The following is a 57,255-nucleotide window of genomic DNA, read 5'->3' on the forward strand; positions in this document are numbered from 1 at the left end:
GGCCGAGGACGCTTCCGTAGAGAAATTCCACGACGTGCAGGAGTTCTGCGTGATGTAGATGGCGCAATTTCATGTTTTTCTCGCTTCCCCATCCTAATGCCAATTGATTTACCTCCATCACCATGCAAATTGGGTCTTGGAACCCTTCTCGAACCGAACTTGTGCTGCTTTCCATCTTGGTCCTTCAAACCTGATGACTGGCCCATTATGAATTTTCCCTTACGGAGCACTTGTTGCCAACCCTCTCCATCATCCATGCATGCCTCATTAACATGACCATCAGGCACGTGAGGAGCTAATGATTTCGTAACCACATCCTTCCCTTTAACAACTCCTAATTTCTCACCCAAATTACGAGGATTCTCACCCAAATCACGAGCTTCTGATTCAGCCTCTTGTTGAATCTCATGATTGTTGTGTGGCACTAGTGTCGGGGCTTCATTATTTTTTTCATCACCAAAGGAATTCCCGTTTCCTTCCAAGGACTCCTTCTCCATGCACAACAATTTATCATGCCCATATCGTGCACAAGTAGCACAAATCAACGGTAAACTCTCGTACTCCACTTCATAAGTCACACCCTCCACTATAATATGCTTGATTACAGGCAACTCAAGATTAATTTGAACACAAGCTCGGGCATATTTTCCTCTTTCTGCAAGCTTAGTAGCCAAATCTACTTTCATCGGAATCCCTATTGCAGAAGCAATTCGCAGCATTGCTTGTTCCTGGTAGCACCAAATTGGAAGTCGCGAGACTCGAATCCATACCAGCGTTGATCCAAAGGATTTTTCGCATGGCCTAAAATCCACATCCCATGGCTTTACTGCAACATAGTGACCGTCTATCAACCACGGGCCACCAAGAATGACTTTCTCACGATAAAGAAATACGACACCTTAAGTGTAATAAATACTAAACTTAAGATAGTTATTTTTTTTCCCCTAAGGTAATCATTTATTCATTTCATGAAGTAAAATGAATACAGTGATATGATCTAGTCCTTAGTTGAACAACAAAATATAAGAGAGGAGTTTTTCATAATGTCCGATCCTTGTAAGTTGTATCAACTAATCAACTAAAATAATCTAATGAGAAGGAAAGGGAAAGTAATTTAAAATTGCATGGTTGGACTAAAAGAAAGCTAACGAAAAGAAAGGAAAAGTAGAAAACTAATGGAAAAGCAAGAAATTATTAGGGTTTACGTGTCTGATATATATTCAGTGTGGAGTTCATTAGCTTGAGCATATTTTTGCGGAGGAGAAATATCCCTTCCTTTGAAGACTTTGGCGTTTCTTCTCACCAAATTGTCTAGACGAGCATCGCCAGCCATCCCCAGGTCCTTCTTTCTTTGCGGTCGTTGTCTTGTAAGCTCGCTCAGTTTCAACCACCACGCCATGATTTTTTATTGTTGTTGACTATTGATGTCGCATAGAGGGAGCTGAGTACTAAACAATGAAGAGTTGTTCCTCTCTCTTTTCCGCACTTAGAGCACACATCTTCAACAAATTATTAATTTCTAAAGTTTTTGAAAATTTACTTTATTTATATAACTTAATAATATGTTAATTTTTTATTTTATTCTCTTATAGCTTTACTTATCATATTCTTAATGACTTTTATACATTAATTATAATATTATATCTCTAATTATTAGACATCTTTTTAATTATTACTTAATGTTTCTTTTTACAATTTGAATTTTATATTTAAAAATACAATAAAAATTAATAATAATAAAAAATTATATGTAATAATAATATTCATTAGGTGACTGTAATTGTAATTGATTTGTAATTCCTTTATTTCATTTCATTATCATTCAAGAGTAGAAAAAACCTAAAGGCCTTGTTTCATTTTATTATCATTGCTAGAAGAAATATAAAGGCGCATAGGCTTAAAGTGAGGCAAAATTCACTTTAGTGCAATTTAAGCACAATCAGAAACGTCGACCTTAAGTACCTAAAAATCACGACTTTAGTTCAATTGGAAGCACAATTAGGATATACCATAAAAATTTATAACAAGTTGTAGTTATCACTTTAAATAGTATGTGAATTGAATTCTACTTTAACACGGTGTTTATATCAAAAGGAGTTGAAAAATTTGAACAATAGACGAACTCATCTAATAAAATTGTTGTCAGTCAACCAATTTCAAAAATATAAAAAATCACACTAACTCTGACGAGTTATGGTAATAAATTGATTTAATTTTTTTGTGTTTTTATGTGTAGTTATAATTGTTAAATTTGAAAAACTAAAATATGATTAAAATGATGACAAAATATTATTAAGAATATTATCAAATTATTTGCGTGATATATTTTGTTTAGTGTGCAGAAAGTTAGTTAACTAAAACTAGCTAAGAAAAAAGCACTCAACTCACACACACTATGGCCCAAATACACACCATCAAAGTCCAATGTTCATTTGCTTCTACCACAAATGTTTCTCATCTGAAATAAAAGCGGGCACTTAGAAAATTAAAAGAATGAAAAACACACTGACCCAAATAAAGATCCAATCCCTATTCGGTGATCCACCAAAATTCACTCTCCTTAAGCTTGAACTCCAATTCATTTGAATTCATTTTCACATCCACCAAACCATTAAATTCTCTCTTCTCTCTCCACTATAAAGTTTTTGTTTATTTGTGACAGTTTTTTTTTTATTTGTGGAGGTTTATAACCTCCATCAAATAATTTGTGGGAGTTTTTAAAACCCCTAAAATTTGAGGTGCCACGAGATTTTTTGTGGGGGTTTTGTATGTGTTTAGTAGAGGTTTTATATTAGATTTTTGTGGCAATTTTAAATTACTTTTGTGGCAGTTTAAAACTCCCACAAATTGATTTTTTAATTTAACAAAAATTAATTATTTTGTGAGATTTTCAAACCTCCACATATTCTGTAATTATTTATTTATTTTTAATTTCAAGTCATTTATTAATCTCATCTCATTTACATACTCTCAAATTAAAAATTTATTTTTTAATATCAAAATTTAAAAACTAAATCTTGACAATTCAAAACACAGTCAAAGAATTCTTGACAATTTAGAGAGACACCCCATCCAGATCGGTAATACAGCCCAAAAACAAAAAGTATTTGATTCAAACATTCATGATGGTAGAATCTACAACTTAATATATATATAACTTGAAAATTAAACATGAAGAATGCTCCGGATGTATCAATTATCAAATGAGATATTTCAAAGAGAATCAATAACCTCTCATTTATCAAGCAGCAAGAAATACAATGTTCTAAGTATAAGGTGTAAAATGGAAAATCAAGTACTTTACAAGTCTTCCTTACAAGTTAGGTTAAAGGCTTCAATTGTGTATTCAGGAACGTGGCTGGGAAGGGTGGAAAACAACCATCAATTTTCATGAGTGATTAACTGCTTCTTTATATTAATCTGTCTTTTGTGTCCAATGATGCAGGTTGCAAAATATTCACAATTGTAGTATAATTGAAACTGCTTTAGTATTCAGGAGAAGATAGAGTGATATAATATCTCTAAAACTTGCAAAGATCCAATGATTCTCCATGATTGTGGAGAAGGCGAACAGCAGCATCAAACATGGGCTCCTTACCATCTTGTGGATCCAAATACATTTCAAGCAAACTGAGGCCATCATCACATTTAAGAATGCAAAATTCCATTATAATGTGCAAAAGAACTTCTAAATAGATAAATAAAGTATTGAAAGGGTTCAAGGGAGACATACTGCATGTAAGCATCAGGTCTGCCAATTTCAGTACAATACTCCTCAGCAGCCTCGCTATCTTCCAACTTCCTGTGAGCCAATAGACATAATAATATTTTAAAATATAAATAAATAAAAATAAAAATAAAAATATTTTTCCAATCTAACACCTTGTAATTGTTTGCATTTAAATGTTCTATTGCATGTCACACAAATTAACCAGAGAATTACAGAGAAATTGGAGAGCTTTGCTTCTATCATTTTAATGAATTTTTATTTACTTATTTATTTATTGAGGATACCTGGTCCTCAAATATCTATGTAATATCCTTCTCTTCTTGTTAATGATATTTCTTCTTTTGTCAGATACTAATAATATTCAGAGGAGTCACGTGAAAGAAATTAAAATTTTGAAGCTAGCTGGGTTACTCACAAAGCCAAAATTTGGAGGACCAAAGTCTACCCCAGTATTCTATACAGAATAGCCTGCCAGTGTCATATAAGCTCAATAAATAAAATCAGTGTATGATAATGATCACAGACAAAGAACTACGTATAAAATACATACTAACCAAAGTCAGATAAACAGAGTTTAAGATAACACAATTAGAAGACTTAAAATTTACCTTTTCTAACCATAACTCTGACCCTTCAATCAAGTCAAGAATTTCTTCTGGATCATACAAGTTAGAGGATTGCAAAAATACTTGCAATCTTTTTCTTACACTAGTCTGAAAGATTGATATCCCAGAGGTATTCTCAGTATTACCACTATCAAGATTTTCAGACTCAAATGCTTCAATAGTTGATTTAGAAAGTGATAGGGCATACAACGTGTGCAACTGAGTGTCATTACAGTCTTGCTCTTTGATCAACCACTGGAGAAACCTACAATGAAAAGAAATTAGGTCAACTGGAGGTACATAGAGCATGTTTGGGAATCATTGGGAAAAGAGTAAAGATCTTAAATATAATAATGTTTTGGTAGAAATGAAATATATTATAATCGAAACTGATAACCTTAAGCTAAAAACAATTTATAAGCGAAACCAATATTTTGAAATTTATGAGTATATTAAACTGCATATATACATTAGATTTTTAGCAAAAAACTTTTATCGTTGCATTTATTGTAAAATAGTTTATTCCACATAACCACACATTTTATTAATCTGAATAAATTCATTCATATAGCAAATACAATGGTAAGCACAAAGAGTCATAGGGTCTAATCATGGATGACGATGCTGCACCATCGCAGCACCAATGCCGTATTTAAAAGTATGGAAAAAGATGTAAAGAAAGGAAAGACATAAAAGGAAAGACTATAGCATGCTCTCCTTAATAAAGGGAAGAATACAATTGAAAGCAGGAAAAATCAGAATCAGCTGTTAGCATCTTTCCAAACTTTAAAATATTAGAATATAGAAGTTTGACGAGCAATACCTTTCTAGAAGGAGATTCTTTGAGATATCTATACAAAAGAGGAAGTTCTCGTTGGAATTGGCTTTCAAATGTTGCAGGTGCACTACACAAGATATATCAATGACCATAGTCATCAACTGGACATGACCTTCTATATTCATATATCTTGACATAGTAATTTTTGAAGGACAAATATAATGCATTTCTGTTTTTTCTTTTGCTGTCAGGCAGGGCCACTGGGGGGGGGGGGGGGGGGGCGGGGTACTAGACACAGCATGTATACCAACCAAAAGCAAGGAACTTGAAAACAGGCATTGCATTACAATTTTAGGAAGTTTAACAATACATAAAGAGGATTATGAGCCAATTTTTGGATGTCAATGTGACCTGTGGCAGAAGTCCACTCATGTATATCTGAATCAAAATAATAAGTAAATTTAAGGCAAATATAAAATGATATAAACCCACCAGCAAGGGCAAATTGAATCTCTTTATAAATTTGACACATTTATCATGACCTGTAAAGAAGCATCAAAAGTTTATGTTTTAATCAAGTTAAGCCATCAAATAATTGAAAAGGATACTAGCATTTGTATAGATGAGCTAACACACAACCCACCAATAACATAGAACAATGACACTTTCAATAGAAAAGAAAATTTACTGGGAGATATGCACCATCAATAGAGAGATTGAAGCAGCCCAGGCGATCTCCAACAAGTGAATCAGCTCCACACTGGAGAACTATTGCACCAGGTTGATATGTTTTTACTATTTTAGAGATGATTTTATAGCACAAAAATTTTCAAAGTTTCAGATTAAACGCAATCAAGTAAGAAATAATGTACAGAGACAAAGTGGGTGTTCATACCATGGGTCGAGCTAGGCAAGCTAACCTGAATGAAGACATAAACGACCGACCTCTTATAAAGGTTAGTCGACACCGACCTCTTCCCAAAGAGCTCGGCCAAATTGCTATAAGGGCCCAAGTAGGCCCAAAGTAGAAGATCACAGCCCATCTAAAGGCAGCTGGCCAAAGATAAGGGGACTCACCCACAAAAGATAAAGATAAGATAACTAACTTATCTCAAGGGAGGTCACTCCACAGTACTATAAATACACTGGAGCACCCAGGTATATACTCATACTCTGATTCTACACAAAACCTGCTTAAAGTCCGTGCTAACTTAAGCATCAGAGTCTCTTGCAGGTACCACCTCCTGGTGATCAAGGTCCAGCCGCATCTCAAGCTCCAAACAAGTCGTACACGACAGCTTCAGTCACCTCAGAAGATCTCGTCCGAGATTAACCTCAAAGTTTCAGGTAACCCTCAGAACATTGGCGCTGTTGCCGGGGAACCTGGAAGTCATCTCATCATCATGGCGGACAACGTTGACAATGATCACAACTCCGGTTTGGAAGAAAGAACCCCACTTAAAAATACAGATCTCACATCAAAGGATGTGCTTCAAACCAAGGGGGACAAACAATCTCCAAACACCGAAATCTTAGATGCCCTCTATGAACAACAGAATTGCCTCAAACAGCTCGAACAGGAGGCCGAACATCAGCGGGAAGCCAAGAGAGACCTCCGGAGGGAAACGAGACGTTGCCGAGAGCTAGAAGACAAACTCACAAAACTCGAGGCCGATCTCAAAACCAAAACTACTCGTTCCAGTCATGAAAATAACTCCCACAAGGATCAAGATCCATTCACTAAAGAGATCATGAAAACTAAAGTCCCAAAGGACTTCAAAGCTCCTGACATGACTCCATACGATGGTACGACTGATCCAAGCCATCATCTCAGCAATTTCAGAAGTAGGATGTATCTCACAGATGCTTCAGATGCAATTCGATGCAAAGCTTTCCCGACTACCTTGACAAAAATAGCAATAAAGTGGTTCGACAGTTTGCCTCCAAGATCAATCACAAGTTTCGACGACCTAGTAGAAAAGTTCCTCACCAGGTTCTCCATCCAGAAGGACAAGACCAAACACGCGCCAAGCTTACTGGGAATTAAACAAGGAGATCGAGAAAGCCTTCGCAGCTGCATGGAAAGATTCAACAAAGCATGTCTCGACATACAAAGTCTCCCAACAGAAGCGGCCATCATGGGGCTCATCAACGGTCTGAGAGAAGGACCTTTTATTTACTCAATATCTAAGAAACATCCAACATCCCTGAACGAGATACAAGAATGGGCCGAAAAGTATATTAACATGGAGGAGAATTTTTGACTAGGAGAAACCTCAAAAACCAGATTCTTCTACCCCCCTCAAAACAAGGATAAAGATTCCAGAAAGAAGGAAGATCAGCCTACTGAAAAACCTAGAAAATACCACAACTACACTCCGCTCAGAGTGTCCCTTGTGGATGTATTCAGAGAAATATACAACACTGAAAAGATCCTACCCCCTCGTCCGATTAAACATAGAAGAGGAGGAAGTCGGACAGAGTATTGCGAATACCATCGGATCTACGGGCATTCTACCAACGAATGCCATGACTTGAAAAATGTCATAGAAAAGTTGGCACGAGAAGGTGGATTAGATCGGTTCTTAGAGTGGAGGAACCAAAGAAGAGAAGAAGGATGAAGAGATCGAATGAACTGAACGTCCCCCTCACACCCCTAAGAGGCATGTTCACATGATAAATGGGGGATTCGCAGGAGGAGGGATCTCTAAGTCAGCACGCAAGAGACACCTCAAAGAGGTATACCATGTTGAAGGAGTAATAAACTCCGATTTTGTGGTTTATCTTGTGCTTATTTTGGAGAATTTTAGCAACTTTTCTCACATTTATTCAATGAAATAGCATGGTTTTGTAATTCTCCCTAGATTTGTGCTTAAGTGTGAAAACATGCTTTTTAGGGCTTAAAATAGCTAAATTCAATTCACTTTAATTCCATTCGATAGCTTGATATATTTGTTGAGTGATTTCAGGTTCATAAGGCAAGTATTGGATGGAAGAAGTGAGAAGAAAAGCATGCAAAATGGGAGAACTCATGAAGAAATGAAGGAACCGTAAAGTTGTCAAGCCTGACCTCTTTGCACTCAATCGATCATAACTTGAGTTACAGAGGTTCAAATGAGGCGGTTCCAGTTGCGTTGGAAAGCTAACATCCAGGACATACAAAATGATATAAAATTTGCCATAGTTGACTGACGTATAAGGGCGCGCACGTGCCATGTACACGTGCGCACCGATGGAGCTGCGTGGGTCCACTTTAAGCAACTTGTTGGGGGCAATTTCTAGCTCATTTTGGGTCCAATCCAACTCATTTATGATGCTATTGAACCCAAGGATTAAGGGGGGAAGGAACCAAGTAGTCATAGTTTAGTTTTTATCATGTTTTAGGGTAGAATTCTAGAGAGAGAAGCTCTCCCTTCTCTCTAGAATTTAGGGTAGTTTAGGTTTAATTCTCTTAGATCCAACTTTCAATTCTTGTTTTGATTTAGTTTTCTCTTCTAATTTCTTGTTGTTACACCTTTGTTCTTCTAGTTCTTGTTGTTAATTTTCCTATTTTGCCATTTTTATGTTTATGAACCATTGTTGAATCTTGATTTCTTTGAATGTAATTTCATGTTTCTATGTCTCTTTTATGTTACCTCCATTGTTATTGTTGATTTCTTGTTGATGATAGTTATGGATCTTGTTAATTTTTGCATTTGGTGATGTTTACTTTTCTTGCACTCTAAGTGTTTGATGAAATATTTACACTAGTTTTTGAGTAGTTTTCTTTACTCTTGGCCTAGGCTAAGGGAATTGAGCGACCTTAAGTCATTGGGTCTCATTGAATTGGTGATTTGAGAATCCTTGGTGATCAATTTGATACCCATTGATACTAACCTACTACTAATCTAATTAGTAGATAGGTTAGAACCTATGGGTTGATGTGATCAAAGCCCTTTGATATACTTCAAGCATAGAAGTAAACTTAATGAGCTTGGTTCCTCATAATTATCAATATTTGGTTTGTAGACAAGGATGGTAATCTCAATTACCTATGTCTAGCCAAGAGTTCTTTTCTTTTATTTTATTAGTTCGTATTATTTACTTTCTTGTTGGTTACTTTTTTTTTTATCAAACTATAAAAATCAAACCCCCTTGCATTTTCATAGCCAATAATTGACCACTTCATTGCAATTCCTTGTGAGACGACCCGGAGTCTAAATACTTCGGTTAATTTTTATTGGGGTTTGTACTTGTGACAAAACCAAAATTTTTTATGTGAGAATTGTTTGTTGGTTTGGAGCTAAGCTTACAATGAAGTTCTTATTTCTAGAATAGAAATTCTAAACCATCGAGCAAATCTCATTATCAAAATGGCGCCGTTGCCGGGGAGTTGCAATGGTGTTACATTATTGGCTATTGTGAATATGTGAATATGTTTGCCTTTTGTTTGTTTGTTAGTTTTTGTTAGGTTTAGGACTTTGTTGCTTATTTTTGTTTGCTTTTGTTTTTATTTTCTCTTATGAATTCTCATCCTCACTTTGGCTATGAGTTTGGCTCAAATTATGTTGTAGGGAATGGGACTACAATGGTAATGTTCCGAGGGTTACCTGAAACTGTAGGTTGATCTCAGACGAAATCTTCTGTACTGGTCGGAGATGACGTGTTCGGCTGGTGGGTGGTGACCGGAGCTGTCGTGTCCGACTTGTTGGACTGACTAGGCAGCTGATCCTTTGTCACTGGAGGATGGAGGTACCTGCAAGGGACTCCGATGCTTAAGTTAGCAAGGGTATTAAGCAGGTTTTTAGTAGAATTAGAGTATGAATTATACATGGGTGCTCCAGTGTATTTATAGAGGTGTGGAGTGACCTTTTTAGATAAGATAAGTTAGTTATCTTATCTTATCTTATCTTATCTTTGGGTGAGGTCAGCTTATCTCCAAGGGAACCGCCCTTATCTCTATAGGCTTGGGCTGCATTTTGGATTTGGGTCATGTTCCTCTATTCGGGCCCTTTATTTGGGCTTTCTTGGTAATCTGGCCGAGCTCTTTGAGAAGAGGTCGGATAGTCGGACCTGAAGAGGTCGGTCGCCTTGTCGGTAAACATCCCGGGTCGGATAGCTCGACCCAGGGTATGAACAGTGCCCCTGCTCGAGCTCGGTCTTTCTTTCTGAGGTCGAGTCTTAGTTTTAGGACTTCGATCTTTTTCTGCTGAAGCCGAACTCGAGCATCTTGTCGACTTCATCTTTGTAGTGTTTCTCCTTTTTGAATATGGAACGTTTTTTTGTTTCTTTCCATTTCTTTAAAAAACGCGCGCCTTTGCCTTAGCGCTCTGGCCTTGGGAATGTGTGAGGGTTTAATACCCTCATTAATTATTTTTAATGCCCCGTTTCCCTTGCTTCTTCATTTTGAATTTTTCATTCAGAAAAAACGGTTTCCCCTTCTCTGTAACTTCTCCTCTTCTTTCTCGCTTTCGATTTTTGCTTGAGACTTGCATCTTTGCGTTTCTTTCTGCGACGTCGTTTGGCGATTTCTTGGTATTTTTCTTGGCTCGAAAGGCGATTCTGTCTCTCCGTCTTCAAACTTTCTTCGAAGTTTCTTCCTTTGTTCAGGTTGGTTCTTCTCTTCGTTGTTCTCGTCATTTTTCTGGTAAAGCTTTGATTCTGACTGAATGCATGTTGAAAAGCTTGAACCTTTTTGTAGTCTTCTATTTGATCGTCACTGTAATGTGTTTTTTCTGGCTTCCTTTTCGTCTTTATGCATACTCCTGGTACTTCTGTTGAGGCTTTTTAGGGCTTTGCATGTTTTGCTGCTGCTTCTGGTTGTTCTTTGATACTTTTTGTAAAACTGCACTTGTTTGCTTCTGCAAAGATTGCCCCTTGATTTTTGCCCTATCGATAGCTTTCCTTGCTGCTGTACTTTGTAGGAGATACTTGTTTTGATTGTCACTTCTTCTTTTTCTTTGCTCATCGTCCTGGGTGGCCAGATACCGATCTAATTTCCCCTCTTTTACTAGTTTTTCTATGACATTCTTTAAGTCAAAATATTCGTTGGTGGAATGCCTGCGGATTCGATGGTATTCACAATATTCGGTCCGATTTTCTCCTCCTTTTTTGCCTTTGAGTGGTCAAGCTGGGGGTATCTTTTCAGTGTGGCAAACTTCTCTGTAGACATCCACAAGGAACACCCGAAGAGGGGTGTAATTGTGGTATTTTTTTATTTTTTCCCCATGTCGATCTTCCTTCTTTTTGGACTCTTTATCCTTATCCCGGGAGGGATAGGTGAATCCAGATTTTGAGGTCTCTCCTAGTCGAGAGTTTTTCTCCATGTTGATGTACTTCTCTGCTCGTTCTTGCACTTCGTTTAGAGATGCGAGGTGTTTTTTCGATATAGATTGGCTAAAAGGTCTCTCTTGCAAGCCATTGATGAGGCCCATAATAGCGGCCTCTGTCGGTAGGCTTTGTATGTCCAGGCATGTTTTATTGAATCTTTCCATGTAGTCGCGAAGACTTTCCCGATCTCCTTGCTTGATCCCTAATAGACTTGGGGCGTGTTTAGTCTTATCTTTTTAGATGGAGAATCTGGCCAGAAACTTCTTGGCTAGGTCATCGAAGCTTGTGATGAACCTAGGAGGTAGATTGTCGAACCATCTAATTGCCGTCTTTGTTAAAGTAGTTGGAAAGGCTTTGCAGCGAACTGCATCTGAGGCGTCGGTGAGGTACATTCTACTTCTGAAATTACTGAGATGATGGCCGGGATCTATAGTGCCATCGTACAAAGTCATATCCGGGAGTTTAAAGTCTTTTGGGATTTTGGTCTTCATGATCTCCTTGGTAAATGGATCTTGGTCCTTGCAAGAGCTATCCTCATGAGAGGGTCGATTAGCTTTGGCGTTGAGATCGGCTTCGAGTTTTAGGAGTTTGTCCTCCAATTCCCGGCGTCGCCTTATTTTCCTTTGTAGGTTTTTCTCGGCCTCTCGCTGATGTAGGGCTTCTTTTTCAAGTTATTTTAATCGGTCTTGAAGCACCTTCATGGCTCCCATGTTTGGAGAATTCTTTTCGTAATTAAGTTGAGGAGTATCCTTTGGTGTAGTGTCCGCATTTTTATGCAGCGTTCTATCCTCTAGATCTGAATCGTGGTCGTTGTCATGGTCGTCCGCCATGGTGATGGGATGACTTCCAGGTTTCCCGGCAACGGCGCCAATAATTCGAGGGTTACCTAAAACTGTAGGTTGATCTCGGACGAGATCTTCTGTACTGGTCGGAGATGACGTGTCCGACTGGTGGGTGGTGACCGGAGCTATCGTGTCTGACTTGTTGGACTGACTAGGCTACTGATCCTTTGTCACCGGAGGGTGGAGGTACCTGCAAGGGACTCCGATGCTTAAGTTAGCAAGGGTATTAAGCAGGTTTTTAGTAGAATCAGAGTATGAATTATACCTGGGTGCTCCAGTGTATTTATAGAGGTGTGGAGTGACCTTTTTAGATAAGATAAGTTAGTTATCTTATCTTATCTTATCTTATCTTTGGGTGAGGTCAGCTTATCTCCAAGGGAACCGCCCTTATCTCTATAGGCTTGGGCTGCCTTTGGATTTGGGTCGTGTTCCTCTATTCGGGCCCTTTATTTGGGCTTTCTTGGTAATCTGGCCGAGCTCTTTGAGAAGAGGTCGGATAGTCGGACCTGAAGAGGTCGGTTGCCTTGTCGCTAAACATCACGGGTCGGATAGCTCGACCCAGGGTATGAACATGTAACATGCATCAAAGATTTGGGAATCAAAGGGAGAGGGAGCCTCAAAGGATTGATCACCCTTCTTGGCAATAACAACCTCCGGTTTATTATGGGTATAATTCTAATCCTAATGCATATCAATCTAATGGATGTGGTGACCCTTATTGTAATTGTCAACAACCACTATCATATGCCTATGAACCACCCCCCTCGACATGACTTTGAACTACCTTACTCACAAGCCCCCTACCACCAAACACCTCATTGTGACCTTAATTCTTATCCACCATACCAACCACCTCATGAACCATACATAGAACCACCACAATTCCAACACAACTACTCCCAAGAACCACCTCAATATACACCATCTCCATACCCTTACCAAGATGAACCAACTTTCGATTATGAAACTTCCTTCCCAAACAATGAACCTTCTTTTTCCACACCACCTCCAATGGATGATTCTCTCCAAGAATGTGCTAGTTCTTACATTCGAAGGCAAGAAGAGAACCAAAAGGAGTTCAAGGAGTTAGAAGCCAAGATAGCTACCATAGCGAAAGCCGTTCGCAATATGGTCTCCTTCCGCCTAAGCCTATGCGATCAAGGAACTCCTATTGTTGAATGTGGAGAAGCAATCAAGGAGCATAGTGAGGGAGTGAGTTTGGTGCTTCAAGGTGGAGAAGAGGAGTTAAAGCAAGAATTGTCACAAGGGAAGGAAGTTAAGACAATTGAGCCGGAAGAAGTGGTTAAAAACCTAGAAGATGTTGGAAGCCCATGGGAGCACATAGTCATAGAGCCCTCTTCCAAGAAGCTTGACATTGATGTTGAGAAGGGTGTACAACCTCCAACACATACCACGGTTGAAGCCTTTGAAGAGATTGACCAAGAGATGGATTCAATCATTGAAGAATTCTTATGCACAATTGAATCCTCTCTAATTGGGTTTGACATAGAGGGTAAGGAAGAAGATACCTCACCTCTCATACCCTTGGTAAGCAATGAAGAAGAGATTGAATTGGAAGGAAGCCACCAAGAAGAAGAGGTTGAGCAAGAAGCAAGCGTCATCATTGAAGATGATTCCGCACTAACTAATGAGTCTTTTGGAATTGATGAATCTCCCTCATTATGCTATGAAATTGATGACAAGGAGGACTATGCACAACCTCCGACACATGGTTTGAGAAATGAAGGGTGTATAGAAGAAGTTGGTGAGCAAGGAATTGGAGTTGAAGAAGCTTGCAAAGAGGTGGAGGTAGTCAAGAAGGAGCACAAGGGAGTAGACCTTGCATTGTCTAAGTGTGGGGAGGTCCCCTTCCTAAGTCACCATCATTCAACACAACATTCAAGTGGGTAAACTTTCTATCCCTAAGCTTCACTTTCACACTTGAATACGGTTTGATTGAAAATGATGGTCAACTTAGAGCCCTTTGTGGAGTTAGGAGTAAGAGAGAATTGTGTAATGGTGGGAAACATCACTCTAAGTTTAAGATGGTTGCATGCTCAAAGTTGAATGACAATGGTTGGTGTAGAACCAAATTGCATGGGTCTAGGAGAATGTTTGGATGCTTGATTGAGAATTCACAAGCATTGTCACCCAAATTTAACTATGGTAGTCAACGAGAACATGGGTGCAAGAACAAGGTTTGGGACCCCGGAATTCATTTCCACAATCAAAACTCTTGGGGCCTTGCCATCTACCTAAGCTTACTTGAAGGCCTTGTGCACCTAATTTGGGATCCCGGTGGACATTGGATATGCAAACAATGGTGGGGATTCAAGGATGAATTCAAGCATAAATCACCCTAGCAAGGACCCCCACCAAATGTCCAACTTAAGGACTTAAACTAAAAGTGCTAGGTGGGAGACACCCCACTATGGTAAACTCTTTCCACTCTCTTTTAGATTTGGTTATTAAGTGATTGGAGTTGCCATTGTAGGTAGTTTTTGTTATTTTCTATACTCTTATATATTTTGCTTTGATTGATTGGTTGTTTCTTAGTTTGTTTTGATTAGTTTAGTTGTTGTTAAATTGCTTTTTGCTTGAGGTGTAAGTTTTGTTTGTTTTGTATTTGAAAATTTTTCAAAAACTAAAAAGATTTGTTGTTAAATTTGATTTTTGATTGTTTTAGAATGTTTATAGATTAGGAGAGTGCCCTGCCTTTAAAAAAAAAAAGTGGACATCGGCGCGCAAGCATGCTGTGCGCGCGCACCGGTGTGGTTTCACAACTCCTAGTACTAAAATCCGAGAGTTGTGCCCACTTTATGCCTACTTTGTGCCAGGCGATCCGCGCGTAAGCACGTATGGCGCGTACGTGCCGATTGTCCCTGCCGCATCCGCACGTAAGCACGCATGGCGCGCGCGCGGATTATTCCTGCTGCATCCGCGCCTAAGCACGCATGGCACGCGCGCAGATTTGCACCCTGTTTTTGTCCTTTCTCCTTTCTCCTTCTTTCTTCTTTTCTTCTTCTTTCTTTCTATTTTTTTTCTCTTTTTCTTCTTCTTCCTCTCTTGAAAAATTCTTTTTTCTTAAAAAATAAAAATAAAAATAAAAATAAAAAAACAAAAAAATAAAATAAAAAATTTCTTTTCTTCCATCCTCTTTTATTGCATTTGCTTATTTTCATTCATTGCATTTTAATTTTATTTTTGTAACTTGTTTTCTCTTCTATTTTCTAAGTTTCTTATTTTAATAATGGTGTTGGATTCTTATATTCAATTGTTGAGAATTTCTTGGTTAATCTTGGTGCTTTGTGACTTGTTTGGCATTAATTGTAATATTTGCTCTACACACAAGATTAGTGCTTTAGTCCTTCCTGATTCATGATCCCTTGTTTTTGTACCTCATCATCATTGAGTTAGGATGGGACCAAATGCTCTCATGCTTATCATTAATCTTATTTGTGTCAATTATTGATTAAGCTTGATGCAACATGCTCTTCATGTCATTTGCCTATGCTTTGACTTTACTCTTGCATCAAGTATTAGTTGATATGCCCTTAGCTTATATTGTTTTCTCACTTATATGTTGTAGCTACCATGTAGTAAGAACCATACTTTTATTTGGCATTAGCCCCGCCTATGTTCTATTTGCTTTGATATCTTTGTTGTAGGCTTAATTTTCTTTCTTTTTCTTTCCTTTTAGGTTGGCCACCAAGAAGGAAAGGAATGGAAAGAATTCTAAATGGGGGCAACAAACAAGTTCATCCACACAACCTTTTGAAGGAGTTCATCAATTGTAGCAACCCGTCCACATTGATCTCCTTTGCATGCACCGAGGACGGTGCAAATTTCTAAGTGTGGGGAGGTCGTCCGACCGACCTCCATGGGTAACAACTTCCTTTTTCAACACCAATTCTTGATTTCCTTTGCTAGTTAATTGTTGCATTACATGATAGGTTGCATGTTAGTTAGAATTTGTACATATTTCACCATTTCTTTTTATATTAGGACTACTTGGTTAGGGTGATGATTTCTTTTCCAAGAAAAATTATTTTAGGGCATCCTACCAATTTGAAAAAAAATTTTTTGTGATGAACTTGCTTGAAGAATTTATTTTGAAACATGGTTTTCGAGCTAAGAACACAAGCATGTGAGTTTTGAGCCAAATTGTGTGGTTACATCTTATAACCACTTATTCTCATTCTTGTGTGCATTGTTCTCTTTCTATAATTGTAATATTTGATTTGTTTGATTCTTTATGTCCATTGTTCCATGTATACATGCATTTATATGATTGAGGCCATCATTTCATTTAGCTCACTTACCCAAATAGCCTACCTTTCATCAACCATTGTTAGCCAATTTTGAGCCTATTTAATCCCTTTTGTTCTTAAGTTTAGCACATCACTACCCCTAAGTGAAAAACAATAAATATCCCTTAATTTGAATCTTTGATTAGCTTAGGCTAGTGAGGGTGTGTATCATTTGGGTATGAAAAACTTGAGACATTGGTTGAGGTAAAAGTGTAATTTTTATTTTTGTTAAAAATATTGGGAATAGGGTACATATTCATGCACTATATGTAAAACCATATGCATTGATACATTGTATATACTTTAGAAAAAAATGATGATAAAGAAAAAGAAAAAAATTTTATATATATATATATATATAAAAGAAAAAAAATAGAAAAAGAAAAAAAAGAGAAAAAGAAATAAAAAAGGGGACAAAAATATCCCAAAGTAAAGTTCAATAAAAAAATCAATGCATATGAAATGTGAATTAAAAAGAATGCATGAGTATGTGAAAAAGTGGGAATCATGGGTAGCTAGGTACTTTATTAGAATTTATAGGTTGTTATATAGGTTAAGTGAGAGCTTAGGTTAATCAAAGATCCAAATTTCAAGCTCACTTGACCATATGCATCCTCACCTTTACCCTAACCCCATTACAACCTATGAATAAGTCCTCATGATGAATGTATGCATGCATTGAATAATTGTTGATTGTTAGATGAAAAATAAATCTTAGAAAGCATGAGTAGAAGAGAATTGAGTGAATCGACCCTATACACTTGAGCGACTAGAGCGGATACACTTCCGGTGAGGGTTCGATGCTCAATTCCTTGTTCCCGACTTTCATGAGCTTTCTTCTTGCAAGTCTATTTGAACTTCATTTTGATATTTGAATTGGTAGAGTTTGTGAATCGTCATATAACCTTTGCCCTACTTGTTCATACATGCTCTTGGAGATTGATTTATTTTTGACCAAGTAGGTAGAATCATTTTGTATTTAGTTGCATTCATATAGATAGGTACATATAGTTTCTTTGCATTGAATAAATATTCATACCCCTTTTTCTTGTCCTTCTTTATTCTTAGCATGAGGACATGCTTGGTTTAAGTGTGGGGAGATTTGATAAAACTTGATTTTTTGGTTTATCTTGTGCTTATTTTGGGGAATTTTATCAACTTTTCTCACATTTATTCAATGAAATAGCATGGTTTTGTAATTCTCCCTAGATTTGTGCTTAAGTGTGAAAACATGCTTTTTAGGCCTTAAAATAGATAAATTCAATTCACTTTAATTCCATTCGATGCGTTGATATGTTTGTTGAGTGATTTTAGGTTCATAAGACAAGTATTGGATGGAAGAAGTGAGGAGAAAAGCATGCAAAATGGGAGAACTCATGAAGAAATGAAGGAACCGTACAGCTCTCAAGTTTGACCTCTTCGCACTCAATCGACCATAACTTGAGCTACAAAGGTCCAAATGAGGCGGTTCCAACTGCGTTGGAAAGCTAACATCCGGGGCTTCAAAATGATATAAAATTTGCCGTAGTTACCTGATGTATACGGGCGCGCACGCGCCATGTACACGTGCACACCGATAGAGCTGCGTGGGTCCACTTTAAGCAACTCGTTGGGGGCAATTTCTAGCTCATTTTGGGCCCAATCCAACTCATTTCTGATGCTATTGAACCCAAGGATTGAGGGGGGAAGGAACCAAGTAGTCATAGTTTAGTTTTCATCATGTTTTAGGGTAGAATTTTAGAGAGAGAAGCTCTTCCTTCTCTCTAGAATTTAGGGTAGTTTAGGTTTAATTCTCTTAGATCCAACTTTTAATTCTTGTTTTGATTTAGTTTTCTCTTCTAATTTCTTGTTGTTACACCTTTGTTCTTCTAGTTCTTGTTGTTAATTTTCCTATTTTGCCATTTTTATGTTTATGAACCATTATTGAATCTTGATTTCTTTGAATGCAATTTCATGTTTCTATGTCTCTTTTATGTTACCTCCATTGTTATTGTTGATTTCTTGTTGATGATAGTTATGGATCTTGTTAATTTTTGCATTTGGTGATGTTTACTTTTCTTACACTCTAAGTATTTGATGAAATGTTTACACTAGTTTTTGAGTAGTTTTCTTTACTCTTGGCCTAGGCTAAGGAAATTGAGTGACCTTGAGTCATTGGGTCTCATTGAATTGGTGATTTGAGAACCCTTGGTGATCAATTTGATACCCATTGACACTAACCCACTACTAATCTAATTAGTAGATCGGTTAGAACCTATGAGTTGATGTGATCAGAGCCATTTGATATACTTCAAGCATAGAAGTAAACTTAATGAGTTTGGTTCCTCATAATTATCAATATTTGGTTTGTAGACAATGATGGTGATCTCAATTACCTATGTCTAGCCAAGAGTTCTTTTCTTTTATTTTATTAGTTCGTATTATTTACTTTCTTGTTGGTTACTTTTTTACCAAACTATAAAAATCAAACCTCCCTTGCATTTTCATAGCCAATAATTGACCACTTCATTGCAATTCCTTGTGAGACGACCCGGAGTCTAAATACTTCGGTTAATTTTCATTGGGGTTTGTACTTGTGACAAAACCAAAATTTTTGATGTGAGAATTGTTTGTTGGTTTGGAGCTATGCTTACAACGAAGTTCTTATTTCTAGAAGAGAAATTCTAAACCATCGAGCAAATCTCATTATCAAGGAGGAGACAGGCCGGTCGACCTCCCCAATATCACCTTCACTCAAGAAGACGCTGTGGGCATCATCCCAGGGCATGATGACCCCATGGTCATCACCATAATACTTGCCAATGCCACCCTCCATAGGACACTAATCAACTAGGAAAGTTCCGCGGATATCTTGTTCAAATCCGCCTTCGACAAGCTCGGCCTACAAGAAAAAGAGCTCAGAGCGTATCCGAATAGCTTGTTTGGACTCGGAGACACCCCGATTCAACCACTAGGATACATCTCCCTGCATACAACCTTTGGGAAAGGAGCTCAAAGGCTTACCATCTTTAGTGACTCCTAAGTAGTCACTTCGCAAATAGAAGGGAGCTATCAAGCTAAGGATCCCACTATGAAAAAATACCTTGACAAAACCAAGGAACAGCTCGAACAATTTAAGGGATATGAGGTCCGACACATACCTCGAGAACAGAATGCCAAAGCTGATGCACTCTCAAAACTAGCCAGCACCAAGCCAGGGGGCAACAATAGAAGTGTCATCCAAGAAACACTCCAGAGTCCATCAACCTTGGAGGCAAAAAAGATTCTAGCCATATCAGGACAGGATCAAGGATGGATGACTCCCATAATCAACTACCTCAAGTCAGAAACACTTTCCACAGACAAAAAGGAGGCAAAAAGGCTAGTACGAGAAGCACAATACTACACCATAATACAAGACGTCCTATATAATAGAGGAATCTCTACACCTCTCCTAAAATGCGTCCCGACCTCCGCTACAAAGGAAGTTCTCGAAGAGGTCCACAGTGGCATGTACGGCAATCACCTCGGAGCATGAGCTCTTGCCAAAAAGGTACTCCGAGCTGGTTTCTACTGGCTGACCTTGCAAAGGGAAGCAACAGAGTTTGTCAAGACATGCCGACCATGCCAGAAGCATGCCAACTTCCACATAGCTCCACCTGAGGAGCTCATCTACGTCACTTCACCCTGGCCATTCGCAAAGTGGGGACTCGACCTCCTCGAACCTTTCCCCCAAGGGCCCGGACAAGTCAATTTTCTCATTGTAGGCATAGACTACTTCACAAAGTGAATTGAGGCAGATCCATTAGCTAATGCCACAGCCCAAAGAAGTTGGAAATTTCTATACAAAAATATTATCACAAGGTTTGGGGTTCTATGCTCCATTACCACAGATAATGGTACCCAATTCACCGACACAGGCTTTAGAAATTTGGTGGCTAATCTAAAAATCAAGCACCAGTTCACCTCTGTAGAACACCCACAAGCCAATGGACAGGTGAAAGCCGCCAACAAAGTCATACTGGCCGGGTTAAAACAGAGATTACAAGGCACCAAGAGAGCTTGGGCAGAAGAGCTCCCACAAGTCCAATGGGTATATCGGACAATACCGCACTCAACTACTGGAGAATCACCATTCCGATTTGCTTACGAAATGGAGGCAATGATTTCCGTAGAGATAGAATAAGGATCACCTAGAATGATCCTCTATAATGAAGATACCAACTCCCAGGCTCAAAGGGAAGAGCTCGACCTACTTCCAGAAGTCCGAGAAAGAGTTCGGATTAAAGAGGAAGCCCTAAAGCGTCGAATGGCTCTGAGGTATAATCGAAAGGTAGTCCAGCAAAGCTTCACCACCAATGATCTCATCTTAATCTGAAATGATATCGGAGCAGGTCGTTCAGGAGAAGAAAAGCTAGCAGCTAATTGGAAAGGACCATACCGAGTAATAGAAGTACTAGGGAAAGGTTACTACAAGGTGTCTGACCTCGAGGGACGAGAGCTACCAAGGTCCTGGCATGCCTGTAACCTAAGAAGGTACTATAGTTAGAAAATAATAAAAGATCTTAAGGTCAAGGTGCACTCTTTTTCCTGAAAAGGTTTTTTAATGAGGCGCCAGGCTAAGATCTACAAAAATTGCTCGACCTAGAAGGGTAAGCACTCACATGTATACACTCTTCTTCATATTTCTATCTTTTATTATTATTTGAATAAAGTTTTCAGATTTTCTAAAAAGTTTCCTACCAAGACGCATTAATCTAAGCTCATAAAACGCAAAATTCATCGCCCAATTACAAAGAAGTCGGCAAGGTGAAAAACAAATTCATCGACCAATTACAAAGAGGTCGGCAAGGTGAAAAAACAAATTCATCGACCGATTACAAAGAAGTCGGCAAGGTGAAAGAGATAGAAGCAGATTAATGCAAGAAGTTACAAAAAGTAACCCATAAAAAGTGACCTGACGTGGTCTGACTAAAAATGGATTACTAAAAATAACTTAATAAGGCCCGACAGAGAAGTCGGACCAAAGAAAGGATCAATAAAAAGGGACGAAGACACCTCCAAAAGGTTAAAAGTGCTTCGCTGAAAGGAACAAGTCTTGCGAAAACAGACATTACTTAAAAAGTGAAGGCACAAGTCAAAATAGAGCTAAAAAGTCATCCAAGCAAACTATAAAGAAAAGGTTTCCCTTGGAACACTACCTAAAAAGTTGTTGGAACATGACTAAAAAGCTCACGTCAACATCAAACTCAAGACGCAAAGCAAGCACGACTCCGAGAAAGTAATAAAAAGCCAAAAAGGTTAGAAATAACTTAAGGCTCAAACATGCTTAGCAAAAAGGGGAGCTGCTCTGCTCTGACAAAGGAACGGTCTCGAAGCAGGGCTACGAAGAAGTCGATAACTAAAAAGGTTCTATAAGAACACTTAAAAGTTATCAGACAAGTTAGCCCGGACACCAAAGGACCACCTCGCTCAAACAGAAAGCAAGGCATGATTCAAAAGGGCCAAAACCCATACTCAAAAGAGGTCGGACAGTGAAAATACCAAACCTCTATAAAAATCCACAAAGGTTGCAAAGGAAGGAATAACATATCAGCAAAAGTATACCTGCTATAATAAAGCATTAAAGACTCAAAAGGCTACTACTGAAAAGCAGCCTCAGAATTTAAAGTATTTTGTTTTGCAAAATAAGGTTGCTAAGAAAAGCGACCAAATGTCAAAAAGGTCAACCAAAGACTTACACAAAAAAAATGAAAAAAGTTCAAAAGTCCACAAGTCAGACTATAATACAAGCACAGAAAATTACAAAGGATCTAAATTCTCCCCAGTAGCGGCATCCTTGGCTGAAGGAGGAAGAATGGTCGCGATCGGGACGGCATCGACAGTTCTATCAGGACGATTTAGGATCTGCACGTCGGGATCGGACTCTGGCTGGTCGACCTCAGAAGGGGCAGAAGAGGCTGAAGTAGCTACGGCTTTCCCTGGCGGCACAAGAGGAGGACTCTCGTCCTCGTCATCTGGGGCAGGCACGATCTTGCTGTCCTCCACTACGTTATCTAAACTGAATAAAGTGAGATCGAGCTCAGGGGCAAGAACTTGGACCTAGACCTTCAAATTATCATATGCATCAGTCACACTACCCACCAGATGACCCTGGAGCTCAGCATAGTCAGACTGAGCAGACTCAAGCCTCTTCTTAAACTCCAGTAGCTCGCCATAAGTACAGGTGTAGCTCTTCTTGTACTTTTTCGCCGTCTCTTCAGCCAGATTTGCAGCTGCCTCAGCAGCAATAGCCCGTGACTTCTCCCTCTCCACATCCAGCTCTAGCTTAGCCACCCTGGCATCCAGTTCATCCTTCAAGCCCTTAATCCTATCAAACTCAGCCTTGGCTTCCTCCATAAAAGCCTTAGTGGCATGAACATGGGACTCCTTGATAACCCGGGAAAGGGCCGCCCCAACATTGGCCACTCGGATACTACTACTCACAACAAAATCAAGATGATGAAGAATTGACACATCATCCAAAGGAATATTACCATGGGGAGAAATCAATTTGGTAGCAAAACCCACACCATCAAAGTCCTTGGCATTCAGATCATAAGAAACAACAGTTTTTTGACATTTTGGGGGAGGACCATCAGCAGTAGCAGCACCAGAAGTTGGGTAAACAGGGTCAGAAGGAATCGTCCGAACTTGAGGAATCGGAATGATCTTCCTCATCCCAGAAGCATCTGAAGTCGGCTTCTGCAGAAGTACCTGAGAAGACCCTTCCCCCGAAGCCTTCGCCGATAAGTTTTGAACAGCCGTTGCCTTCTTAGCTCTACGGAAGGCCTTCATAGAATCCGTAGATTTCACCATTTCTAAAAAAGGAACAAGGAAAACAACATTAGAAATCCGTAAGGAATAAATTGCCAAATAACAGAAGAAAGCCATTATAAAATGAAGACAAACACTACCCAGCTCAACACGAAGGAGGGAAGGATTTCCTAGAAATCTCTTCGTGTCCAGATGAGGAGGCTCTCCCCAGTTCTCCTCTAAGACACCAACAACAGCTTGTTCTAACTCGCTTAAGCTCTCCCAAGAATATTTAACAACTACTGGGTCATTTTGCCACGACAAAGGAAAGGTGGGTTCATTATTTTCGTCTAAAAAGAAAGGTCGAGCATCCTTAACAGCTTAAACCTTGAAGTAATAATTCTTGAAATCACGGAAAGACTCGTCATACATAGAAAACACTTTCTTCCCTTGAGTAGCTTTGAAAGAAATCCAAGAGGCTTTCTTCTTAGCTAGCCCAGGATTTGTCAACACAAAAAGATATAGAAAGAGAGTCTGGGTAGGTCGGACACCCAACTCCTGACACAACAGTTGAAAAATCTTTATGAAACCCCATGAGTTCGGATGGAGCTGGGAAGGGGCCACATTACAAGACCACAGTAGGTCAGTCTCAAAGGTGGAAAAAGGGATGGTGATGTTCAACTGAATAAAGAAGTAGTCATAAGCATAGAAGAAGGGTCGTTCTCCCTGAGTCAAAGGAGGGAAACTAACCCTCTCTTCAGGGTCAGGCGATAACAGCTCATAGTTCTTTTCATCATCCCTATTGCTATAGATCCTATAGAACCTCCTAAGCCTCTCGCAGTACTCCAGATCGGCCACAGCAACGCACATAAGGACTATAGAGTCCAGCCAGTCGGCCATGCCCACGGGGATCTTGGTAGACATCTCAACAATATTTTTTCGGGAAGACATACAACAACTACACCTACAGCAAAGGAAGATAACAAGGGTCACTACTAAACAACTCGGACGAAATCAACAAAGAAGGAACAGCCAATCAATATAGAGGCGGGGCAACAAAAAGGGCACCCCAGGGTCTACGAAAACAAGGAGTATTCAACAAAGCCCAGGGGCACCCTTTGGAGGCAATAACAGAAAGAGAATCCAGAAAAGGAGAAGACGCAAAAATTGGAATTGGAACACTAACCAACCCTAAACCTTTTAAACATGCAAGAAGCTCAACCTAAAATACCAGCATTCCCTCATACATTCCCTAATATAAGCAAAACTACTGATAGGCAACAGAAACCTCAAAGGTGCACATTTTAGTAAAAACAGGAGCAGCAGGAAAACCACAACGTCGATCGAAAACAAAGACATAATCTTTTTGTGAAAGGATCAAGCTTCTCAAGACAAACTCAGCAAAAATCAAAACTTTGCAAACATGCAACAGTGAAGGCATACATAAAGACGACTATCGAAACATAAAAAGGAAGGAGAATACCAGCCTATAGAGGAAGAGGAAACAAGCGCGAAGGAAGGCTCAGACAGAAGCAACGATCGAATCTGCGCCAAAGAAACGCTCTCGGGCAAAGAAGATAGAAAGCTTGGGGGCGTGAAAACAAGAAGAAGTCAGAGGAACGAAGCGCCTAGCAAACAACAAGCAAAGAACGAAGAGAAAGGAAGGAAGAAACTGAAAGTGATTCTTTAGAATTCAAAATGAAATATGAAAGAGGGAAAAGAAGAAACGGCAAAGGGAAATTTAATGAGTTTTTATACCCTCGCACGTTCCCAAGGAAGCGCAACGCACGCTACGATCAAAAAAGAAAGAGAGAAACGCTTCGCATTCAAGCAAAAGCAAGCCTGCCAGAAGTTACACAAGAAGATCGACCAAAAGCTAAATGCCCGAGCACAACTTCCTCAAAGGGGTCGAAGTCTAAAGACACGACCTCAAGGGAAAGATCGAACTCGAGCAGGGGCACTGTTCATATCCTGGGTCAAGCTATGCGACCCGGACTGACTGAAGACAAGAGCGACCGACCTCTTAAGGTTGGACCGCCACCGACCTCTCCTTAAAGTGTTTGGCCAAATCGCCATAAAGGCTCAAGCAGGCCCAAACGAAGGAGCGCAACCCATTCTAAAGGCGGCTAAGCCTTAAAAGATAAGATAAGATAACTAACTTATCTTAAAGGACACCCCATGCTACTATAAATACACTGGAGCACCCAGGTATAACTCATACTCTGATTTTACACATAAAAACCTACTCAAAGCCCGTGCTAACTTAAGCATCGGAGTCTCTTGTAGGTACCACCACCCTCCGGTGATCAAGGATCAACAACCGCACCAGCTCCAACAAGTCGAACATGATCGTTTCGGCCACCACCGCAGATCTCCTCCGAGATTGACCTTCAGTTTCAGGTAACCCACGGAACAATTATGTAGGAGATAACTTCATTTTATCTCATAAATCGTAAATAACAGAATCAGAGCAAGGAAGAAGAAGATGACTCAGCCATGTATCCTGGTTCAGTTACCTCGTACAATGTAACCTACATCCAGTCTCCACCACAAAGTTAGTGGAATTTCTACTATCTTTCCAAGTATTCAATACAAAAATTTCCAAGAACTCAACATAATCCTATCAAGAACACACAAGTTTCAACATAAACTTGACTTGGCCAAGGTAACTACCTAGACTCAACACACTAAGTTCTTATCCAACTTAGCAAGGGATACCTCTCAAGTACATGAGACAAAACAGAAATACAAACAAAAAAAAATATGAAATCACTCTTGCCTTTTTTCTCTGAGTGTTTCTCTCAACCTTTTCTCTCTATGTCTTTTTTTCAATGCCTCACTTTCATGCCTTTTTCACTGAATGAAAGGCAAAGAAAGATACAATATTGAAACCGAATATTCAATAATAAACCATGAAGGAGATGATGATTCAAGGCCTTAACTCTATATGATGAACCTAACTTCTGAACTCAAAACCTTGTTCTTCATCAATAAACCAGCTGTAATCCCTTTTTCTTTTTCTTCATACAGACCACAAAATTTGGGATTTAAAAACTGATTTTGGGCTTAATCGAGGAGATAGGTGCAGTAGCAACTTGCTTGCTCAAATGCTCAGTGAGGTTCCCAAATTCAAACCCTTAAATTCATGCTTTGACTTCAAGAAACAATTTCAACCATTGATTCACAATAGAGAAACTTAGCCACCACTTTCTTCATTTTTTACTTGAAATGGAGGTGTAGGGAGTAGAAAAAAATGTGAAGCAATTGACTTGCATGTTAAAGAAAACAAATTACCTTTAATTTTTTTTGAACTCTGCTTAGCTTACTTTTGCTTGACTTGATTTAACATTTGCTTCCTTGATTAGCTTTTTCTTTCTTTTAATTTGGTGGTTGAATGAAAAAGTGAAGCTCCCTTTCTTCTTTGTTATTTATCCGAGGTGAACTTATTTAATCTTGGGGTTTTTTTCCATTTGGCTTGTTTGGTATTGAGTTGGATTGATGATTCAATTTCTATTCAGCAGCCTTGGAATCATTTGGTTTCATAGGTTTGGGCTGCAACAAAAGCAATTTGAGCCTACACACTTAAACAACATCATCGAACCCACTTGGGTTATCAACAAAAATTCAACATGTTTGTCATAATCATTTTTGTTATTTATTTACTAAATTCAACACATCTATAAGTTTATGCACATGCATAACATCTATAAGTACATATAACTAACATCCAAAAATTAAATTAATGTATATTAGTTATTACATCCATACACATATCATTATTTTTTATTTATTGCATAAGTAACTATCAAGTTAATACAGATGTTTTTAAATTTTATCATAATTAGATTTAAAAAAATGTCAAATTCTTAAATTAATGTATTCAATTAATAAATTTACTCATAACATCCATAAGTTCATACACATAATATCCATAATTTCATATTAATAACATCCATAATTTTGTACTCATAACATTCATAATTTCATATATATGATATCATAATTAATAAATTTTTATAATTAATATTACCAAATTAAACTATGCCTCTTATTGTATTCTTCAAATTATCTTATATGTATACTAATGGATCATGATTTTAATTATTTTAATATTTTTTATTTAATATTCATATGTAAAGTTATTCATTAATTTTAATATGATGAGTTAATAATTACTTTTAAAAATTTATTTTTAAATTTTTGTTTATATTTTATATTTTATTTTTATTTTTTAATAGTCTATATGTAAAATATGAGTTGTATAGTAAATATTGTTAAAATTTTTAAATTTAACATCTATAATTTTAAACACATAATATCTATAATCAATGAATTGGTACTAATTTATTATTTGTTATTTTATTTTTTCAAGTCAAAAACTAATAATTAGACATTTCTGATTTTTCGTAAATAGAGACTAATCAAATTTAAAATATCTTTATTTTTTATAAAATGTATTGAGGTGATTTAAGATTTTTTAGGATTAAAAATATCAGAATTTAAAATTTTTATTTAAAAAAATTATAGAATTATGAATGTAATAATAAAAAATAATTTTTTGAGATTTGGTTCACATTAAATTTAGAATTGACTTTTGTATAATTAAATGAGAGAAGATATGTTATTAAAAAAAATTAATTGTATCAATTAAGTTAAAAGAGTGATTTACACTCTTTTATCATTACAAATATTATTAATTATGTATTTTTATTTATTGTTTATAATATTTTGGCTATCTATCATTACTCTAATAATGTTAAGGTTAATACATATAGTGTAATTATTTTTTTAATTTTTTAATGTATTCATATATTCATCAACTTTTTAACAATTTTAATTTTAATTAATGTGCTCATGGTACATCAACTTCTAAATAATATTAATTTTAATTGATGCTGTGCAATATTGTTTTACAACATAAAAAAAATTATTCAAAAAAAAATTAAAGTATAAATTTTAATATGTTATTTATTCGCTAAATAAATAATAATACATTTGAAGAAAAAGAAAGAAATTCTTTAAAGCAAGGTGGGGCAATTCTTTCCAAAAGAAAGCGACACGAATAATGTACTCTTTTTTTTCCAATTTCTAATGCACTATATTTTGTTTAGTGTATTTCAATTTTTGACAAATTACAATTTGGTATCTAATCTATATCATCACATATTTAAAATTTAATTTTAATTTTGTTATATTGATGAAAATTTCTGTTAAAAAATTAATTTGGATAACTTTTTTCCTTTATTCTTGTGAATCAGCCAATATATATATATATATATATATATATATATATATATATATATATCAAAAGGATTAATTTCATTGACAAATGATCAATCATTCAGGTCAACTCGGAGAAATTTGTCCCTCCAAAATAAACATTATGCTTCTGCACCTTCCAGGCCAAATGGAAGTTTAATAATTTGTCTGACTTGGATGCGTGTTTTGGTATTATATACTTATTTTAGGAATTATAATACAGAGAAATGAATTTATTATGCTTAACTGATGAAGCAGCGTCATACTAAATTCAAAGCGGTTCATGGATCGGTCAAATTTTCAGCCAAACAACCAAAATCATTCAGTGCTCCTTCGTACCAAACCAACAAGTGAATTTGATGGAATTCATCCAAAAATGCATATAAAATTATATTTCGGTCCAAATATATTAAACTACTCTTTTATTTTAATCTATAACAAGAATAAAAAAAATCTCGTAGTCCATAAATTTAGTCTAAGATACCATTTTAATTTTTATTATCTTATCTTATCTTATCTTTATTTTTATCTTTCGTAAGTAGTATTCTATATATGTTTAATTTTACTTTTATAATTCAATTTAATCAATCAACAATCAATAAAATTTCATCTATTCTTTTCCTATTCCTTCACAATTTTATCAAAATATACATTAGAAAACAAGTCCACGTCCTACAAAAATGTCAACTACATAAACAATGGACGTGACAACCACTTCTAGTTTTATTTTGCAACAGCATAGTTGTTAAGTCACATACATGGAGATAGAGAATGGAGACCTTATAATGTTTATTGAATTGAACTAGCCAGAGCCTACTTAATTGGTTAGCAAATAATAAAGAAGGGGGGACGGGGTGTTGGTTAGATTCAAGATTTAATTTGATTGCTTGTTCCTCCAAGCAATAATAATGGGTTGTCGTTGGTTGAGAAAAGCCAAAGAGTTGTTGTTCAATCAAGGTTTTCCAACACCAAGAGGTGTTTTCTACCTTATCACCACCACACTCCTCAGCCTCCTCCTCCCTCTTTCGTTCCTTCTCTTGGCGACTCTCTCCGGCGCGCAATTCTACCTTAAAAGCCTCAATTACATTTTACACCAGCCTTTACCGTACATCTTCAACCTTGCACTGCACGTCAACCCATGTGTTCTGTACTTTCTTGTGTCCATTGTCACCATGGCTACCTTGATTCATGGCCTAATGGGTAAGGCCGCCCTTTCGAGCGACTCGTGGAGTTCCTGGTCATCTAAGACTAGTTTTCATCTCTACATAGCATGGATTCTCCTTTCCGCTTTCCAATTTTGCATTGGATTGGGCATAGAGGGAAGCATTGTGGCCGGAGTTTATGACTTTGAGTCGAGCTTTGGCGGCGAGAGAAGCCTGATAAGCAGGGTGATTTTCCTCTTTGGATTGCACGAGACTACCCAAGTTTGGTCTAGATTTGTGGTAAGGCCGGTCGTGGATACCACGGTTTATGGGGTCGCCAGAAAAGAGAGGTGGATTGAGAGGGTGGCTGCGGCCACTAGCCTCGGCCTCATGTGGTGGTGGAGGTTGAGGGATGAGGTGGAGACTTTGGTTGTTATGACTCAAGTTAAGAGAGAGCAATTGTTGGATGTGGGATTGGCTGATTTTGTTGGGTGGTGGTTGTATTATTTAACCGTGACAATTGGTATGGTAAGAGTTATCAAAGGTGTTATGTGGGTGTTCATGATTTCACTTTGCAGAAGAAGGCCTACACAAATTTCTCAAGTGGAATCAGGTGATGATAATGATGACAAGGTGTAAATTTGACCAATTCTGTAATGTCTTTTCCATTTTATTTTTAATTTTTTCTTTGGGTTAAGTTTATGCTCTGATCATCCGAGATACCTTTTCAAAGTTGCAACAACTTTCTTAGTGTGTTGTATTAGTAGCGTACTAGCGTGTTATTTGGTCAATTTGTTTATAATTACTTCTTTAATACATGGATCAAATCGTAGTTAACATTCAACTAGGTGCTACTGTTGAAAATAGAATGCTGGCAGATGACTTGTGATTGAGAAATGCAAAAACGTGGGATCTGATAATTTCAATTAAAATTTAAAATCATTGCTAAACTCTGTTGTTCCAAGAAGCGAATAGTTCTAATTTACTAAAATATTCCAATTCTAAGGTGGCTTTTTTTTCGTGTTAAATTGTCGAACTTATTATTTAAAATAAATATTAAATATGTAAAAGTGATTTATTTTTATATTTTTAAATTAAGAGGTAATGACCAAATCAGTATCCGAAAGATTAAAACACTGACATTGTGGTACCTGACTATTGTAAACGACAAAATGGTACCTATTTGATTTTAAAATCTGACAAACGTATCCATAACCTGGCCGGACCTAAGCTCCGGTGAGGACAATGCTTACGTGGTCATCGGATTATGCTGACAAATCATGTTTTAATTGAGTTGTCATTTCTAATTAATTAATTTGCTAGCCTAGGTGGAAATTAGGTTAATTGGAATTCAATTTGCCCCCAAATCATTAGTCTTTGCCCTAATCCCAAATCAACAAGTGTTGTTACTGCTGGGTGACTTACTGTGACTTAGTGTTTCACTAAGAGTAAAACTGAAAGGTCACGTAAAGAGGGAGCGATGTTGTCCTGGTTACTTGGCGCGAAGAAGAACAAAGAGGATTTGAGAGACATTGTCGAAGTCGTAGCGTCAACAGGGAGGGGTTGGTAGTGGCATCATCGCAACCCCAGTCTTCGCAAGGAAGAACGCTACGTAGAGGTAAGTTCACCTTCACTCCATCCTCTCATTTACGTGCCTTCTATCGACAGCATTATTATCATGTTGATTGTTTTATTCATTGTATCTTCCCTCTACGATTTTTTAGATGGATCGTCTAGTTACCTTTGTTTATCATCACATGGGTGCCTTGAAAAGGAGTGTTGACGGTAATGTGATATACGACGGGGGTTTAGTAACTGAGATACACAGGGTGAATGTGGAGACATGTAATTTGTTCTTTGTTGAGGGTTTATTTCTAGACTTGGGTTACCCTGGATACAATGAGGTGTACTGGCTAGAACCTGGTTTAGAGTTAGGTAAGGGTCTTAGAGTGCTTAGGACAGATGCTGAAGTCATGAGAATGTGTGAAAGTGCGATGAAGAATGACAACACTGTACACCTATATTTTGATCACCCCATTGACGCAAACCCTGAAATCATTGATGAAGAAGTCGTGTCTGATGGTAGTAGTGATAGTGTGGTTGAAGTCAATCCAGATGGTGATAGTGTCAAGGAGGATGAAGTTACTAATAAGGTTGACGGTCATGCTAATGAGAAGGAGAATGAAGGTGTGAATGAGACCAGTGGTGAGGTTAATGAATTGGAGATGGTGTTGAGTGTGGCTGTGAAGGAGAATATGAATGACGGTGTAAATGAGGCCACTGTTGATGTTAACAAGTCGAACAAAGGTAAGAGTGGTGCAGGGGAAGAAGCTGAAAATGACGGAAATGTGGAGAAAGACACTGAAGGAGCATCAGCTCCGGAGAAACCTGCTAAGAAGGTTAGAAAGAGACATCCAAGACCAGCCCCTAGTGGTTTACTCCGAGAAAGAAGAGCTGCCAAGAATGAGGGTGTAAATGAGAGTAACCATGGAGAAGCTGAAGCTGGGAATGAACCCACAGAGGAGACCAATGCTGATGATGTTGCTGGTCTCAATGGAGGTTCTGAATTTCGAGAACCTTTCGTGGATGAGGAAAGGGCAGAGGAACCTGTTACAGAAAACCCGACAGGTAAATTAGTTTTTTTTTTTTTAGTTAGAGTATATTTGAATAGAAATTGCTTCAATTCTCATGTATCTCAACTGACTTTGCAGCAGATAATGTAACACAAACTAGTGGGAGGGACAATGCAAGGAGAAATCATCCAAGGCCTGAACCGTCTGGGCAAAGAATTATACCTGGAAAGGAGGATGAAGCACCAAGGGTAGAGGTGCCTAACCCGAATAGAGAAGATGGTGATAGTAAACCTGAGATGTACCAATATGAATTCGAAGAACTTTGTAGCCCTCTGCAACTGATGACGAAGAGGAACATGTATTTCCTCAACATAATCCCAACACGCCATGTGGAAAAATAACTTTGGAGTTGAATATGGAGTTTGAGACCATGGAGCAGTTCAAAGCAGCAGTGCAGAAGTACAACATACAAATTGGGAGACAGGTGTTCTACCTTAGGAATGAGAAGAAGAGGTGTAGGGTGATCTGCTATGATCCAGACTGCCCTTGGTTGTGCTACTGTACCAGGACCAACTACCCAACATCCTTTCAGATAAAGACATTTGTGGACGAGCATACGTGCCCCAGGAGTAATAAGAGTAAATTTGTTTCATGTGCTTGGGTTGCTGAGGAACTGGTCCCAAAGCTGATGATCCATCCCAACATGCTGCAGAGAGAGGCACATGAATGGTTTAAAGTGGAGTATGACATCTCATTCAACGAGAGGATGATGTATAGGGCTATGGACAAAGCCAAGGAAGTTATCGAGGGAACAGAGAAAGATCAATACCTAAGGCTCAGAGACTACCTTAACGAAATCATGAAGGCTAATCCTGGTAGTTGATGCAGAAACTAGGGAAAATTGGAGATTTTTTCTGGAGGAGTTGCACACAGACATTGGAGACTTCAATGAGAATGGCTGGGTTTTTATGTCAGACCAGCAAAAGGTAATGTGGACTATCTTAATGTTTTTTGAGTTCGTGTAAGTATATATAAATTAGTTTTCAAATGTCCTCTAATTCATTGTGGTTACCATTCAATGCAGGGTTTAATCCCAGCATTACAGGACGTCATGCCAGGGGTGAAGCACAGATTCTGTTGTATGCATATGTGGAGAAATCTGAACAAGAGATGGAAGGATAAGAAACTTAAGGCAACATTTTGGCAATGTGCAAAGGAAACTACTGATCAAGAATTTAATGATGCAATGGGAGCTGTGAAATGGATCAACAAACAGGCCTGGGAGTACTGGGAGCATCACGAAGGGCTGCCATGTCTGCCCCCTCCATACAAGAGGCCTATTGGTAGACCTACAAAGAAGAGAAGAAAGGATAGCACTGAGCAAAGTTCTGGCAGCCAATACAAGGCCAAGAGAAGATATGGACAGATAACATGCCAAACCTGCAAAAGGGTGAGCAATACAAAAACCATTACTTATATGTATTTACTTTACCTTTTATGTCCTATCTGTAACTTTATTGATGCTGCTTTTCCTTACTCATGTGTTTCTTGCAAGGCTGGACATAATAGCAGAACTTGTCCTGACAAAGGAAGTGGAACAGCAGCTGAAGAACCAGATCTTGATGAGAATGAAGCTAGGGAGCAAGAAGCTAACTGGGAGGAGACCATGGAGGCTGCACACGCTGCACACGTTGCAGATGAGGAAGAGCTCACTCAAAACCATCCACAAACTCAGCCTGATCAGGTAAATGTTAATGATTTATTTTACATTGTTGTACTAAACTGTTGGATCTGTCTCCATAGAAGATTTGATTTCATGAATGCACAAACTGATGCAGAATAACATCAATGATGGCAACACTACAACAACTGCTTCAGCCCCTAATGTAGCCACCAATTACATTGAGGACAATATTACAAAATTCCAACCTCTCACTGTTATACTATTATAATCTACAATGTCTACCTACTTAGCCACCCTAAACATAATCAAAGCCACATTTAACCCAATCAAAATACACATAAAAATTAGGCACAACTCAACCCTCTTCAGATTCTCCTTCATGTCATTCACCACAGATAGTACCATCATCATCCTTTGAATTTCCTGGCCATCCCCACAGTCAACATTGATTTTGCCTTTCTTTTTGGGTTCTGATTTGCCCAGCATATTACTGTTCTCTGAAGAAACTTCTCCTTCCACACATTCCGCTTGTATTTCATCCAACCATTGGAAATACCCGCAACGCATTTCTGTGTTCTGGCACAACACGAAGAGTTCAAACATCAGAGAACAATCGAAATCTAAAAATGAATAAGAACAGACGATAAACCAAGAAGGGATATTATTCTACTTCCTCACAGAGGGCAGCGTAGAAACCATCTATCAGGGTTGCTACTTGTCTTCGACTTCAACGGAACCACTGGAAGGGGACAAAAGCAACAGCCATCGTAACTTTTACTCACAATGCCCGAAGCACCATCCACGTCGCAGGCTTGCATCGAGGGCTGCCTTCTCAGCGTTGCAGATCTCCCACGAGCCCTTACAGAATGCATCTTCCAATCTTGGATGAACGAACAGAGAGCGTTGTTGATTTGGGATTAGGGCAAAGACTAATGATTTGGGGGCAAATTGAATTTCAATTAACCTAATTTCCACCTAGGCTAGCAAATTAATTAATTAGAAATGACAACTCAATTAAAACATGATTTGTCAGCATAATCCGGTGACCACGTAAGCATTGTCCTCACCGGAGCTTAGGTCCGGCCAGGTTATGGATACGTTTGTCAGATTTTAAAATCAACCATGTACCATTTTGTCGTTTACAATAGTCAGGTACTGCAATGTCAGCGTTTTAATCTTTCGGGTACTGATTTGGTCATTTTCTCTTAAATTAAATATTAATTTTTAATTGTTTTGACAAATTAATTATCAAATATTAGGTACCATAACAATTATCATTTAATTAAAAAAAAATAGGGGACCGACATTTTTATTAAAATTTGGTCAGCACTTAACCAGTAAAAGAAAATTAAGTAATTCTACACCATTAAATATAATTTCACACCATTAAAAATACTAATAACAGCTAATTAATAGCTACAAATCACAAAATTTACTCGTCATAACACTCCTCTTTAATTAATTCTACCACGCTAAATTCCATTGTCGTCATTTTAGATGTAAGTCTCATTTGTCACTTTTTGGTTTCTTTTCTATTTTTTTTATTCTTCATTTATGTCAAAATACTTCATATGCAGTTAATTATCGTTATAAATCGATCATCTTTACTTAAATACATAAAGTACTATTTGCTTCTTTAAAAATAATAAAAAAATATTAACTCAAAATATTTTAGTTATTTTAATTTAGTTTATAATTTTAGTTATTATTTATTTTATTTTATATTTTTTAATTATTTTTAGAATAATTGAGTAATAATAGATATAATAATTATATATTTATAAATATTATATAACATAAGAGTGATGTTAGATGTATAAATATTTTTTGTAACCAAATCTAGTTAAGTTGGTGCAAATTTAAAAAAAAAACACACACATATGTCGTTGTTCCTGATTTCTTGCGCTTTCTATAGCACACAAATTTTTGTTAGCAAGCACGGAGATTTATTGGTATAACACATAAATTTTCAAAGTATAACACAAATATTTTACAAATAACATAAATTTATCGATATAACATACAAATTTTTGCACATAGCACACAAATCTTAGTACATAGCACAAACTTTTGCTGCAAATATATTTTGTAAGTTGGGTGAGTCAATGTTATCGGTATATAGTCTTCCAAAAATTACGTCAAAATGTCTATGCTATATATGCACTGAGATTTTGTGTTGTACTTAATTCATTAGTAAAGTATACAAATTTTTAGATATAACACATAAATTTTTTCACATAACACATTTTTTTGCTGTATTTTGTTAGCTTGGTAAGTCAATGTTCTAGGTATATAGTTCTCCAAAAATTTATATCCTGCACATCAAAATTTATGGGACAATCTACCTAATTAAATAAATTGAGTGAATCCCTTACCTATATACACAAAATAGAAATTTCTTACATATATGTGTATTTTTATGTTTATGTAAACCGTGGAAGCCAATCACGGTTTCAATTTAATACATAAACCGTGGCTACTAGGCACGGTTTACTTGTGAATGGAATATATCATAAACCGTGGCAAGCTACCACGGTTTACTAAGGGAGGCAAATGCACATAAAACATGGTAAGCAGCAACGGTTTATGAGAAGAGAAATTCTATATATATGTGAGTGAGATTCAAGCTGGTGAAGAGATTATTGTCACAATAGAAATAACAACAATACCAACAAGAATAATTCTACTAACAATAACAATCTATAACAATATATAAAGTGAATAGGAGAGTTTGGTGTCCATTTTCTATTTTTTCATCTTAATCTTATTAATAAATAGTGTTTAATATAATTGTCGTCTTAAAATTTGGTCAAAAATGTAATTATTAGTTAATTTTTTTTGTTCTTTGTACAGTTACTTTTTTATTCTACGCATAACTTCTACTCATGTTGTCTTTTTCTCTATTCTATGGAGTACATGTAGTACTCTCTACTTATCTTTATTTTACTTAATTAAAAAAAATAATGATAAATATGTGTATGGAGAATAGTAAAAAAAATGAAAATAAAAATAAAAATTTTTTAAAAAATAATGGAATAAAATATGATTTAACATATTAAATATAAAATTAAAAAAAATTAGCAATTAAAATTATGCAAGAAAAATAGTTCTTTAAATTTAAATTTTTATATCTGCTTCAAATTAAATAAGATTAAAAAAATAAATAAATTTATAAATATTTATAAATTTTTATCTTAATTATTACATATAATAACAACATAATAATTTTAGTATCATACTTAAATTAATTTAAATTTTATTATTCTATACATTAAAAAATAAATAACTTATAAATTTTTTTATTTTTATTTATTAATAAATTATTATTTATTAAATTTTTTATTTTTTATCTCAAATTTATAATTTAAAAAACATAAAAATTAATTTCCTAAAAATATTAGAAAAAATATAAAATATAAAATTACAATTTTGTTTTGAAATTAAATGAAATTTTAATAAAATCTTAATAATTTTATTAGTTAGAGACATAGAAGTTGACATATTAGATCTAGAGAAATGTTAAGAATTATTACAAATAAGTGTTAAGAATAGGAAAGATATTCAACAATAATATAATATTTTTATATTCAATTGTATATGTTAATAGTAGCTAAAATAGTAGTGTCCATATAATATTACTCTTTTAAGAAGATATAAAATATTTGATATTATTTTTTTATAATTGTTGGCAAATTTTATAATTTGATTAACAAAAAATCTGAATATTTGATATCTTAAATTTTGTCTGAAAGCAATAAAATATGACTTAACAAGTAAGTCTGAAAAATAATAAGAATCTATATAATAGATATACATCTAGATATCTAAATCAAAGAAGAAAAAAAAAATTTCTTTAGCAAATTTTTAATAACTCAAAAGTTAACACAATGGTAGTTATGGATGAAAGTGATAAACAAAAATGAGGGTTGGAATAATAGTTTACGTTCAAGGCCTCCTCTTCATAAACCGTGGGAAGCAACCACGGTTTATGCCTAAGTTTTTTTCTTCCTAACCCGTGGTAGGTAGCTACGGATTATGCCCAATCTCTTTCAACCATAAACCCTCCTAGCCTCCAACGGTTTACGTTGAAACTAGAAACCGTGGTAGTTTTCACAGTTTACATGAAAATGAAATTGCACATGCACGTAAGAAGTTTCTGTTTTGTGTATACAGGTAAACAATTCACACAATTTATTTAATTAGGTAAATTGCCCAAATTTATGTGTTGTGCATATTTCATTGGTACAGTATACAATTTTTGCATATAACAAATTTTTACTGTGAATGCATTTTGTTAGTTGAGTGAGTCAATATTTTAAGTATATAGTCTTCCAAAATTTCCTGTGCTATGCCCTAAGACTTTTGTGTTGTTTTTCAAAACTTATGTACTATACGTATTTCATTGGTTAGAAGAAGAAGAAGATGAAGACGACGAGAACAACAATGATGTAATAATTAAAAGAGAATGAGTAAGAAGAAAAAGCAAAAAAATGATGACAATAATAACGATAGTAGCGACAACAACGATAACGACAACGTTAAAAAAAGAAACACGCATGGAGGCTTATGGAGGCTTCACGACCGTTGTCATCTCTGTCAGTGACGCGAGCAGCTCCTCCAGGTAGCCTTAGCCCAATTGTCTAGACAGCTCCTTTGGCGGGTAAATACAAAATAAATGTCGATGCTGCTATCATTAATGGAAGAGGAAGAGGAGTGGATGTGATTATCAGAGATGAGGATGGGGTAGTTATGGTGGTAGCCACGCTGGAAGCCTCCCATTCCCTTTCAGTCATAAAAAGTGAGGCTATTGCCATCTATTTGGGCTTAAATGTTACAATATGAAGTATGGACACTTTGTTGAGTTATTGTGTTCGCGTATCGAACACATTTCAAACACAATACTTGTTCGACACACGTGTCTGTTGTGTCTAATCGTGTCTTAATAAAAAATAAAAAAAATTCTGGATATGTTTTAACACACCTAAATATTATTACGTGTTAGCATCCAGTCTTATTCTTAACATGTATTATTGAAATAAATTTAGAAATAATATATATTATTATTTATTAAAATAAAAAATTATTTTAAATAATTTATATAACTAAAAAAAGATATTAAAAATAATTAAAAATTAATTTATATTTTAATATCAATAAAATATCAAAATATTATTACAATTTATATAAAAAATATTTTATATTTTATATAATATATGTGTTTTTATATCTTATAAATTTTAAAATTTATATATCAAAATATTTTATGCCATATTTTGTCCTATATCTAAATCAGTATCCGTATATCACAGTATTTACAGTCCAAAGATGTGAGAATTGAAGTGGAAGAGAATAATACACAGGTTATTAAAAGTTTTGAACTCATCAAATTTTAATAATATTATTACAAATTAAAAATCTCTTTTAAATAGATTTAGGTTTTACAAATTTATACATGCGAAGAAAAGTGAAAACTAACATAGTAGCACATCATCTTGCTAATATGGCTAGAAGAGATTCTCATAGAGATTTGTAATTTGATCCACTCTTACTTCTTGTACCTTTCTTCTTAAATTCTCCTTAAAAAAAAAACCTTGTGAAGCATCTTACTCATTCACACCCAACAGATAAGGCTCTTATTTATTTTAATGCTTTTGCCAATGTAACACCCTACCACACAGAATCTTATGCTTAAGTCATAAAAGAGAGGTGACGAGATATTACGACCTCTAAAAATAAAATTTAGTATATATAGTAGTGTGAAAAATGTTTATAACTAGGAGCCTTTAGTGAAAAAGGGGTAAATCAAAACCATTAAATTGAAAAGTGCAACACTCTGATCGATAACGTAACAAAAATAGATAAAGGATAAGCTAACGCGAGTATATATACAAGAGAGTGTCAAAGATACAGATATCAAGGCTCAAGACTCGGTTTGCAAAGAGATCAGGTCCGAACATAGAAGTATACATACATATATAGAGTAGGAAATCCCTAAAGAAACCCAAAAGACAAGTTACAGATCCTGTTTTTCCAAAATAACTTCTAAGAGGAGTTAATACAGTATATATATATATATATATATACAATGGAGATAATAAGTGTCTAAGTAAGTACATAAAACTAAAATAAAGTCCTGAGAGCCAAGGATCTTCGCTAAAATAGAAGTCTCCAGCATGCCTCAGCAAGGAGCCTCACGTCCTGTATCTGAAAACCACAAAATCCGCATGGGTGAGAACCGGAGGTTCTCATGATCAGCATGGTAACAATGCCCAAATATCTAACATATAATGTCTTGAAAAAGCCGAAAGCAATCCTAGAACTCCCAATTTATAATCAAAGTGTATAAATATAACTAAACTATGAGAAATAAAAATAGGCAACTAACTAAGGATCTTCAGTCTAACTAAAACTCCCCTTTCCAAATCCTTCGAACCTCCCAACCGCCACCAGGGATTTGATATCGTAAACACAATTATATCAAACAAAGAAATGCACAAATAGGAAGCAGATACGGTAGTTAGACAATTAGCAAGTAAATATGCAGTCAATTAGGCATTCCAAACAAATCACATATAATGCATATGATGTATGCCTGTCCTAGTGGCTGATGAGTCTTATTTGTCGGTTATAAAGCCAACCCGACAAGTCCTGGTAGCTAACCATTGGACTGTCCTTCTGTCGCGCATCCCCAACTTGAGTTATTCACAAACATAATCACAATTCACATACAACACCCTCACTGGTGTTTATCCACGGGGGCGAGCTCATCCGGAACTTTCACAGTGTCCGGCCGCAGTTACGACATAGGGTCAGCAGAGTATCGAGTATCAACCTAGAGCACGTGGTGGCTAGCCACTGCTTTCACCCAGGGAAACTCGTATCTCAGATAGGTGGAGTGCAACAATCAGCATATATGCATTCATTCTCAGCCATAAATCAACATTTATCTCAGCCATCCGGCTTAAAATAAAATCCATAACCAGCCATAATCCATCATCACATACAGCCATTCGGCTCATATCATACACATCACTCCCACCATCCTCCTCAACAACTCATACAATCATTATTGGTCATAATACCTCAATATTTCTATTTTCTTCAGCCACAAGTCACCCCCTTCCCTAGCTCCTTCTTAATTACTAGACATTCTATATTGAAATAGGACTTAAAGGATGAAAATGGGGGTTTAGAGGCTTGAAATAGAGTCTCGAAAGATTACAAGCTTGTTAGAAAGGTGAAACATTTAAAAACAAGGTTTTTATAAGAAAATAGGGCAGTATGCGTACGCACAGGTGTAAAATTTTACAATTCTGTTTGCTCCTACAAGACGTGCGAACGCGCTCAATAGAATACACTTCCCAACGTGTGCATGCGCACAAGGCTGTGCGTGCGCACAGCTTGCAAAACTTCGCTGGTTGTGTGTGTGCACAGAGCGTGCTAACGCTCCCATCAGTAGCCATGTCCCCGTGTGTGCGTGCGCACAAAGCTGTGCGTACACATAGTTTCAAAAATCCACGGGGTGTGCGTGCGCACAAGGCTGTGTGTGCGCACACAAACCAGAAATTACAAATTCTGCAACATTCATAGAATTCAGATTTCAGGCCTCAACTTTCAACGATCATATCTCTTTCCACAGAATTCAAATTTCCACCAAATTTAAACAATTTTAAAGCTTGTCAAATTATCTTTCGTTTGATATAAAAAGCATTAAATTTCAAAAACATTAGCTCAAGATATGATCCATTGAAGTTCATCAAAATTTCATTTTTACCAAAGTTCATAACTTCCAATTTTCAGAATATACATCTTCAAATTCATTCAAAACCAACCAAAACTTACCAAAATCAATCTTAAGCCTCCTCAACTCATATTTTGACATCTTTATTAAGTTCACAATCTACCAATCCACCATTTTGACTAATCTCAATCAAATAACTCAATTTTAGACAAAACATCATATCATATATCTTTCCTCATCCTAAGTTCCATCAATACCAATTCCATCAACCATCAATACATACAATCAATATCATCCTCACCATCAACATGGTTTTACCCGTAATTCAATCTCAACTAATCATTAAGCATATAACTAAACATGCATATCTCTCATACATCATATCATCAAAACATCCAAAATCCACTAATCACATACATAACAACACAATTCATCTCAACCAATCAACAGCATTAATAGTTCAAATCCTATCTTAGGGTCTCTAGCCTAAGTTTTCACAACCACATTACATTTTAGATACAGAAAACCGAAACCATACCTTGGCCGATTCTCGTTCAACCCGGAACACTTCCAATTTCAACTTTCAAGGTCCCAAAACTTCACCAACAGATTTTCAAACTTATTGCTCCACTCCAAAGCTTTCCAAAACCATCAATCAAGCTCCAATGCACATATATAGACAACCTAAACCACAATATCACACCCAAACACAATAACTCAATCACTAAATCACAAAATTCCAAGTGTTTAGCTTAGGGTTGAGAATCTTACCTTACCCAAGGATCAAGGAGGCAAGACTAAGCCTTCCTCTCAAGTTAATTGGATCCTATAACATCAAAAACTCAACATCTCAACACTTTTTACCTAAAATTTTTGAATTTAAGGGCTGGAAAAACAGAGGTGAAAACGTTGTTTACCTCTTGCACAACCTTATGAGTTTTGTAGAGCTCGACGCCGCGGTCATGTAGCTGTAAACGGTGCATTAATCGAAGCTCCGGATCACAAGTTATGATCAAAGGAAGATTGAAGTAAATTTGGAAAAAGGGTTTCAAGCTTTCCCCCTTTTCCTTGATGTGTTTTGTTTATGTGGGAAGAAGAGGGTGCTGAACCCTTTTGTCTAATGTGGCTTGGCTGGGCCTTGGGACCAATATGGGTCCAGTTGGCCCGGTTCGGCCCGTTCGACCCAATCTTGGGCCGATTTCTTTAAAATTGGTGTCAAAATTCTCGTTTTAATTTTCTCTATCATATTAAACCATAAAATTCGCATTTCTAATTTTCTAGAATAAATTTTAATTTATGGGTTAATTAGTCATTAATTAATCGGGTTTTACATTCTACCCATCTAAATGAGAATTTTGCCCACAAAATTCGAATTTAGTTACTTGAGAATAGGTGCGGGTAGTCTGTTTGCATCTCTGACTCAAGTTTCCAAGTGTGTTCCTCAATACCGGCCCGACTCCATGCCACTTTGACTAATAAAACTTCTTTTCCGCGCAACTGTTTAATGCTCGTGTCATCAATTCTGACCGGAGTCACCGGCAGAGTCAAATCTTCCTTTAACTGGACTGTTTCAGGTTCTAACACATGGCTAGCATCAGGAGTATACTTCCGAAACTGTGACACGTGAAATACGTCGTGCAGGTTCGAAAGGTGGGTCAGTAGAGCCATTCGATACGCCACTGGTCCAACCCTCTCGAGAATTTAAAATGGACTGATGTATCGAGGATTCAACTTCTTTGTCTTAATCACTCTACCTACTCCTGTTGTTGGAGTAACCTTAAGGAAAGCATGGTCTCCTTCCTCAAACTCTAAAGGCTTCCGCCTCTGATTGGTGTAACTCTTCTGACATCTCTGAGTAGTGAGCATCTGATGAGCGGAGATTTTATACGCTTTTTGGGGATAATTTCATATAGTTTTTAGTATGTTTTAGTTAGTTTTTAATTTATTTTCATTAGTTTCTAAGCAAAAATCATATTTCTGGATTTTACTATGAGTTTGTGTATTTTTCTGTGATTTCAGGTATTTTCTAGCTGAAATTGAGGGAGCTGAGCAAAAATCTGATTTAGACTGAAAAAGGACTGCTGATGCTGTTGGATTCTGACCTCTCTGCACTCAAAGTAGATTTTCTGGAGCTACAGAACTCAAAATGGTACGCTTCTAATTGCGTTGGAAAGTAGACATCCAAGGCTTTCCATCAATATATAATAGTTCATACTTTGCTCAAGGATAGACGATGTAAAATGGCGTTCAACGCCAGTTCCATGCTGCATTCTGGCGTCCAGCACCAGAAACAAGTTAGGAATTGGAGTTCAACGCCAGAAAAGGATCCAAAGCTGGCGTTGAACGCCCAAAACAGCCCTATGCACGTGATTTGCTTAAGTCTCAGCCCCAGCACACACCAAGTGGGCCCCAGAAGTGGATTTCTGCGCTATCTATCATAGTTTACTCATTTTCTGTAAACCTAGGTTACTAGTTTAGTATTTAAACAACTTTTAGAGATTTATTTTGCATCTCATGACATTTTAGATCTGAACTTTGTACCTTTGACGGCATGAGTCTCTAAACTCCATTGTTGGGGGTGAGGAGCTCTATTGTGTCTCGATGAATTAATGCAAGTATTTCTGTTTTCCATTTAAACATGCGTGTTCCTATCTAAGATATCCATTCGTGCCTAATTATGGAGAAGGTGATGATCCGTGACACTCATCACCTTCCTCAATCCATGAACGTGTGTCTGACAATCACCTCTGTTCTACATCAGATTGAATGAATATCTCTTAGATTCCTTAATCAGAATCTCCGTGGTATAAGCTAGATTGATGGCAGCATTCATGAGAATACGAAAAGTCTAAACCTTGTCTGTGGTATTCCGAGTAGGATTCTGGGATTGAATGGCTGTGACGAACTTCAAACTCACGAGTGCTGGGCGTAGTGACAGACGCAAAAGGATAGTAAATCCTATTCCGGTACGATTGAGAACCTGCAGATGATTAGCCGTGCGGTGACAACGCACTTGGACCTTTTTCACTGGAAGGATGGATGATAGCCATTGACAACGGTGATCCACCAACACACAGCTTGCCATAAAAGGACGTGCGTGCGTGAACAGGAAGACAGAGGAAAGCAGAGATTCAGAAGACAAAGCATCTCCAAAACTCCAACATATTCTCCATTACTGCATAACAAGTAATTTTTACTTCATGCTCCCTTGTTCATTTGCAAGTCAATTGATAACCACCAATTAATATCCTGACTAAGAACTGCAAGATAACCATAGCTTGCTTCAAGCCAACAATCTCCGTGGGATCGACCCTTACTCACGTAAGGTATTACTTGGACGACCCAGTGCACTTGCTGGTTAGTGGTATGAGTTGTGAAACGTGTTATTCATAATTCGTGCACCAAGTTTTTGGCGCCGTTGCCGGGGATTGTTTGAGTTTGAACAACTGACGGTGAATCTTGTTGCTTAGATTAGGAATTTTTTGTCTTTTAAGTCAGAGTCTTTTATTTTCTTTTCAAAAAAAAAGTTTTTTTCAAAAATTTTTTTCCATTAAATCTTGTGCCAAACTTTAAGTTTGGTGTTTTCTTGTTGATTTTCCTTTGTTTTTCGAAAATTTTATTTTGGTTTTCTAAAAATTTTAAGTTTGGTGTTCTTTCTTCATGTTCTTGTGTTCTTGTGAGTCTTCAAAGTGTTCTTAAGTTTTCCTTGTGTCTTGATCTTAAAATTTTTAAGTTTGGTGTTCCTTGGTGTTTTCCCTCCAAAATTTTCGAAAACAAGGAGCACTAAATCTAAAAATTTTAAATCTTGTTCTATCTTATTGTTTTTCTCTCTCCTCTTTAAATTCAAAAATATCTTTTCTCTCTATTTTAAAGCAAATTTTCGAAATTCACCTTTAAAATTCAGATTTTTATTTCAAAATTTAAAACCTTTTTCAAAAATTATCATATCCTTTTCAAAACTTCCTAACCACTTTCTCTCTCCTCAATTTTTCAAAAATCTTCACCCATTTTTATTTATTTTAATTTAATTTATTTTTGAAATAAATAAATAAATAAATAAATAAATAAATAAATAAAAATAAATTGTTATTACATCATCTCCCTTTCTCCATCATGGATCTAAGTGGAAATGAACAGTCCAGAAGGACTCTGGGGTCATATGCTAACCCCTCTACTGCTTCATATGGGAGTAGTATCTGCATACCCTCCATTGGAGTCAGTAGCTTTGAGTTGAATCCTCAGCTCATTATCATGGTGCAGCAAAGTTGCCAGTATTCCGGTCTTCCACAGGAAGAACCTACAGAGTTTCTGGCACAGTTTTTACAAATTGCTGATACAGTACATGATAAGGAAGTAGATCAGGATGTCTACAGATTATTACTATTTCCATTTGCTGTAAAAGACCAGGCTAAGAGGTGGTTAAATAACCAACCTAAGGCCAGCATAAGGACATGGAAACAGCTGACAGAAAAATTCCTGAATCAATACTTTCCTCCAAAAAGGATGACACAGCTAAGGCTGGACATCCAAGGCTTTAAACAAGGAGATAATGAATCTCTTTATGATGCCTGGGAGAGATATAGAGAGATGCTGCGAAAATGTCCCTTTGAAATGTTTTCAGAGTGGGTTCAGTTAGACATCTTCTATTATGGGCTTGCAGAAAGAGCTCAGATGTCTCTAGATTACTCAGCTGGTGGATCTATCCACATGAGAAAGACAATTGAAGAAGCTCAAGAGCTCATTGATACAGTTGCCAGAAATCAGCATCTGTACCTAAACAGTGACCCTTCCATGAAAGAAGAGGCCAAAACAGTAACTGCTGAATTCAGTTCTGTAAAACAAGCTGCTGAATTCAATCAGCAATTGGATTTTCTAACATAGCAGTTAGCCGAATTCAAAAATAGACTACAAGAGACAAGGATGGCTAATATAAATATGGAAGAACAATTGAAGCAAACAAAGCAGCAGCTGTCTAAACAAATAACAGAAGAATGCCAAGTAGTTCAATTAGGAAGTGGGAAAACATTAAATACCCCACCTCAAGGCAGCAAGAAGCCAAGAAATGAGCAAACCACCCAAAATCCACCTGAGGACAGTAAGAGCCCAGGGAAAAATAATTTTGGCGCTAAAACGCCAAAAATCTGGTGGAAGGCTGGCGCTGAATGCCCAGACCATGCTCAAGACTGGCGTTCAACGCAAGAAACAAGCAAGGATCTGGCATTGAACGCCCAAAAGAAGCACAGTTCTGGCGTTCAGACGCCAGGAACAGATGAGAAGCTGGCGTCTAACGCCACTTCAGCTTCTAACTCTGGCACTCAATTGCCAGTGAGGGATCAGACACACACAAGTGCTGGTGACAACCCATCCAAAAAGGCTTCTTCAACCACTTCTGTAGGAAATAAACTTACAGCAACTAAGGTTGAGGAATATAAAGCCAAGATACCTTATCCTCAAAAACTCCGCCAAGAGGAGCAGGATAAGCAATTTGCTCGATTTGCTGATTATCTTAGGACTCTTGAAATAAAGATTCCATTTGCAGAGGCACTTGAGCAAATACCTTCTTATGCCAAGTTCATGAAAGAGATCTTGAGTCATAAGAAGGATTGGAGAGAAACTGAAAGAGTTCTCCTCACTGAAGAATGCAGTGCAGTCATTCTGAAAAGCTTTCCTGAAAAGCTTAAAGACCCTGGGAGTTTTCTGATACAATGCACATTAGAAGGTAATTGCACCAAGACAGTTTTATGTGATCTTGGGGCAAGCATCAATCTAATACCTGCATCCACCATCAGAAAGCTTGGTTTAACTGAAGAAGTTAAACCGACCTGGATATATCTCCAACTTGCTGATGGCTCCATTAAATACCCATCAGGCGTGATTGAAGACATGATTGTCAGGGTTGGGCCATTCGCCTTTCCTACTGACTTTGTGGTGCTGGAAATGGAGGAGCACAAGAGTGCTACTCTTATTCTAGGAAGACCTTTCCTAGCAACTGGATGAACTCTCATTGACGTCCAACAGGGGGAAATAACCCTGAGAGTCAATGAGGATGAGTTTAAGTTGAATGCTGTCAAAACTATGCAGCATCCAGACACATCAAAAGACTGCATGAAAGTTGATCTTATTGACTCTTTGGTAGAAGAGATCAACATGGCTGAGAGTCTCGAATCAGAGTTGGAAGACATCTTTAAAGATGTTCAGCCTGATCTAGAGGAGTCAAAGGAATTGAAAGAACTTCTGAAATTTCCTCAGGAAGAGGAAAAACCTCCTAAATCCAAGCTCAAGCCACTACCACCATCCCTGAAATATGCATTTCTAGGAGAAGGTGACACTTTTCCAGTGATCATAAGCTCTGCTTTAAATCCACAGGAAGAGGAAGCACTTATTCAAGTGCTAAGGACACACAAGACAGCTCTTGGGTGGTCCATAGGTGACCTTAAGGGCATAAGCCCAGCTAGATGCATGCACAAGATTCTATGAGAGGATAATGCTAAGCCAGTGGTTCAACCACAGAGGCGGCTAAATCCATCCATGAAGGAAGTGGTGCAGAAAGAGGTCACCAAATTACTGGAGGCTGGGATTATTTATCCTATTTCTGATAGCCCCTGGGTGCATCCTGTTCAAGTTGTCCCCAAAAAGGGAGGCATGACAGTGGTTCATAATGAAAAGAATGAACTGGTTCCTACAAGAACAGTTACAGGGTGGCGCATGTGTATTGACTACAGAAGGCTCAATACAGCCACCAGAAAGGATCATTTTCCTTTACCATTCATAGACCAGATGCTAGAAAGATTGGCAGGTCATGATTATTACTGCTTTTTGGATGGCTACTCAGGCTATAACCAGATTGCAGTAGATCCCCAGGATCAAGAGAAAACAGCATTCACATGTCCATCTGGAGTGTTTGCTTATAGAAGGATGCCCTTTGGGCTGTGTAATGCGCCTGCAACTTTTCAGAGATGCATGCTCTCTATTTTCTCTGATATGGTGGAAAAATTTCTGGAAGTCTTCATGGATGACTTCTCAGTATATGGAGACTCATTCAGCTCCTGTCTTGATCACCTGAAACTAGTTCTGAAAAGATGCCAAGAGACCAACCTGGTTTTAAACTGGGAAAAATGTCACTTTATGGTGACTGAAGGGATTGTCCTTGGGCATAAAATTTCAAACAAAGGAATAGAGGTGGATCAAGCAAAAATAGAGGTAATTGAAAAATTACCACCACCTGCCAATGTTAAGGCAATCAGAAGCTTTCTGGGGCATGCAGGATTCTATAGGAGGTTTATAAAGGATTTTTCAAAAATTGCAAAACCTCTGAGCAATCTGCTAGCTGCTGACATGCCATTTGTGTTTGACACAGAGTGTCTGCAGGCATTTGAAACGCTGAAAGCTAAGCTGGTCACAACACTAGTTATTTCTGCACCAGACTGGACATTACCATTTGAGCTAATGTGTGATGCCAGTGATCACGCCATTGGTGCAGTATTGGGACAGAGGCATGACAAGCTTCTGCATGTCATTTATTATGCTAGCCGCGTTTTAAATGATGCCCAGAAAAATTACACAACCACAGAAAAAGAATTGCTTGCAGTGGTTTATGCCATTGACAAGTTTAGATCGTACTTAGTAGGATCAAAAGTGATTGTGTATACTGACCATGCTGCTCTTAAATATCTACTCACAAAACAGGATTCAAAACCCAGGCTCATCAGATGGGTGTTACTTCTGCAAGAGTTGGATATAGAAATAAGAGACAGAAAAGGGACAGAGAACCAAGTGGCTGATCATCTGTCCCGGTTAGAGCCAGTAGAAGGGATGTCCCTCCCCTCTCTTGAGATCTCTGAGACTTTTCCAGATGAGCATTTATTTGCCATTCAGGAAACACCATGGTTTGCAGACATTGCAAACTATAAAGCTGCAAGGTTCATACCCAAAGAGTACAACAGGCAATAAAAGAAAAAATTAATTACTGATGCAAAGTACTACTTGTGGGATGAACCCTATCTCTTTAAGAGATGCGCAGACGGAATAATCCGGAGATGTGTGCCTAGAGAAGAAGCACAGAGGATCCTATGGCATTGCCATGGATCACAATATGGAGGCCATTTCGGAGGTGAGCGGACAGCCACCAAGGTCCTCCAATGTGGTTTCTACTGGCCTACACTCTACAGGGATTCCCGAGAGTTTGTACGTAACTGTGACAGTTGCCAGAGAGCTGGTAATTTGCCCCATAGTTACGACATGCCTCAACAAGGAATCTTAGAGATTGAGTTGTTTGACGTATGGGGAATTGACTTCATGGGACCTTTCCCACCATCATACTCAAACACTTATATTCTGGTGGCAGTTGACTATGTATCAAAATGGGTAGAGGCCATTGCCACACCCACCAATGATACTAAAACAGTGCTGAAGTTCCTCCAGAAACATATTTTTAGCAGGTTTGGTGTCCCTAGAGTACTAATTAGTGATGGGGGCACTCACTTCTGCAACAAACAGCTTTACTCTGCCATGGTTCGGTATGGGATTCGCCACAAGGTGGCAACTCCATATCATCCACAAACTAATGGGCAAGCTGAAGTCTCTAACAGAGAACTAAAGAGAATCCTGGAACGGACTGTAAGTACCCGTAGAAAGGATTGGGCAAGAAGCTTGGATGATGCTCTGTGGGCTTACAGAATAGCATTCAAGACTCCTATAGGGACCTCTCCATACCAACTTGTGTATGGTAAGACATGTCACCTGCCCGTGGAACTGGAACATAAAGCCTACTGGGCGACCAGATTCCTAAATCTTGATGCCAAATTAGCTGGAGAAAAAAGATTGCTTCAGCTAAATGAGCTAGAGGAATTCAGATTAACTGCCTTCAAAAATGCCAAGCTTTATAAAGAGAAATAAAAAAAGTGGCATGACAGAAAGCTGTCATCTAGAATCTTTGAACCAGGACAGAAGGTTCTGTTGTTTAACTCTAGACTCAGGCTATTCCCCGGGAAACTGAAATCCCAGTGGAGAGGACCATATGTGATTACAAGTGTATCACCATATGGTTATGTGGAACTTCAAGATATTGATTCAGATAAGAGGTTCATTGTTAATGGACAGAGAATCAAGCACTATCTTGAAGGCAATGTTGAGCAAGAGTGCTCAAGGCTGAAGCTAGACTAAAAGCTCAGCAAGGTCCAGCTAAAGACAATAAAGAAGCGCTTGCTGGGAGGCAATCCAGCCATGGGGCATCACTTCCTCTAAGCATTTTGCCCTATTCTTGATTTTATTTGTTTATATAAAGTTCATTGATCCTAAGGTAAAGAGTCAATTGTATAAGTTCACAGAGTTACAGAAGGATTCTGCACACAAAACAGAGAAAAAGAGCTCACTGGCAAGAAAACGCCAGTAAAAGTCTGTTTTGGGCGTTCAACGCCCAACAGAAGCATCCACTGGGCGTTGAACGCCAGTAAGGATAGCCATCTGGGCGTTGAACGCCAGAAGGAAGCTCCTTCTGGGCGTTTAACGCCAGATTTACAGCGTTCTGGGCGTTCAGAAAAATGCCCAATAACAAAGGACTTCCTGGCATTCAACGCCAGAAAGAAGCAGCAGCTGGGCGTTGAACGCCCAGGAGAAGTAGCATTTGGGCGTTGAACGCCCAAAACATGTAGCGTTTGGGCGTTCAAACGCCAGGATGGTGGGGAGGAGGTAAATTCATTTTTTCTTCATATTTTTCATTTTAATTTTGATTTCCATGTTTTCAATCCATAAATTTTTGCATAAACATGTTAAGAACCCTGATTTCTAAAATCCCTAATTTCTAAAAATCCTACTTTAAAAATATCAAATGTATCTTAATCCATAAGCACAAACCCTCTTTTTCAATCCAATTCAACTCTTTTTCAAATTTTCAAAACAAATCTATCTTTTCACTCTAAAATCTTTTCAACTAATATCTTTTTCAAATCTCCACATTATCTTTTTCAAAAATCTTTCATATCTTTTTAATTTTAAATTATATCTCTTCTTATCATACTTAAACTTTTTAAATCATATCTTCTATCTTATCTTTCTCCCTATTTTCGAAACCCACCCCCCTCTCCCTTTAAATATGGGTTCGGCCACCCTCCTTTTCCATCCACAATTGCACCTAGCTCTCCTTCTCTCCCTCTCCTTTCTTTTCTTTTGCTTGAGGACAAGCAAACCTCTAAGTTTGGTGTGCTTATCCGTGATCACTAAGATCATGGCTCCTAAAGGAAAACAACCAACTCCAAGAGGCAAGAAAGAGAGTGTTCCAAAACCACTTTGGAATCAAGGGAAGTTCTTAACTAAAGAACATTCAGACCATTATTAAAAAATAATGGGTCTAAGATCAGTGATCCCGGAAGTTAGATTCGATCTGAAAGAAGATGAATATCCGGAGATCCAGGAGCAAATTCGAATCAGGAACTGGGAGATCCTAGCTAATCCTGAAACGAAAGTGGGAAGGAATATGGTCCAGGAGTTCTATGCTAATATGTGGCAAACAGACAGGCAAAGACTATCTAGATCTGCTATCTATGACTATCGGACCTTGGTCAGAGAAAAGATTGTTCATACCCACCCTGACAAGATCAGGGAGATCTTAAAGCTACCTCAGCTGAAAGATGATCCAGACTCCTTCAATAGAAGAATGATGAGAACAGACAAGGGCCTGGATAAGATTCTAGAGGATATATGTATCCCTGGAGCCAGGTGGACCACCAGCACGAAGGGTGTCCCTAATCAACTCAAAAGAGAAGATCTCAAACCAGTCGCCAGAGGATGGCTGGACTTCATTGGGCATTCTCTGCTGCCCACTAGAAACCGTTCTGAAGTCACTATTAGAAGAGCAGTGATGATCCATTGCATCATGATGGGAAAAGAAGTGGAAGTTCATCAACTGATCTCAACTGAATTTTACAAAATTGCAAACAAAAATTCCAAAGATGCCAGGTTGGCTTATCCAAGCTTGATTTCTATGCTCTGTAAGGACGCTGGAGTAAGGATGGGAATAACTGAGTATATCTCAGTTGAGCGACCAATCACCAAAGCATCAATGGAAAAACAACAAGCACAGGATGACCCCATCAAGAAGAGAACACAGGAAATTCTCCTAGAAATCCCTCAATCTGAATACTGGGAGTATCTTGAAACATCTATCACCAAGATGCTAGAAGCTATGGAACAAATAATGAAAGAACAGAAGGAACAAAGTAGCATTCTCTGCTATTTGATTAAAGAACAGGAGGAGCAAGGGTGTGATTTAAGGGAATTGAAGCGCCAGAAATTATCTCTTGAAGGACCAAGCACCCCGCAGATTAGAGGAACATCCACTCCCCAGAACAAAGGTTGTTAAATTCGAATCTTAGTCTTAACTCTGTGATAACTGTTCTTATTTTAGTTTTACCTTAGGAGTCATATAGTAGTAATTAGTATCTATATTTTTGGATTTTATCTCCAATTAAGCTATAATTTAATTTTATCATCATCATTAAACATGAATAAAATAGAAGAATTTCTTTAGAATAAGAGGCAATAATTTTCGAGTTTTTAATAAGAAAAATTCTAATTATTTACATGTGGTGGCAATGCTTTCTGTCTTCTGAATGAATGCTTGAACAGTGCATATGTCTTTTGAATTTGATGTTTAAGACTGTTAAATATGTTGGCTCTTGAAAGAATGATGAACATGAGACATGTTATTGATCATCTGAAAAATCATAAGAATGATTCTTGAAGCAAGAAAAAGCAGTGAATACAAAGCTTGCAGAAAAAAAAGAAGAAAAAAAAAGAGAGAAAAAGCAAGCAGAAAAAGCCAAAAGCTCTTAAAACTAAGAGGCAAGAGCAAAAAGCCAATAACCCTTAAAACCAAAAGGCAAGGGTAAATAAAAAGGATCTCAAGGCTTTGAGCATCAGTGGATAGGAGGGCCTAAAGGAATAAAATCCCGGCCTAAGCGGCTAAACCAAGCTGTCCCTAACCATGTGCTTGTGGCGTGAAGGTGTCAAGTGAAAACTTGAGACTGAGCGGTTAAAGTCAAGGTCCAAAGCAAAAAGAAGAGTGTGCTTAAGAACCCTGGACACCTCTAATTGGGGACTTTAGCAAAGCTGAGTCACAATCTGAAAAGGTTCACCCAATTATGTGTCTGTGGCATTTATGTATCCGGTGGTAATACTGGAAAACAAAGTGCTCAGGGCCACGGCCAAGACTCATAAAAGTAGCTGTATTCAAGAATCAACATACTGAACTAGGAGAATCAATAACACTATCTGAATTCTAAGTTCCTATAGATGCCAATCACTCTGAGCTTCAATGGATAAAGTGAGATGCCAAAATTGTTCGGAAGCAAAAAGTTACAAGCCCCGCTCATTTGATTAGAATCTGAGCTTCACTCAAAAACTCTGAGATATTATTGTTTCTTGACTCATTTGTATTCTATTTTATTTGTCTAGTTGCTTGAGGACAAGCAACAGTTTAAGTTTGGTGTTGTGATGAGCGGAGATTTTATACGCTTTTTGAGGATAATTTCATATAGTTTTTAGTATGTTTTAGTTAGTTTTTAGTTTATTTTCATTAGTTTCTAGGCAAAAATCATATTTCTGGACTTTACTATGAGTTTGTGTGTTTTTCTATGATTTCAGGTATTTTCTGGCTGAAATTGAGGGAGCTGAGCAAAAATCAAATTCAGAGGTTGAAGAAGGACTGCTGATGCTGTTGGATTCTGACCTCTCTGCACTCAAAGTGGATTTTCTGGAGCTACAGAACTCAAAATGGCGCGCTTCCAATTGCGTTGGAAAGTAGACATCTAGGGCTTTCCAGCAATATATAATAGTTTATACTTTGCTCAAGGATAGACGACGTAAAATGGCGTTCAACGCCAGTTCCATGCTGCAGTCTGGCGTCCAGCGCCAGAAACAAGTTAGGAATTGGAGTTTAACGCCAGAAAAGGATAATTTATACGCTTTTTGGCATTGTTTTTAGTATGTTTTTAGTAGGACCTAGTTACTTTTAGGGATGTTTTTATTAGTTTTTATGTTAAATTCACATTTCTAGACTTTACTATGAGTTTGTGTGTTTTTCTGTGATTTCAGTTATTTTCTGGCTGAAATTGAGGGACTTGAGCAGAAATCAGATTCAGAGGTTGAAGAAAGACAGCTGATGCTGTTGGATTCTGACCTCCCTGCACTCAAAATGGATTTTCTGGAGCTACAGAACTCAAAATGGCGCGCTTCCAATTGCGTTGGAAAGTAGACATCCAGGGATTTTCAGCAATATATAATAGTCCATACTTTGGCCAAGTTTAGACGACGTAAACTGGCGTTCAACGCCAGCTCTTTGCCCAAATCTGGCGTCCAGCGCCAGAAAAGGATCCAAAACCAGAGTTGAGCGCCCAAACTGGCACAAAAGCTGGCGTTCAACTCCAAGGAGGACCTCTGCACGTGGAAAGTTAAAGCTCAGCCCAAGCACACACCAAGTGGGCCCCGGAAGTGGATTTATGCATCAATTACTTACTTCTGTAAACCCTAGTAGCTAGTTTATTATAAATAGGACATTCTACTATTGTAATTGACATCTTTGATCAGTTGTATGCTATCTTAGATCACATTTTGGGGGCTGGCCATCTCGGCCATGCCTGGACCTTTCACTTATGTAATTCCAACGGTAGAGTTTCTACACTCCATAGATTAAGGTGTGGAGCTCTGCTGTTCCTCAAAGATTAATGCAAAGTACTACTATTTTCTATTCAATTCAACTTATTTCGCTTCTAAGATATTCATTCGCACTTCAATCTGAATGTGATGAACGTGACAATCATCATCATTCCCTATGAACGCGTGCCTGACAACCACTTCCGTTCTACCTTCGACTGAATGAGTATCTCTTAGATCTCTTAATCAGAATCTTCGTGGTATAAGCTAGAATGATGGCAGCATTCATGAGAGTCCGGAAAGTCTAAACCTTGTCTGTGGTATTCCGAGTAGGACTCTGGGATTGAATGACTGTGATGAGCTTCAAACTCGCGATTGCTGGGCGTTAGTGACAGATGCAAAAGGAGGGTGAATCCTATTCCAGCATGATCGAGAACCGACAGATGAATAGCCGTGCCGTGACAGGGTGCGTTGACCATTTTCACTGAGAGGATAGGATGTAAGCCATTGACAAGGGTGATGCCTCCAGACGATTAGCCGTGCTGTGACAGGGCATTTGGATCATTTTTCCGAGAGAAGACCGAAAGTAGCCATTGACAATGGTGATTCATTACATAAAGCCAGCCATGGAAAGAAGTAAGACTGATTGGATGAAGATAGCAGGAAAGCAGAGGTTCAGAGGAACGAAAGCATCTCTATTCGCTTATCTGAAACTCTCACCAATGATTTACATAAGTATTTCTATCCTTTACTTTATGTTTATTTAATTATTATTTCGAAAACCCCATTACTATTTTATATCCGCCTGACTGAGATTTACAAGGTGACCATAGCTTGCTTCATACCAACAATCTCCGTGGGATTCGACCCTTACTCACGTAAGATTTATTACTTGGACGACCCAGTGCACTTGCTGGTCAGTTACACGGAGTTGTGAACCATGGTATTGGCATCATGTTTTTGGTGCCATTACCAGGGAAAGAAAGAGCAATGAATTTTACATAATTAAAGTGTAATCACGATTCCACGTATCAAGTTTTTGGCGCCGTTGCCGGGGATTGTTTGAGTTTGGACAACTGACGGTTCATCTTGTTGCTCAGATTAGGTAATTTTCTTTTTTTTTATTTTCAAAAATTTTTCAAAAATCTTTCAAAAATTTTCTCATCTGTTTTCGAAAAAAATAAAAATGTTTTCAAAAATATATTTCTCTTCAGAATTTTTAAGAATGAATTCTAGTGTTTCATGAAGCATGTTGAAGCCTGGCTGGCTGTAAAGCCATGCCTGTAGGGCATGTTAGGCTTGTCATGTCTGAGTTACATACTAAAGCTTGGCTGGCTATTAAGCCATGCCTGACCCTTTGATTGGAGCTTTAGAGCATAAGATTCCTGGAATTCATATTAAAATTTTTGAATCCTTATTTTTCTTTTTTCAAAAAATAATTTTCGAAAAATATAAAATAAAAATAAAAAAAATCATAAAATCATAAAAATAAAAAATATTTTGTGTTTCTTGTTTGAGTCTTGAGTCAATTTTTAAGTTTGGTGTCAATTGCATACTCATCTTGCATTTTTCGAAAATTTTCATGCATTCATAGTGTTCTTCATGATCTTCAAGTTGTTCTTGGTAAGTCTTCTTGTTTGATCTTTGCATTTGCATGTTTTGTGTCTTTTCTTGTTTTTCATATGCATTCTTGCATTCATAGTGTCTAAACATGAAAGATTTCTAAGTTTGGTATCTTGCATGTTTTCTTTGCATTAAAAATTTTCAAAAATGTGTTCTTGATGTTCATCATGACCTTTATAGTGTTCTTGGTGTTCATCTTGACATTCATAGCATTCCTGCATACATTCATTGTTTTGAT

General features: G+C 37.4%; 2 protein-coding genes and 1 long non-coding RNA gene across 3 annotated transcripts; 2 read left to right on the forward strand and 1 right to left on the reverse strand.

Annotated features, from left to right (window-relative positions):
• Positions 1 to 3,211: 3,211 nt before the first annotated feature.
• On the reverse strand, positions 3,212 to 5,047 carry LOC110267108 (uncharacterized). The gene is made up of 4 exons (XR_002354443.2): positions 4,339 to 5,047; positions 4,146 to 4,198; positions 3,734 to 3,802; positions 3,212 to 3,630 (listed from the first exon to the last, which is right to left on the reverse strand). It is a non-coding gene; the product is annotated as an uncharacterized LOC110267108 (long non-coding RNA).
• A 24,300-nt stretch (positions 5,048 to 29,347) lies between these two features.
• Positions 29,348 to 30,699, forward strand: LOC107619747 (uncharacterized). The gene has a single exon (XM_016322038.3). The coding sequence runs from the start codon at positions 29,516 to 29,518 to the stop codon at positions 30,386 to 30,388; it is 873 nt and encodes a 290-aa protein (XP_016177524.1). The 5' UTR covers positions 29,348 to 29,515; the 3' UTR covers positions 30,389 to 30,699.
• A 1,023-nt stretch (positions 30,700 to 31,722) lies between these two features.
• LOC148544019 (uncharacterized) lies at positions 31,723 to 32,723 on the forward strand. The gene is made up of 2 exons (XM_088498833.1): positions 31,723 to 32,377; positions 32,461 to 32,723. Exons 1-2 carry the CDS (start codon positions 31,723 to 31,725, stop codon positions 32,721 to 32,723), a joined length of 918 nt encoding a protein of 305 aa, XP_088354959.1.
• Positions 32,724 to 57,255: the final 24,532 nt, after the last annotated feature.

This window comes from Arachis ipaensis, chromosome B9 (assembly GCF_059453495.1).
Source record: "Arachis ipaensis isolate K30076 ecotype BB chromosome B9, ASM5945349v1, whole genome shotgun sequence".
NCBI classification, from domain to species: domain Eukaryota; kingdom Viridiplantae; phylum Streptophyta; class Magnoliopsida; order Fabales; family Fabaceae; genus Arachis; species Arachis ipaensis.

Excerpts from the sequence above, each read along its gene's own strand:
- LOC107619747 (XM_016322038.3), top strand. The coding sequence starts at position 29,516 with ATGGGTTGTCGTTGGTTGAGAAAAGCCAAAGAGTTGTTGTTCAATCAA.
- LOC148544019 (XM_088498833.1), top strand. The coding sequence starts at position 31,723 with ATGAGAATGTGTGAAAGTGCGATGAAGAATGACAACACTGTACACCTA. Across the intron at positions 32,378-32,460 it reads TGTTACAGAAAACCCGACAG|CAGATAATGTAACACAAACT; the intron begins GTAAATTAGTTT and ends CTGACTTTGCAG.